Source organism: Vanellus vanellus, assembly GCF_965231255.1.
Source record: "Vanellus vanellus genome assembly, contig: HAP1_SCAFFOLD_105, whole genome shotgun sequence".
Classification (NCBI taxonomy): Eukaryota; Metazoa; Chordata; class Aves; order Charadriiformes; family Charadriidae; genus Vanellus; species Vanellus vanellus.
In genome coordinates this window covers 183,411-254,083 of record NW_028128366.1, presented here as the reverse complement: position 1 = coordinate 254,083, position 70,673 = coordinate 183,411, and the positions used below count along the sequence as shown (strand labels likewise).

At 53.2% G+C, this 70,673-nt stretch overlaps 1 protein-coding gene across 1 annotated transcript; it reads left to right on the top strand.

Annotated features, from left to right (window-relative positions):
- Window positions 1–22,038: 22,038 nt before the first annotated feature.
- Window positions 22,039–52,830, top strand: LOC309684515 (E3 ubiquitin-protein ligase TRIM36-like; the record flags this gene model as incomplete). The annotated part of the gene is made up of 7 exons (XM_082500409.1): window positions 22,039–22,053; window positions 48,123–48,269; window positions 49,350–49,445; window positions 50,380–50,633; window positions 51,285–51,409; window positions 51,950–52,243; window positions 52,529–52,830. The coding sequence occupies 7 exons, from the start codon at window positions 22,039–22,041 to the stop codon at window positions 52,828–52,830; spliced, it is 1,233 nt and encodes a 410-aa protein (XP_082356535.1).
- Between the last annotated feature and the right edge of the window lie 17,843 nt (window positions 52,831–70,673).

The window sequence follows — 70,673 nt, the reverse complement described above, 5'->3', positions numbered from 1 at the left end:
GAAATCTCAGGTGCATCCCAGAGGATGGAGCATTGCCCAAGGCAAAAAATCATCTTGGGTATCTTCCCTGGAGGAGTCTGGAGTTGCTACCTGGGATTTCAGATCCCTAAACCACTAGAAAAAAGTCTGCGGGAGACACCTGGGAGGAGACAGGGGTACATCCCAGAGGATGGAGCATATTCTAAAGAGAAAAATCATCTCTGGTATCTTCCCTGGAGGACTCTGGGGTTGCTACCCGGGATCACAGGGCGCTAAAGCATTGGAGAAACCTCTGCGGGAGACGCCTGGGAAGAGTTCTGTGTAGATCCCGCAGGATGGACCACTGTCAAGAGAGAAATATCATCTCTGGTATCTTCCCTGGAGGAGTCTGGGATTGCTACCTGGGATGACAGGACCCTAAACCACCGGAAAAATGTCTCAGGGACATAGCTGCGATATGTCTTGGATGCATCCCAGAGGATGGAGCATTGCCCAAGGAGGAAAATCATTTCAGGTATCTTCTCTGGAGGAGTGTGGGGTTGCTACCCGAGATGACAGGACCCTAAATCACCGGAAATAAGACTCGGTGACATACCTGCGAGGAGTCTCGGGTGCATCCCGCAGGATGGAGCATTGTCCAAGGATAAAAATCATCTTGGCTATCTTCCCTGGAGGAGTCCGGGGTTGCTACCCGGGATGACAGGACCCTAAACCACCGGAATAAAGACTCAGGGACATAGCTGTGATAAGTCTCAGATGCATCCCAGAGGATGGAGCATTTCCTAAAGAGAAAAATCATCTCGGGTATCTTCCCTGGAGGAGTCTGGGGTTGCTACCTGGGATAACAGGGCCCCAAACCACTGGAGAAAAGTCTGCAGGAGATGCCTGGGAAGAATCTCGGATGCATCCCAGAGGATGGAACATTTTCTAAAGAGAAAATTCATCTCGGGTATCTTCCCTGGAGGAGTCTGGGGTTGCTACCCGGGATCACAGGGCCCTAAAGCATTGGAGAAACCTCTGCGGGAGACGCCTGGGAAGAGTTCTGGGTAGATCCCGCAGGATGGACCACTGTCAAGAGAGAAATATCATCTTGGGTATCTTCCCTGGAGGAGTCTGGGGTTTCTACCCGGGATGACAGGACCCTAAATCACCGGAAAAAAGACTCAGGGACATACCTGCGAGGAGTATCCGGTGAATCCCAGACGATGCAGCATTGTCCAAGGAGAAAAATCACCTCGGGTATCTTCCCTGGAGGAGTCTGGGGTTGCTACCCAGGATTACAGGGCCCCAAACCACAGGAAAAATATCTGCGGGAGACGACTGGGAAGAATCTCTGGTGCATCCCAGAGGATGGAGCATTGCCCAAGGAGAAAAATCATCTCGGGTATCTTCCCTGGAGGAGTCTGGGGTCGCCACCTGGGATCACAGGGCCCTAAACCAAGGGAAATAAGACTCGGTGACATACCTGCGAGGAGTCTCGGGTGCATCCCGCAGGATGGAGCATTGTCAAAGGAGAAAAATCATCTCGGGTATCTTCGCTGGAGGAGTCCGGGGTTGCTACCTGGGATCACAGGACCCTAAACCACAGGAAGAAAACACTCAGAAACAGAGCTGGGAGGAGTCTCGGGTGCATCCAGCAGGATGGAGAATTGTCCAAGGAGAAAAATCATCTTAGATATCTTCCCTGGAGAAGTCAGGTCTTGCTATCCAGGATTATAGGGCCCCAAACCACAGGAAAAATGTCTGCGGGAGACGACTGGGAGGAATCTCAGGTGCATCCCAGAGGATAGAGCACTGCCCAAGGAGGAAAATCATCTCGGGTATCTTCCCTGGAGCAGTCTAGGGTTGCTACCTGAGATGACAGGACCCTAAACCACCGGAAAAAAGACTGAGGGACATACCTGTGAGGAACCTCCAGTGAATTCCAGAGGATGGAGCATTGCCCAAGGAGAAAAATCATCTCGGGTATCTTCCCTGGAGGAGTCCAGGGTTGCTACCTGGGATTACAGGGCCCTAAACCCCAGGAAGAAAACACTCAGAAACAGAGCTGGGAGGAGTCTCGGGTGCATCACGAAGGATGGACAGTTGTCCAAGGATAAAAATCATCTCGGGTATCTTCCCTGGAGGAGTCTGGGGTTGCTACCCGGGATCACAGGGCCTCAAACCACAGGAAAAAAGACTCAGGGACATACCTGCGAGGAGTCTCAGGTGAATCCCAGAGGATGGAGCATTGTCCAAGGAGAAAAATCCTCTTGGGTACCTTCCCTGGAGGAGTCCGGGGTTGCTACCCGGGATCACAGGGCCCTAAAGCATTAGAGAAAGCTCTGCGGGAGATGCCTGGGAGGAGTTCTGGGTAGATCCCGCAGGATGGACCACTGTCAAGAGAGAAAAATCATCTCGGGTATCTTCCCTGGAGGAGTCTGGGGTTGCTACCTGGGATGACAGGACCCTAAACCACCGGAATAAAGACTCAGGGACATAGCTGTGATAAGTCTCAGATGCATCCCAGAGGATGGAGCATTTCCTAAAGAGAAAAATCATCTCAGGTATCTTCCCTGGAGGAGTCTGGGGTTGCTACCTGGGATAACAGGGCCCCAAACCACTGGAGAAAAGTCTGCAGGAGATGCCTGGGAAGAATCTCGGATGCATCCCAGAGGATGGAACATTTTCTAAAGAGAAAATTCATCTCGGGTATCTTCCCTGGAGGAGTCTGGGGTTGCTACCCGGGATCACAGGGCCCTAAAGCATTGGAGAAACCTCTGCGGGAGACGCCTGGGAAGAGTTCTGGGTAGATCCCGCAGGATGGACCACTGTCAAGAGAGAAATATCATCTTGGGTATCTTCCCTGGAGGAGTCTGGGGTTTCTACCCGGGATGACAGGACCCTAAATCACCGGAAAAAAGACTCAGGGACATACCTGCGAGGAGTATCCGGTGAATCCCAGACGATGCAGCATTGTCCAAGGAGAAAAATCACCTCGGGTATCTTCCCTGGAGGAGTCTGGGGTTGCTACCCAGGATTACAGGGCCCCAAACCACAGGAAAAATATATGCAGGAGATGCCTGGGAGAAATCTCAGGTGCATCCCAGAGGATGGAGCATTGCCCAAGGAGAAAAATCATCTCGGGTATCTTCCCTGGAGGAGTCTGGGGTTGTTACCCGGGATCACAGGGCCCTAAAGCATTGGAGAAAACTCTGCAGGAGATGCCTGGGAGGAGTTCTGGGTAGATCCCGCAGGATGGACCACTGTCAAGAGAGAAAAATCATCTCGGGTATCTTCCCTGGAGGAGTCTGGGGTTGCTACCTGGGATGACAGGACCCTAAACCACCGGAAAAATGTCTCAGGGACATAGCTGCGATATGTCTCGGATGCATCCCAGAGGATGGAGCATTGCCGAAGGAGGAAAATCATCTCAGGTATCTTCCCTGGAGGAGTCTGGGGTTGCTACCCGAGATGACAGGACCCTAAATCACCGGAATAAAGACTCAGGGACATAGCTGGGATAAGTCTCGGATGCATCCCAGAGGATGGAGCATTTTCTAAAGAGAAAAATCATCTCGGGTATCTTCCCTGGAGGAGTCTGGGATTGCTACCCGGGAACACAGGCCCTAAACCACGGGAAATAAGACTTGGTGACATACATGCGAGGAGTCTCGGGTGCATCCCGCAGGATGGAGCATTGTCAAAGGAGAAAAATCATCTTGGGTATCTTCCCTGGAGGACTCTGGGGTTGCTATCCAGGATTACAGGGCCCCAAACCACAGGAAAAATGTCTGCGGGAGACGTCTGGGAGGAATCTCAGGTGCATCCCAGAGGATGGAGCACTGCCAAAGGAGGAAAATCATCTCAGGTATCTTCCCTGGAGCAGTCTGGGGTTGCTACCTGGGATGACAGGACCCTAAACCACCGGAAAAAAGACTCAGGGACATACCTGTGAGGAACCTCCGGTGATTTCCAGAGGATGGAGCATTGCCCAAGGAGAAAAATCATCTCGGGTATCTTCCCTGGAGGAGTCTGGGGTTGCTACCTGAGATTTCAGATACCTAAACCACTAGAGAAAAGTCTGCGGGAGACACCTGGGAGGAGTCAGGGGTACATCCCAGAGGATGGAGCATATTCTAAAGAGAAAAATCATCTTGGGTATCTTCCCTGGAGGAGTCTGGGGTTGCTACCTGGGATAACAGGGCCCAAAACCACTGGAGAAAAGTCTGCGGGAGACGACTGGGAAGAATCTCAGATGCATCCCAGAGGATGGAACATTTTCTAAGGTGAAAATTCATCTCGGGTATCTTCCCTGGAGGAGTCTGGGGTTGCTACCCGGGATCACAGGACCCTAAACCACCGGAAATAAGACTCGGTGACATACCTGCGAGGAGTCTCGGGTGCATCCCGCAGGATGGAGCATTGTCCAAGGAGAAAAATCATCTCGGGTATCTTCCCTGAAGGACTCTGGGGTTGCTACCCGGGAACACAGGGCCCTAAACCACCGGAAATAAGACTCGGTGACATACCTGCGAGCAGTCTCGGGTGCATCCCGCAGGATGGAGCATTGCCCAAGGATAAAAATCATCTCGGGTATCTTCCCTGGAGGAGTCTGGGGTTGCTACCCGGGATTACAGGGCCCCAAACCACAGGAAAAATATCTGCGGGAGATGCCTGGGAGAAATCTCAGGTGCATCCCAGAGGATGGAGCATTGCCCAAGGCAAAAAATCATCTCGGGTATCTTCCCCGGAGGAATCTGGGGTTGCTACCTGGGATTTCAGATCCCTAAACCACTAGAAAAAAGTCTGCGGGAGACACCTGGGAGGAGACAGGGGTACATCCCAGAGGATGGAGCATATTCTAAAGAGAAAAATCATCTCGGGTATCTTCCCTGGAGGAGTCTGGGGTTGCTACCCGGGATCACAGGGCCCTAAAGCATTGGAGAAACCTCTGCGGGAGACGCCTGGGAAGAGTTCTGTGTAGATCCCGCAGGATGGACCACTGTCAAGAGAGAAATATCATCTTGGATATCTTCCCTGGAGGAGTCTGGGGTTGCTACCCGGGATGACAGGACCCTAAACCACCGGAAAAAAGACTCAGGGACATACCTGTGAGGAACCTCCGGTGAATTCCAGAGGATGGAGCATTGCCCAAGGAGAAAAATCATCTCGGGTATCTTCCCTGGAGGAGTCTGGGTTTGCTACCTGAGATTTCAGATACCTAAACCACTAGAGAAAAGTCTGCGGGAGACACCTGGGAGGAGTCAGGGGTACATCCCAGAGGATGGAGCATATTCTAAAGAGAAAAATCATCTCGGGTATCTTCCCTGGAGGAGTCTGGGGTTGCTACCTGGGATAACAGGGCCCAAAACCACTGGAGAAAAGTCTGCGGGAGATGCCTGGGAAGAATCTCAGATGCATCCCAGAGGATGGAACATTTTCTAAGGTGAAAATTCATCTCGGGTATCTTCCCTGGAGGAGTCTGGGGTGGCTACCTGGGATCACAGGGCCCTAAACCCCAGGAAGAAAACACTCATAAACAGAGCTGGGAGGAGTCTCGGGTGCATCACGAAGGATGGACAATAGTCCAAGGATAAAAATCTTCTCGGGTATCTTCCCTGAAGGAGTCTGGGGTTGCTACCCAGGATCACAGGGCCCTAAAGCATTGGAGAAAACTCTGTGTGAGATGCCTGGGAGGAGTTCTGAGTAGATCACACAGGATGGACCACTGTCAAGAGAGAAAAATCGTCTCGGCTATCTTCCCTGGAGGAGTCTGGGGTTGCTACCCAGGATTACAGGGCCCCAAACCACAGGAAAAATATCTGCGGGAGATGCCTGGGAGAAATCTCAGGTGCATCCCAGAGGATGGAGCATTGCCCAAGGCAAAAAATCATCTTGGGTATCTTCCCTGGAGGAGTCTGGAGTTGCTACCTGGGATTTCAGATCCCTAAACCACTAGAAAAAAGTCTGCGGGAGACACCTGGGAGGAGACAGGGGTACATCCCAGAGGATGGAGCATATTCTAAAGAGAAAAATCATCTCTGGTATCTTCCCTGGAGGACTCTGGGGTTGCTACCCGGGATCACAGGGCGCTAAAGCATTGGAGAAACCTCTGCGGGAGACGCCTGGGAAGAGTTCTGTGTAGATCCCGCAGGATGGACCACTGTCAAGAGAGGAAAATCATCTCTGGTATCTTCCCTGGAGGACTCTGGGGTTGCTACCCGGGATCACAGGGCGCTAAAGCATTGGAGAAACCTCTGCGGGAGATGCCTGGGAAGAGTTCTGGGTAGATCCCGCAGGATGGACCACTATCAAGAGAGAAATATCATCTCTGGTATCTTCCCTGGAGGAGTCTGGGGTTGCTACCTGGGATGACAGGACCCTAAACCACCGGAAAAAAGACTCAGGGACATACCTGCGAGGAGTCTCCGGTGAATCCCAGAGGATGGAGCATTGTCCAAGGAGAAAAATCACCTCGGGTATCTTCCCTGGAGGAGTCTGGGGTTGCTACCTGGGATCACAGGGCCCTAAACCACAGGAAGAAAACACTCAGAAACAGAGCTGGGAGGAGTCTCGGGTGCATCCCGCAGGATGGAGCATTGTCAAAGGAGAAAAATCATCTTGGGTATCTTCCCTGGAGGAGTCTGGGGTTGCTACCCAGGATTACAGGGCCCCAAACCACAGGAAAAATATCTGCGGGAGATGCCTGGGAGAAATCTCAGGTGCATCCCAGAGGATGGAGCATTGCCCAAGGCAAAAAATCATCTTGGGTATCTTCCCCGGAGGAATCTGGGGTTGCTACCTGGGATTTCAGATCCCTAAACCACTAGAAAAAAGTCTGCGGGAGACACCTGGGAGGAGACAGGGGTACATCCCAGAGGATGGAGCATATTCTAAAGAGAAAAATCATCTCTGGTATCTTTTGGGCTCCCCAGTTCAAGAGGGACAGGGAACTGCTGGAGCGAGTCCAGCGAAGAGCAACTAAGATGATGAAGGGATTGGAGCATCTCCCGTATGAGGAAAGGCTGAGAGCGCTGGGACTCTTTAGCCTGGAGAAGAGAAGGCTGAGGGGAGACCTTATTATGGCGTACAAGTATCTAAAGGGTGGGTTGAAGAAGGATGGAGCCAGGCTCTTTTCATTGGTTCCAAGCGACAGGACGAGGGGCAATGGGCACAAGTTAGAACACAGGAAGTTCCGTTCAAATACACGGAAACAGTTCTTTACGGTGAGGGTGACAGAGCACTGGCCCAGGCTGCCCAGGGAGGTTGTGGAGTCCCCTTCCCTGGAGATTTTCAAGACCCGCCTGGATGCAGTCCTGAGTAATGTGCTCTGGGCAATCCTGCTTTAGCCGAAGAGTTGGACTAGATGATCTCTAGAGGTCCCTTCCAACTCTGATAATTCTGTGATTCTGTGATTCTGTGATCTTCCCTGGAGGAGTCTGGGGTTGCTACCCGGGATCACAGGGCCCTAAAGCATTGGAGAAACCTCTGCGGGAGACGCCTGGGAAGAGTTCTGTGTAGATCCCGCAGGATGGACCACTGTCAAGAGAGAAATATCATCTTGGGTATCTTCCCTGGAGGAGTCTGGGGTTGCTACCCGGGATGACAGGACCCTAAACCACCGGAAAAAAGACTCAGGGACATACCTGCGAGGTGTCTCCGGTGAATCCCAGAGGATGGATCATTGCCCAAGGAGAAAAATCATCTCGGGTATCTTCCCTGGAGGAGTCTGGGGTTGCTACCTGGGATCACAGGACCCTAAAACACAGGAAGAAAACACTCAGAAACAGAGCTGCGAGGAGTCTTGGGTGCATCCAGCAGGATGGAGAATTGTCCAAGGAGAAAAATCATCTTAGATATCTTCCCTGGAGAAGTCAGGTCTTGCTATCCAGGATTATAGGGCCCCAAACCACAGGAAAAATGTCTGCGGGAGACGACTGGAGGAATCTCAGGTGCATCCCAGAGGATGAAGCACTGCCCAAGGAGGAAAATCATCTCGGGTATCTTCCCTGGAGCAGTCTGGGGTTGCTACCCGGGAACACAGGGCCCTAAACCCCAGGAATAAAACACTCAGAAACAGAGATGCGAGGAGTCTCTTTTGCATACCGCAGGATGGGCAATAGTCCAAGGATAAAAATCATCTCGGGTATCTTCCCTGGAGGAGTCTGGGGTTGCTACCTGGGATAACAGGGCCCCTAACCACTGGAAAAAAGTCTGCGGGAGATGCATGGGAAGAACCTCCGATGCATCCCAGAGGATGGAACATTTTCTAAGGAGAAAATTCATCTTGGGTATCTTCCCTGGAGGAGTCTGGGGTTGCTACCCGGGATGACAGGAACCTAAACCACCAGAAAAAAGACTCGGTGACATACCTGCGAGCAGTCTCAGGTGCATCCCGCAGGATGGAGCATTGTCCAAGAAGAAAAATCATCTTGGGTATCTTCCCTGGAGGAGTCCGGGGTTGCTACCTGGGAACACAGGGCCCTAAACCCCAGGAAGAAAACACTCAGAAACAGAGCTGGGAGGAGTCTCGGGTGCATCCAGCAGGATGGAGAATTGTCCAAGGAGAAAAATCATCTCGGATGTCTTCCCTGGAGAAGTCTGGTCTTGCTATCCAGGATTATAGGGCCCCAAACCACAGGAAAAATGTCTGCGGGAGACGACTGGGAGGAATCTCAGGTGCATCCCAGAGGATGGAGCACTGCCAAAGGAGGAAAATCATCTCGGGTATCTTCCCTGGAGGAGTCTGGGGTTGCTACCTGGGATGACAGGACCCTAAACCACCGGAAAAAAGACTCAGGGACATATCTGTGAGGAACCTCCGGTGAATTCCAGAGGATGGAGCATTGCCCAAGGAGAAAAATCATCTCGGGTATCTTCCCTGGAGGAGTCTGGGGTTGCTACACAGGATTACAGGGCCCCAAACCACAGGAAAAAAATCTGCGGGAGATGCCTGGGAGGAATCTCAGGTGTATCCCAGAGGATGGAGCATTGCCCAAGGATAAAAATCATCTCGGGTATCTTCCCCGGAGGAATCTGGGGTTGCTACCTGGGATTTCAGATCCCTAAACCACTGGAGAAAAGTCTGCGGGAGACGCCTGGGAGGAGTCAGGGGTATATCCCAGAGGATGGAGCTTGCCCAAGGAGGAAAATCATCTCAGATATCTTCCCTGGTGGAGTCTGGGGTTGCTACCTGGGATCACAGGGCCCCAAACCACCGGAATAAAGACTCAGGGACATACCTGCGAGGAGTCTCGGGTGAATCCCAGATGGTAAAGCATATTCCAAGGACAAAAATCATCTCGGTTATCTTCCCTGAAGGAGTCTGGCATTGCTACCCGGAATCACAGGGCCCTAAAGCATTGGAGAAAACTCTGCGGAAGACACCTGGTAGGAGTTCTGGGTAGATACCGCAGGAAGGACCACTATCAAGAGAGAATGATCATCTTGGGTATCTTCCCTGGAGGAGTCTGGGGTTGCTACCCGCGATGACAGGACCCTAAACCACCGGACGAAAACACTCAGAAACAGAGCTGGGAGGAGTCTCCGGTGCATACCGCAGTATGGACAATAGTCCAAGGAGGAAAATCATCTCGGGTATCTTCCCTGGAGGAGTCTGGGGTTGCTACCCGGGATGACAGGACCCTAAACCACCGGATAAATGTCTCAGGGACATAGCCGCGATAAGTCTCGGATGCATCCCAGAGGATGGAGCATTGCCCAAGGAGGAAAATCATCTTGGGTATCTTCCCTGACGGAGTCTGGTGTTGCTACCCGGGATTACAGGGCCCCAAAACACAGGAAAAATGTCTGCAGGAGACGCCTGGGTGGAATCTCAGGTGCATCCCAGAGGATGCAGCATTGCCCAAGGTGAAAAATCATCTTGGGTATCTTCCCTGGAGGAGTCTGGGGTTGCTACCTGGGATTTCAGATCCTTAAACTACTGGAGAAAAGTCTGCGGGAGACGCCTGGGAGGAGTCAGGGGTACATCCCAGAGGAGGGAGCATTTTCTAAAGAGAAAAATCATCTCGGGTATCTTCCCTGGAGGAGTCTGGGGTTGATACCCAGGATCACAGGGCCCCAAACAACAGGAAAAATGTCTGCGGGAGACGCCTGGGAGGAATCTCGGATACATCCCAGAGGATGGAGCTTTGCCCAAGGATAAAAATCATCTTTTGTATCTTCCCTGGAGGAGTCTGGGGTTCCTACCTGGGGTCACGGGGCCCCAAACCACCGGAAAAAAAGACTCAGAAACATACCTGCAAGGAGTCTCGGATGCATCCCAGAGATGGAGCATTGTCCAATGAGAAAAATCATCTTGGCTGTCTTCCCTGGAGGAGCCTGGGGTTGCTACCCGGGATGACCAGACCCTCAACCACCGGAATAAAGACTGTGGGAGACGCCTGGGAGGAGTTCTGAGTGATTCCTGCAGCATAGCTCATTCCTAAGGAGAAAAATCATCTTTGGTATCTTCCCTGGAGGACTCTGGGGTTGCTACCCGGGATCACAGGTCACCAAAACACTGGAAAAAAAGACTCAGGGCCATACCTGGGACATAGCTGGGATAAGTCTCGGGTGCATCCCAGAGGATGGAGCATTGTCCAAGGAGAAAAATCATCTCGGGTATCTTCCCTGGACGAGTCTGGGGTTGCTTCCTGGGATCTCAGGTCCCTAAAGCTGTGATCAAGAGCCTGCAGGAGTTGCCTGGGAGGAGTCTTGGGTGGACCCTGGAGGATACATTTTCATAGAAAAAGAGTGTTTTGGTAGAGAAAACCATGTCAGTTTTCCATTGTGGGATGGCCCTGAGGTGCCCCCAATGGAAGCAGAGGAGGGGTTGGGCGGTGCTGGTGTCCCCTGGAGGCCACGCAAAAGGTCTTGGTCGAGTCCTCAGGGAACAGCCCATCGCCACTTTTGGGGTCAGGAAGGAATTTTTTCCCTGGGGCACACTGGCACGGGCCCCCGGGGGTTTTTCGCCTTCCTCTGCAGCCCCGAGCACGGCCCCTTGCCAGGGCTCCTCGGGGCCAGTTGTGGCCAGCGGTTCCCTGTCCTGGCAGGAGCGGGAGTCCAGCGGTGCCCTCCATCCCTCCGCCTCTCCTCCCTGTGCCAGCTTGGCAGGGGCACCTCCGGGACCTCCCTGCACGAGCCCCCCGGGGGTCTTCTGCCCTGGGCCGGGCACGGCCTGCTTGCACAGGCTGCAGGCGCCATGCTGCCTCAGGACGGAGCGGGCAATCGAAGCGGAGCCTCCGTCTCCTCTGCCAGAGCCGCCGGCTGGGCCTCGTCTGTCCCGGCCGCAGCCCGAGAGCGTCTCCACCGGCCCGGGCCCGACCCTGTGCCCCGGGGGAGCCCCGCAGCCTCTGCCCCGCCGCCAGCCCGCCTCTCCCCGGGCCCGTCCCCGTCCCCGTCCCCGTCCCCGTCCCCGTCCCCGTCCCCGTCCCCGCCGGCACCGGGGGGAGCGCAGCCAGCGGCCGCAGCCCGGCCCCTCTCCGCACCCCCGCTGCCCGCCGACGGCCGCCCCGCCAGACCCCCGGCAGCAGCGGGCAGGGGCGGGGCCGCGCCCGGGGGACGCCCGACGGCTGCGCCGCTGCCCGCTCCCGCGGGGACCCGCTCACGGGCCCGCCGGCCCCGCGCTTCTGCCCTCGGGCCCCGCCGCGGCCTCCGCAGCCTCCGCGGAGCGAGGCCCACACGCCCCCTGCCCGCAGCCCCCGCACGCACCCACCGGGACCCCCGGCCCCCTCCGCGCCCACACCTGCCCCGCCGCTCCGCCGGGGCTCCCGCCGCACGGCCCGGCCCGGGCCCGCAGGGTCGCAGCCCACTCGAGCCGAGCCCAGCCCAGCCGAGCCGAGCCGATCCAGCCAGCCGTGCGGGCAGAGCCGGGCCGAGCCGGGCGGGGGGAGCAGGCGGCAGGCGCGGCCGGAGCGAGGCAGTGCCGCCTCCCCGGGACTCCCTCCCGCCTCTGCCGGGGATGGGGGGCGGGTGGCCGAGCAGCGCAGCGTCCCCGCAGGGCCCTCCCTGCCCTCTGCACCTGCGGGAGCAGACAAGTCCCCCCCAGGAGAGGCACTCGACGCTGTTCCATCCTTCCCCCGCTCTCTGCCCCCCTGCCCGTCCCCAGCGTCTTCCCGTCCTTTGGGACCTGCTCCTTGCTGCCCGGCCAGCTCCTCTGGGAAGCCCCTTCCCGGGCACTCTTGGGCCAGCAGGCAGTGCCAACGGCGGCCCTGGCAAGGGCCTGTGGCCCAACGCCTGTGGCAACCCAGCCCCGTCCTGCTGGGGAGGGCGAGGATGGGGCTGTGCTCGTGGCCGGGCGGGAGCAGCGTGGGTTGGGGGGATGCTGCATGCCCCCAGGGATGCCATAGCCATGGACATGCTGTGCCCACAGGGATGCCATGCCCGTGGGGGTTGCCATGCCCACTGGGGTGCTGTGCCTGGGGGATTGCCATGTCTGTGGAGATTCTACGCCTGCAGGGACGTAGGTGCTGTACCCATGGGGATGCCGTGCCCCTGGAGATGCTGTGACCATGGTGGTGCCGTGCCTGTTGGGATGCTGTGTGTGCAGTGTGCTGGCACTGTGCGAGGTCTGCTGGTCCCTGCTGCAGGACTGGGTGATCAGTGTGACCATCAGCTGGAACTGCAACCTGCACCTGTCCGACAGTGAGTGCCGCCCTCACTACTCCTTCCACCACCACCTCAACCCCAAAAGGACTTTGGCTTCCCCTTGGCTACAGCTACAGGTGATGGCCCTGGCCCTGCCCTGGCCCCGCTGCCCCGCATCCTTTATCCAGCCCTGTCCCACCATCTCCACAGCACCCATTGGTCTGAGGATGCTCTGTGGTGGGGGGGCATCACCCTGGGGTGCTCCAGCCTCAGGCCAGCCCATCCCGTCCCTGCCTGGGTACCGCTGGAGCTGCAAAGGGCCATGGTGGCAGGCTGGGGTAACACTCGCTCTGCCCGAGACCATCCAAGTCCCCCCCAGCTCTCAGTGACATGCTGCCCCCAGAAGGAGTTGCACCCCTGCCTGGGTGGGACATGTCCTACAGCCAAGTGTCACTGCTGCCAGCCCCAGGCCTGTCAAGAAACCCCCGTGCTCAGCATCCCTGCCTGGGGCTGCTCCCTGCGGGCAGAACGGAGGAGACGGGGGAGGGGGGTGGGGGATGTCCCCATCCTTGAGCCCTGCAGTGCTGAGGTGTGGAAACAAACTCCACAACTCACGCAGAGTTACAAAGCAGCTATGTCTATTGCAGCGCTGGGTGCAAGGGGGATTGCTCCTCCAAACTTGCACACCGTAAAGGGTTAGTTATACAGCTTATAGACATGCCATATATACACATTCACAAGGTTTTGGGGAAATGATTAACATGTTCGTTACTTTTCCGGGAACTCATTACCATAGGCTACCACCCACCCCGGTATGCGCATTATAGTCTCTCGGTGGTCCTTCAGAATCCTCCGGGAGTCGTTGACTCCTTTTTAATCACTGTATTGTTTTGGTCAACTGTCCTTATCTGGTTGCCAAAGCCGCTGCTCTATGGCTCCAGATGGCTCTGCTCTTTGCCATTTCCAAGGTAGAGCTGCCCCAGGGTCACCATTCAGGAACCTCTCAGCTACGACTCTTGCTATGCATTTTGCCATGTTGCAATGTCTCACTGGATGTTGTTTCCCCGTAGCGAGGCCATGGTGGGGACAGGCACATCCCCCAGCGCTCGTGGGGAGCTGGAGGGTCCTGGGGCTGCTTGCCCTGCTGCAGGCATGTGGGAAGAGCGCGGGGTCCCCCCAGCCCCCTCCGGGCACCGTCCCTGCCCACAGGCTGCCTGCAGAACCTGACACAGGCAGGCACCTTGGTTCGGGCGGCGTTGCCCCCCCCGCTGCTACTGCAAGAGGAGGTCGCCCCTGACGGCACCTTGGCGTTGTCCCGAGAGCCCCCGGGGAGCACAGGAGGGGCTCTGCCCGCAGCCCCGGGGACCCTTTTCCCCCGGAGGGGGCAGGAGCAGGAGCCGCCTGTCCGACGCTGGCAGCCCATTCCCCTAGAGCTGCAGGGGGACAGCCGGGGGGGCTGCAGGGATCAGACACGGACAGGTCCGTGGTCCTTCCTGCCCAGCAAGGTCACAGCTCCACCCCCTCAGCTGCATGCACCCCCCCACGGCCGCAGCTCCTGCTTCCCCCCTCCCCAAATCTACACCTGCCTTCTACAAGCCAGTCATTTACAGAAATTCAACATTAAAACCGCACCTGGGGGCCAGCACAGCCCTGCGGAGCACAGCTCCAGCCCTCGGTGCCCCCAGACCCCCATGCCCGGCAGCGGGGGGCAGGACAGCCCCATGGTCCAGCTCTTCTCCCGCAGCTCCTCCGCGTTCGGCTCCCCTTCCCCCTCCTCTTCTGCCCCCGCCACCTCCTCCTCCCACACTCCTCTCTTGCCGCTGTCCTTCTGGAGGGAGACAGGGACAGCGCAGCAGTTCCTCCTGCCCGGCCAACACCTCCCTGCTCAGCTCGACCCCCCCCGCTGCTGCCGGGGTACGGAGCGCTGCCCAGCTCTGACCTCCCCGTAGCGGACGCGAGAGTCCAACTTCCCTCGATACCTCCATAACCGGCTGGATCCATCCAGAGCAGGAACTCCCCGCAGCGGGAGCAGGAGATGGTCAGAGAGCGGAAGATCCCCTCGGAGTGGGTGCCGGAGGGCAGAGACTGCAGTCCCCCCCCGCGTTGGCATCGTCCCGAGTTCAGAGCCTTCTCTGGGGGACACTGTGGGGAGGAGGCGGCGCTGGCAAAGAGGGGGGGTTCCCTTCTCCCCTCCCACCACTGGGGGATGGATGGGCCGAACAGATCCGACCCCCGCCGACCCCCGCCGACCCCATCCGAGCGGAGCCGAGCCCCGCCGGTGCCCGCGGGCGCGGTGCGGCTCCTCCCGCCGCGGGTGACGGCGCGCAGGAACCGGCCCCGCGGCACCGGGCGCTGCAGCTGCTCGTCCCGCTGCGCTCCGGCGGGGCGGCGCGGGCTCGGGGAGCTCCTGCCCAGGGCGGGGGCGGGCGGGCGGAGCGGGGCGCTGCCGGGGCCGGGGGGCGGCCCGCGGGGGAGGGGGCGTGTGGCGGTGGGAACGCGCGGACTGCGATATGCAGGATCGAAACCGACATCCGCTGTATTAAGCAAGCGTGCTCTTTACATACTTTTCTACCAAGGCCAGTAATTGCCTACTTTGCTTGTTTACACCATCGCGTACTCCAAAAGATCACGTTCCCACCGAAAAGGGAATCTCTCTTCCCTGTGAGCAGCACCTCCTTATCTCGGGAGGAGCTTCACACAACTTCGTGGTCTGCCAGAACAGTGCTGCAGCTGCTTATTCCTCCCTATTAGCTCTACCCCACTTAACCCTTCTTTTGCCCCAGTCCCCACATCTCCCCCTTTTTTGTTTTTCAATTAGAAACGCCGAGTTTATCATCTTCTGCAGGGCCCTTTGCAGACAAGAGTATAAACATGGAACAATTAATGCTATAAAAAAAATTATGATCAATATCATTAATCCTGTCTTAATAATTGCAGCTATCCATCCTGTAATTCCCCAACCAGATAACAAATCGTTCAACCAATTCCATTCATTGTCTACTTGCAACTTTCTGACCCCCTCCTTTAACATTTGAATGCTTTTACGCACAGATTCTGAATGATCTGACAGATTCACGCGACACACTTGTGAAAGACCAAAGTAACCGCTGGGCTATAGCCGGCCCACACAAAAACCAACTTCCTCGTACTTTCACCGCTGCAGCAAAAGTTGTCGCCAACATCTCCATGTTATGAGAGTTAGAACCGATTCTTTGATGTGCCTCAATCATTTGGACTATCGTTGGATTTTGTAACGAACGCAAAATACACTGACGTTCATAATTAGCATTTCCCACAACAAGCTGCGTTAACAAAGACTCTTTCGCAGCAGCATTCGCTGCTTGCAAGGGCTGCCACTTGGCAAGCAGATTTCCACATTGACTCAAATAATACCATTTGCGTAGGAGTAAGTATTAAACGTGTAATTTGCCAAATATCATAGGGTGTTAACTCATTCCCCCCAAATATTCCTTGTAGCAAACTTTGAGTATGTGGTGCACTTAACCCATTTTGCATAAGAGTTTGTCTCAAGTCTTTAATTACTCCATAAGGAAAAGGCGAGTGCTCATTAGGCTGATCCGTTCGTCGTAAGACGGGACACGCTATTGCATTTCCACATGCTGTATCTCCACTGTCCAGTGCCTTTTGCGTTATTTGCCTCCATTTTTCAACTGGAACATATCAAAAAGGGACATCTTCATTAAAGTCTGCTAAAATAGTACCTTCCCCTGTGAAACTTGCAGTATTAGACTTCTTCGTAGGTGATTCATAACATCCTGGCAAATCAGAGTGAGGCTGTCGCTTAAGTTTTGAAGCATCTGCGTTAGAATTTATTGGATCAGGGCAATCTCGTAACTCTGAACTGTCCTTAACCACGAACTCAGTCTGAGATGCCCGATCTCCTGGACTCTCGTGCAGTTAATGCTATTTTAGCAATTTCCGCTATGGAATCACAGAATCACGGAGTTTTAAGAGTTGGAAGGGACCTCTAGAGATCATCCAGCCCAACTCCCCTGCTAAAGCAGGATTGCCCAGAGCACATGACTCAGGACTGCATCCAGGTGGGTCTTGAAAAGCTCCAGAGAAGGGGACTCCACAACCTCCCTGGGCAGCCTGGGCCAGTGCTCTGTCACCCTCACCGTAATGAAGTGTTTCCCTGTATTTGAACGGAACTTCCTGTGTTCTAACTTGTGCCCATTGCCCCTCGTCCTGTCACTGGGAAACATTGAAAAGAGCCTGGCTCCATCCTCCTTCAACCCACCCTTTAGATACTCATATGCCATAATAAGGTCTCCCCTCAGCCTTCTCTTCTCCAGGCTAAAGAGTCCCAGCGCTCTCAGCCTTTCCTCATACGGGAGATGCTCCAATCCCTTCATCATCTTAGTTGCCCTTCGCTGGACTCGCTCCAGTAGTTCCCTGTCCCTCTTGAACTGGGGAGCCCAAAACTGGACACAGTATTCCAGTTGTGGCCTCACCAGTGCAGAGTAGAGGGGGAGAATGACCTCCCTCGACCTACTGGCCACACTCTTCCCTATGCAGCCCAGGATTCCATTGGCCTTTTTGGCAACAAGGGCACATTGCTGGGCCATGGATAATTTACTGTCTACCATGAGCCCCAGATCCTTCTCCTCAGAGCTACTTCCCAGCAGGTCCGCCCCTAACCGATACTGGTGCTTTACATTCTTCCTCCCCAGGTGCAGGACCTTGCACTTGGTTTTGTTGAACCTCATTAGGTTCTTCTCTGCCCAGCTCTCCAGCCTGTCCAGGTCACGCTGGATGGCAGCACGGCCCTCTGGGGTGTCAGCCACCCCACCCAGTTTGGTATCATCAGCAAACTTGCTGAGGATACACTCTGTCCCCTCATCCAGCTCATTAATGAATATATTAAACAAAATTGGACCCAGTATTGACCCCTGGGGGACACCACTGGTTACAGGCCTCCAACTAGACTCTGTGCCGCTGATCACAACCCTCTGAGTTCTGTCCCGCAGCCAACTCTCGATCCACCTCGCTGTCGCCTCATCTAGCCCATACTTCCTCAGCTTCCTAATGAGGATGTTGTGGGAGACAGTGTGAAAAGCCTTGCTAAAGTCAAGGTAGGTGACATCTACGACTCTCCCCTCATCCATCCAACCACTTATAACATCATAGAAAGCTATCAGATTGGCCAAGCATGATTTACCCTTGGTAAATCCATGTTGACCACTTCCAATAACTTCCTGTTCCTCAACGTGTTTGGAGATGACATCCAGAATGAGTCGCTCCATTACTTTCCCAGGGACAGAGGTGAGACTAACTGGTCTGTATTTCCCTGGGTCCTCCTTCTTGCCTTTTTTGAAGATCGGAGTGATGTCAGCCTTCCTCCAGTCCTCAGGCACCCCTCCTGTTCTCCATGACCTTTCAAAGACGATGGAGAGTGGTCCAGCAATAACATCCGCCAGCTCTCTCAGCACTCGCGGGTGCATCTCGTCAGGGCCCATGGACTTATGAACGTCCAGCTTGGCCAAGTGGTCTCTGACCCGGTCCTCCTCAACTGAGGGAAAATTTTCCTCTCTCCAGACCTTCTCCTTTGCCTTCAGAGTATGGGATTCGTGAGGGACAGCTTTAGCAGTGAAGACCGAAGAAAAGGCGGCATTCAGGAACTCTGCCTTCTCTGTGTCTTCCACCACTAGGGCACCTGTCTCATTCGCCAGTGGGCCTACATTTTCCCTAATCTTCCTTTTTCTATTGATATAGTCAAAGAATCTCTTCTTATTGTCTTTAACTGCAGTGGCCAAGCTGAGTTCTGAAGTTCACTTGTGCTGTTGTCTGAAGTTTACTTGTGCTGTTTTCTTCTCCTGGCAACGCCAGCAGCAGAGCCGTCGGAGGAGAAGGGTGAGTGCCAGGCTGGTGGTGCGGAGGGGCATGTGAGTGTGATGTGCGCGGTGGCCCCGGAGGGCACTGAGAAGGGTCGGTTGGTCTGGCTGTGCGGGAGGATGCTCTGCCCGCGGCGACCGCCCGAGCAAGCGCGGCTTTGGGGAAGCGTCTGGTTGAGCGTTTGTTGGCGTATTGGAGAAGAGCTGGGCAGGTGTCCCAAAGGGCAGCGTTTGGTGGGACCCCCTTCAGCCCAAAACTTTGTGGGACCTTATTGAAGCCACCCTGGTGAGGCCTCTGCTCCTTCCACCCAAGTACTTTACGTTTCACACCGTGGAGTGGTCATTTCTGACTGCATCCCCAGCAGGACCTGGGGCCGGTGGCAGTAGCTTCAACTGTGGAGCTGTAGAGACCTGGGAAGGATGGAGGAGAAGGAATGAGGCTCCTGGTGAAGGGAGGGAAGTGAGGAGGTGCGGTGTCCACGCTGGCCTTGAGGACTGGCTGGGCAGGAGAGGACATGTTGGTGTAGGAGCCATGGAGCAGCCCGTGGCCAGAAGCAGAGGGTGGACACGGGGAGCATGGGCTCAATGTGACAGGGAGCACAACCTCGGTGCAGAGGGTATAACTAGAGGGCTGGGAGCGAGAGCGGCGTCCAGCCTGGGCAGGGGAGCTGGGTCTGCTCGTCCTCCATGTGAGAAATGGTGGTTTGCAGGTAGCATCTGGTTGCACTTGCTGGAATGCAGAGCAGGAGAGCGTTGTGTCTACTGCCAGGGGAGTTTTCTGATGGATTTGAGACATGGAAGAGTTGACGAGGCTTTGGGCTGGGTTGACTTGGGTTGGGGTGCTGGCACGCACCCCTTGCTGCTTTCCCCCCTGTCCCCAGCCCAGGTCTTGGGGGAACATCTTCCTCAGCCTTGGCTTTCTCTTCTCTTGGACCTGAAAAAGTGAAACAATGATGGGAATCAGAGCCAAATCAGACATGGTGCTCGGTTCTCACCAATCCCCTACTTTCTGTGCAGGGGACCGATGGTGGTCACAGCACGGTTTCAGCTTTGCGGGGTTGCGGCTGCTCTGAAAGGCCGTTGGGGCCGGTTTTCCCCTACAAAGGCAGGACACAGGCAGAAAGATGGCAGCGGGGAGGAACTGGGGGTACCTGGGTGCTGGGTCGGGGCCGCAGCTCACCCCAATGCACCCTCGGGTGCCCCCGTGCTCTGTGAGGGGGGGTTTCAGGGCCTGAAGGGTTGTCCCTGTGTCCCGGCCGGGCTCACTGTGGTGTCACGCTGCTCTGCGTCGGGCTGGGGGTGGCGGGGAAGGGTCTGGCACACTGGGGCCGTCACTGACCCTCGTTTTCTCTCCCACCATAGAGCTCCTGGGTGTACCTCTCAGGTCTGTACGGAGCCCCCCCGGCCGGCGCCTGCTCCAGGCTGAACAACCCCAACGCTCAGCCTGTCCTCCCAGCAGAGGGGCTCCAGCCCTCTCAGCATCTCTGTGGCCTCCTCTGGCCCCGCTCCAGCAGGTCCATGTCTTTCCTATGTTGGGGGCTCCAGAGCTGGACGCAGTACTCCAGGTGGGGTCTCACCAGAACGCAGCAGAGGGGCAGAACCACATCCCTCACCCTGCTGGCCCACTTCTTCTGATGCAGCCTGGGATATGGATGGCTTTCTGGGCTGCGATCACCTGTTGCCGGCTCATGTTGAGCTTCTCATCAATCAGCACCCCCAGGTCCTTCTCCCCAGGGCTGCGCTCCATCCATTCTCCGCCCAGCCTGGATTTGGGCTTGGGATTGCCCCGACCCATGTGCAGGAGCTTGCACTGGGCCTCATTGAACTTCATGAGGTTGGCATGTGCCCACCTCTCCAGCCTGTGTTTAGTAGAAGGCCAGGCCTGCAGCACCCGGTTATCACCCCGGCTCGGGTGGGAGGGGATGCTCCTGCATGGGGGGGTTGCCCTGCACTGGGGGGGAAATGCCACAGAGGGAAGGTCTCGCCAAAGTGGGGGCCGCGCTCATGCTCCCTCTCCCCCATCCCTCCCCAGATGACCCCGGCAGAAGGTCCCGAGGGCAGCGAGCGGATGGTCATCATCACAGGGCCGCCCGAGGCTCAGTTCAGGGTGCGCTGGGTGGGGGCTATGGGGTGGGGGACAGTAAGGGACAAGTCGCGGGCGTCCCTGTGGTCACCACTGTGCTGCCAGCCTGGCTTGGCCTCCCTCAGCACCGGGGGAGCTCTTTGCTGGGTACCCTGGTTTTGATGCTGCTGGACGTGGGGACATTGTCAGCTTTGGGGATGGAGAGGCACAGCGGGCGCTGCCTGATGGTTTTCCTTCCCGTCCGTCTCCTCCCCAGGCCCAGGGGTGAATATTTGGGAAGCTGAAAGAGGCAAACTTCTTTAACGCGAAAGAAGAAGTGAAGCTTGAAGCCCACATCAAGGTGCCTTCCTTCGCAGCCGGCCATGTGATAGGCAAAGGTGGCAAAACGGTGGGTGGTGGTGCTCCGGGGACGCAGAGTTGGGCATCACCCATCACCCCTGCCCACCCCAGGGGGACAAATCCCGGGTGCACAGTGGTTTCAGCGACGTCTTGACCCTCAGCCCCCATGTCCTGGTGGTGGTTCTCGTTGGTCCCAAGGAAGGGGGAGACACACAGGGTGCCTGGTGCCGTGGGGACACCGGCAGTGGAGGATTTTGGCTCTTCCACAACAGAAGCCTCTTGTGGTTCGCTCCAGGTGAACGAACTGCAAAACTTAACCAGTGCGGAAGTCCTTGTGCCACAAGACCAAACCCCAGACGAGAACGAGGAGGTCATCGTTAAAATCATTGGGCATTTCTTTGCCAGTCAGGTACGGTTTGGCTGTGGCTTTACCTGATCTTCCCCGGCCACTTTCATCCACCGAGGAAAGGTGTGGGGCTTGCTGAGCCCAGCACCACCCGAGCGACCTGCTGCTCTTCTTTTGGGAGGTCCCTGTGTCCCCAAGAGGCACTGAAGGTGTTTCGGTAGCTCCCCCCGGCTGTGCGAGCGCTGAAATTGAAGATTGGCTTGATTGAGCTAATAATGGGTGTTTTGGATGCTGTGCAGAGCAGCACCCGGGGTGTGAATGGACTCCCCGGTGCGGGCAAATCCATGCGCATCCCACCTGGGTGCATCTTCCATAACCTTGTCTCCTGTACACTTAGGTGGCATGGCGACCCCCCAAAAAATTCAGGCTCTCTTGAGGAGTGAAGCACAAGTTAAAAAAACAGCCAACCAACCAACCTGAAATTAATTACAGCTTGTCCAGAGTGACAAGTTGGGAGCAGCGAGATGCTCGATGGGGGCTCGGGAGTGGTTGGTGGAGGGAGAAACAGTGCCCTGACCCCCATCTCTTGCTTTTCCCCTCTCCTCCCCAAGACTGCACAGCGCAAGATGAGGGAAATGCTCCAGCAGGTGAAGCAGCAGGAGCAGAAACACGCTCCGGGAGCCCCGGCCCCGCAGCACAGCAAGGGAGGCTCCCGCCGTGCCGCCCAGCACCGCCCGATGAATGTAACCCCCCAGCCGGACATCCCCCCCCTCCCAAATCCTCCTCCCCCACCCCCAGCAGGTCAGGGGAGCAAACCAAAGACCCCCCCAAACACACAGCCCTCCATTCCCCACGGCGCTGCGAGGATGCACAGCCGAGGGGTATGGGGAGCGCTCCCTCCATCCCACAGCCTCCCCCTTCCTCCTCCCTCGCCTCCCGACGCTCTCCCTTTAGTTGGACTAACGTGGGCAGGTTTGGGTACCTCAGCACCTCACGCTTGTGTCTCCCTTTTAGAGATTTTGTGTGCCTTGGTAACCTGAGAGTTGGAGATCCTTTTTTAATTAATTTTCTAATAAAAAAAGAACCGAGTTGGAAAAGCGATGGGGATAGGCAGCACTCTGGTCATTCTCTCCGGGGCGTTGTGGAGGAAGGCTGCCAGTCTTCCTCCCAGTGTACTTTTCCCCGTTGGCTCCAGACTGCTGCTGGGGCTGAGCTCTGAGCCGCCAGAGCGGTTCTCAGCAGACGGTCACTCGGCGCAGACAATGAGGCCCTGAATAGCCCTTCCTGTGCTCTTGATGGCTCCGGACGGCTCTGCTCCTCTGCTGCTTCTAAGGTGGGGCTGCCCCAGTGCCCTCACTCAGGAGCCTTTTGTCTGTGCGGGTCTCACTTGTGACAGGGGGTGGGGGTGTTGCCAAACTAACTGCTGTGCTGCGATGTGTGAGTGGGTGTTCCCGCCCGTGTCAGTGCCAGAGCTCTTCCGTAGGCTCCTTCTGCCAGCGGAGAGCCAGGGGCCGCTCCTTCGGGAGAGAGCTTGTTTAAAAAGAGAAAAAAAAAAAAGGGGGGGGGGGGGGGGGAAGTGGGAAAAGAAAAAAGAGGAAAAAGATAAAAAAAGGGGAAAAAAGTAAAAAAAGAGAAAAATTAAAACGGGGGAAAAGGGAGAAACAGAGAAAAAAGGGGGAAAAAGAAAAAAAGGGAAAAAGAACAAAGGGGAAAAAGAGAAAAAAGGGGGAAGAAGTGAAAAAAGAGAAAAATAAAAATGGGGGGGAAAGGGGAAACAGAGAAAAATGGGGGAAAAGGCAAAAAAAATCGGAAAAAAAAGGGGAAAAAGAGAAAAAAGGAGGGGGAAGCGAAAAACAAAAGGGAGAAAGAAGAAAAAGGGCAAAAGAAAAAAAAAACCCACATATTAAAAAAGAAAGGTAGAAAGGAAAAAAACAAACAAACAAACCAAGGAAGGAAAGTGGGAACATCCCCCGGGCAGGAGGAGGGACAGGAGCCGGGGGAGGGGGGAGGTGGGGGGAGGTGGGGAGAGGTGGCGGTGCCAGCGCCGGCCCCGGGGGCTGCGACACCACGTTTTTGTCCTCTACTGCAAAGTGTTCTGTGAAAAACAACCAACCAAATCCCACCCAACGACAACATCAAAACCCAAAGAGAAATCTCTCCAGCTCACACGAGCCTGAGCTGCTCTCCGCTGCTCTCTTTCCAGTGTCTCGGGGGGGTCACGGCCGAGCTGAGATTGGGGGGGGTGGTGGTGGGAGTTTGCCCCATGGCTGTGATGGGGGGAGAAGGGGTGGGTGGGGAGTGGGGGATGTGGTGTGGGGTTTTTTTTTGGGGTGGTGGTGTTTTTTTGCCAGGTGTCGCTTTACCCAGTGGCTCGGGGAGGCGTTGGCATCAGGAAGCCTGTGCTAAAGCGGGGTGGGGGCCTCGCCGCAGTTGGTTAGCAGAGCCAAAGTCGTTATTAATGGTTATTAATGGTGCACTAATTACGCCCTTGTAACTGGGAAGCTCAGATGCCCCCTAAGCACCCCCCCGGTGCTTCTCTAGCCAGGCGAGCGCTGGGCGTCCCCCCCGCAGGAGAGGAGAGCACTTCCGGGGTGGGTGGAAGGGCATCACCCAACGGGGAGAGGACCAAGATGGGGCTTGGGTGTCCCTTGGGGTGGCTGGGTGGCAGGGTAGGGCTGCTGGGGGCTGCCACGATGAGGGACACCCCCACACCTTTCTCCATGGCTCCAAGAGCTCTGCTGGGGGCTGCCACGATGAGGGACACCCCCACACCTTTCTCCATGGCTCCCAGAGCTCTGCTCCCTCCCTCCCACCCAGTGCCACCGGAGAGGGGGTGTCCCCCCTCCCGGGGCGGGCAGGGGCTGTGCCACCCCATCTAACACCTCAACGCACCAAAGCACCTCACTGGGGGAGGGACTCTGCGCCTGGTAGCCCCGTGCTCCCCAGCACTGTAAGGATGGGGCTGAGCCCCCACCTCGGCCACCCTGTGCAAACCAAAGACCCCCCCACCCCCATTCCCCACAGCGCTGCGAGGATGCACAGCCGAGGGGTACGGGGAGGGCTCTCTCCATCCCACAGCCTCCCCCTTCCTCCTCCCTCGCCTCCCGACGCTATCACTTTAGTTGGACTAACACAGGCAGAGAGAGAGAGAAAGAGAGGTTTTATTATTCTTTTTTTTTAATTTTTTATTTCCTAAAAGCCACCAGTTTTTCATCCCAGGCATGGCCAGAGGAGCTCACCCAGCGTTGAGGGGGGGAGGTTGGGCTGCGGCACACAGCGCAGCGGCTCATCAGTTTTTAGAATTAATGTAATGATAACAAAACTAACGGTGATTTTTAAGTTTTGTAAGGTTTTTATTTATTTATTTATTTATTTATTTCATTTCAGAGGGGGTGGGGGCGGGAGGGGGATGTTTGTTTTTTAGCACAAGCCGGCTTTTCTAGAGGTTAAAGAAAGGCCGTGCTCGGCCGTAAACGCTTTGGGGAAAGATCCCGGTTGCAAGGAGAGAAGGTGGGAAAAGAGGGGCAGGGGGGGAAAACAGATTTCCAAGAGGTTGTCAGCCCAGGGCTGGAGAAAAAAAAAAAAAAAAAAACCTAGCAAATTTTTTTTTTTTTTAAATTTCAAAAATAAAACACGCACAACCCCCAACCCCAAATGACACACACACATCCACACACAAAAACTACCTCAGGCTTTCATACCTCAGCAGATTGCGCTTGTGTTTCCCTTTTAGAGATTTTGTATGCCTTGTAAACAAAAATAATGCTCCAGCTATCAGTTTTATTTTTTTAATTAAAAAAAAAGAGACGGGTTGGAAAACACAGTCTCTACTGAGTGTGAGGCGGGAGAAGGAAAGCAATCCCACGGGTGCCAGAGCTCTTCCATAGTCTCCTTCCGCTGGCTGAGAGCCAGGGGCTGTTCCTTCGGAGAAAGCTTGAAAGATGTTTGAAAAGAGAAAAAGAAAAAAACCAAAAGAAAAAAATGGGGGGAGAAAAAAAAAGAGGGGAAAGAAGAACAAAGAGAAAAAGGAGATAAAAGGGGGGGAAGAAAAAAGGGGGAAAAAGAAAAAAAGGGAAAATGAAAAAAGGGGAGGGAAGAGAAAATAAAAGGAAAAGGAAACAAAACCCCCAAATATAAAAAAAGAAAGGTAAAAAGGAAAAAAAAAACAAACAACCAAACCAAGCAAGGAAAGTGGTGAAAGCCATCGGGCAAGAGGGACGAGAGCCGGGGGTGAGGTGGCGGTGCCAGCGCCGGCCCTGGGGGCTGCGACACCACAATGCAAAGTGTTCTGTGAAAAAAACCAACCAAAACCCACCCAACGACAACATCAAAAAACAAAGAGAAATCTCTCCAGCTCACACGAGCCTGAGCTGCTCTCCGCTGCTCTCTTTCCAGTGTCTCGGGGGGTCACGGCCGAGCTGAGATTGGGGGGGTGGTGGTGGGAGTTTGCCCCATGGCTGTGATGGGGGGAGAAGGGGTGGGTGGGGAGTGGGGGATGTGCTGTGGGGTTTTTTTTGGGGTGGTGGTGGTGGTTTTTTTGCCAGGTGTCGCTTTACCCAGTGGCTCGGGGAGTGTGACGAAACGGAAAAAAGGGCTTCACTGAGAGGTTCAAATTAACAATTTCTTTGGACTTCGCTCACGGGTCCAATACATCACTATTGCAAGTTCTGTGTGTGCGATGGCGATTACACTATTGCAATTTAAAAGAAATTAGCAGGATCCACTATTGCGAGCTACAAATGCCCCCGACAAGTAGCAACACAAACCACAAGGGCGCTAGATATTAATGCCTTAGAAGAGTGCACCAGTCACAAACTCAATCGCATGGCATATACCGTACGGATGTTTCTTAGTCACTTACCCTCTCTCTCTCAGGTGAGGTCGCTCCATCCCTGGGAAGTTACCCTGTACAGCGTCCTGGATGGGGGGGATGGATCTCCGAGGGGCCAGCTGTATCCTTGGAGGATTCCCCATTTGTCTCCCCAGACCCTGCGGTTTATATTTCCTGACTCGGTGAGGGTGCAGGATTATGCCTGAGTGGATTACACTGTCTGGGATATTTCCCTCTGGTGGGGCGATAGCGAAGTCTCTGTTGCCAATTTGTGATGTCCGGCGCTCAACGTCACGGGAAGAGTGGTGGGATGGGACTCGGGGCATTTTGTTTGTTAAGGGCCATTTGGTTTTGGTTGTTCTGTGCCATCTTGAGATAAGCCTGGGCTGAGCTGTTCTGCAGCTCCCCCCAAGTTCTCTCTGCACAGCCAAGGCACGGCGGAGATGGAGCTGAGTGGGACGGCAGCTCCCTGCCTCTCACCTCTTGTGCTCTGAAACCGGCTTGGCTGGCTGCTCCCACACAGTGTGTTACTGGCTTGCCCAGCAGGTAAAGAACCCAGATTTGGGACGCCACTGGGGTGTCCGTAAGGGGTCCTGGGTGGCCCTTATGGGGTCCTGGGAGGGACTCTTGCAGGCCAGAGGGAGTCTGGGGCAGCCCTTCAAGGATCTGGGGGTCCCCTCTGGTGCCTCTGGGGAGGGTTTTGTGGCTGGGGAGGGCCAAGCTGGTTTCAAGAGGTGCTTCCTCCCTTTCTCCAGCCCACCCACCTCCCCCGACACCCCCACCCCCCCAGGTTGGTGGGTGCCAGCAGTGCCAGCCTGTCCCACTGGGTCGGGCACTGAGGGGGGCACAGCCCCAGCCGCGGGATGGGAGGAGGAACCACAGCACCAGGGATAGAGACCAACATTTTATTTCTTTAACATTTCCCATGGGGGGCACCCCAGGGTTGCGCGGCTGCACCGCAGCTGGTGCCAGGAGGGACTCCAACGTCCCCCCCACAGCTCACCTGGCTCCGCTCGTGATGCTTTTGATGGGGCTCAGCGCGGTCTCTTCTGTGCTACGGACCAAGCGGCTCCAGGTAGGCGACTGCTGCACCGCACTGTGCCACAGCGTGGGGTGGGGTGGGGGGCTGCGGCGCAGGGCTGGGAGCTGCTCCCATCTCACCCAGCTCCCGGGGTCCTGCAGAGGGACTGGAAGAAGCCAAAGCAAGAGACGACAGACACGAGAGCCCGCCCAGAGGAGCAGAGCGGTGAGTGGCCCTGGCACCGAGCACCATGCAAACAGCCCACACCCCACGGCAGCCCTGAGCCGGGGCTGTGCCAGGGGCTGCCGGCCGCTCACTCCGTCCCCTCCCTCAGCAGCTTCTTGGCTAGCAGATGAAGGATAGGAGCTCAAGTCGACGCAGGAGAAGCAGGCAGTGTGGGGGAGACACCCAGATCCTGCCCCAGACCCTCAGCCCATGCTCTGCCCTGCCTGCGCTGGGCAGCCCTGCCCGCCTGCTGAGGAGGGGGTGCTGCCCGCGGGCTCCAGTGGAGGAGACGGGGTGCAGCGGGCTCTCTTCTCTCTCCTCCTCTGCAGGGCAACCGAGGAGGCAGCGAGGAGGGAGCACCGGGCCCCACAGGACCCACTGGGCTCCCTGCCAACCATATACCATCTGAGGAGTGATGCCTCTCTCTACCCCCTGTCCCCCCCAAGCCCCCAGGTCCCCCTGCCCTCCTCTCACGCCTATAGGTCCTATCAGTGGGGACAGCTCCTTCTGGTCCAGGCACCCCCCGGGCTCCTGGGCCCCCCGAGGGCCACCGCAAGAGCCCCTGCAGCCTGTGCTCGCTGGCCAACTCGGAGGACTGCAGCAGCCTGTTGAGGAGCAGCTCCTCTTCCCAGAGCTCCCTCTACCACTTCCTGGAGCCCTGGCCCAGTGCAGCAACAGAGCCAGTGGTGCTCACACACTCAGGACAACCCCGCTCTCCCACGGCTGCTGCTGGAGCAGTGGGGAAACCGGGGCTGGTTCTCAGCCAGGAGCCTCCACAGGAGCTGCCAGCAGGGACCGAGAAAGAGTGGGTTCCCCAGCAGGGGATGGACAGGACACAGAGGCCCACGGATGAGCAACTGTCCCCCAGAAGGCCCCCAGCCATGGACATGGACAAGGTGGAGCGGGTGCTGGAGATCACCCACGCTTTCCAGGCCTTGAAGGCAAAGAGGGAGGAGTCCTGCAAGACCACGGGCAGGGAGTGTGGCCAGGCAGACCCAGGGCTGTGCAGGGCAGGAAGATGCCCACGGCAGGGCTGCGCCTGGCTGTGGGGCTACCTGAAGGGCTGGTGGAGATGCCACTAGCCGTGTCTGCTTCTGCCAGCCCTGCAAGTGGTGACAGCGCCAGGCCCAGAAGACCAACAGTGCCCCGAATACTGAGCGGCTGTGGGGTCGGGAACCCCTCTGGGGTACCCCCTATGTGAAACGTTAAAGAAATAAAATGTTTGTCTCTAGCCCTCGTGCTGTCCTCCCTCCTCCCATCCCACCGCTGCGGGTGCTCCCCCGAGGGAGCAGGTGCAATCAGCAAGCACTGTGTGTTGAGCTCCCCTGCTCACAGCCATGCTCCGCCTGAAGGCGGCGAGGCAGGAGCAGTCCCCAGCCAACTTGGGCACAAAAAGGTTCATCTGACTCAGCGGGTGAGGAAGGGCCCGTTTCAACTCCGTACCTTTGGTATTCTCAGGTCGGAAAATTTGATGGAGCCAACTGAGAGCGGCAGCGTACGCTGTGGGGCTCTGAGCTGCTGCATGGTGCCAGGTCTATCCAACGTCAGGCAGTACGTTCACAGGAGACGTCACTGCTAACAACTCTTCTGAGGAAGTGGGGCCGTTTCTGTAGTCGTAGCCTGCCTGGAAAAATAGCCCCACGGAGCTAATAGTCTGCTGAGCAGCAAGGGAGCAGAGTCGCTGACTCTCAACCAAGGACTGAAACACAGCAACCCACTCTACTGCCTTCCCCCTACGCCCGCTGCCTCCCACAGTTTAGAAGAACCAGGGGGTTCCGAGTGAGGGGACCCCTCCCCCACTCCCCCAAATCTGCTCAACATCCCCAAACCTCCCTCAAGACACGGGACTCCTCCCACACACCTCCACTCCCCACACCGACAACCCTCCCCCTCCCCCAACGCTCCAAAAAGCAGCAGTCCTTAGGGCAGACTCCTTAAGCTGACTCCACAGCTACGGCTCCCCGTCGGCTCTGGGGGAGACAAGGGGGCCCCGCGGGTCTCCGTGGGCTTTAAGGGGGACCCAGGGCTGCCCACGGGCTCCCAGCAATGCCCGTGCCCACCACACACCCCCGCTTCAGGGGGCCCAGCGCTGACACCCCCCGACCCATCTCGGGGGTACCTGGGGGGACTCGGCCGTGGGCTGGAGGCGGGCGAAGGGGGCACGGCCGGGCTGACCTGCCGGGGGGTGCTGAGAGCGGAGCCCAGAGCGGAGCCAAACGCCCCGCCAGGCCGGCCCCGGGCACCCTGCGCTGCGGCCGGGGCTGCCGCCACCTGCGGGGAGCGAGCGGGGGGTGAGGTGGCGGCAGTAGGGGACGGGGGGGCCTGAATCGGCCCTGTTTCCCCCGGGGACCCCCCACTCGGCTCTGCCCCCCCCAAACAGTCCCAGACCGCCCCCCGAGCCCCCCAGCCCGGTCCCGCCACCCCACAAACCCCCCGAACTGGCCCTGCATACCTCCGCGCCGCCGCCGTCGCCGCCGCCGTCGCCGCCGCCGCCACCCCGGCCCGCCCGCCCGCCCGCTCCCGCCCTCCTCGGCTCCGGTCCCCCCGTCTCCCCCGGAACCGACCGTCGCAGCTCCCGCCCGACGCCGTACACCGGAAGTGCTCCCCCTCACGTCCGCCCACCCGCGCATGTGCCGAGGCGAAAACCCGGGCCACGCCCCCCTGCGTCGCCGCGGCAAACGCGAGCGAGGGGGCGGGGCCGCGCCGAGGAGAACGAGCCCCGCACCACAGCTTCTCTCCGCGTCGGGCAATGCGAGGCCGAAACCATCCCAGCCCTCCCCAAAATGAGCCGGACATCCGCCTGCAGAGCTCCGCCAGCCCTCCCGACGAACATCACGGGGATGGGGGGGAAGAAAACAACCAGAAAGGTACTGAAAATAGCTTGGAGATGGGGCTTAGAGATCCTTCTGAGAGGCAAAACCCGGCCTTTGTTCTCATTTTTGATCACGGGGTTTCGCAGTGCTTCGCGGGCGGTGGTTATCCAGGGGCATCAGCTATCCCGGGAAGCGAAAGTTCCCATCCCATGTGGCAAAAGTCCACTCGCATGAATAACTTAGACAAAACCAGCCCACAAAAGGACAAGAGGCACCTTTGGTCACCTTTTCCTAGAAGCTTCGCTAAACTGTATACTCAGATTGGCCCTGTCCTGCAGTTTCTTTCCCAGAGTTTTGCCCCCAAACCCACGCTTCCGGCCCCGCTCCCCAAGCCCTCCCTCAGGGCCCACCACCTTTCCCCAGCCCAGCCTGTCCTTAAAGCTTTTCTTTCCACACACAGCCCTTTCCACTCACCTCCCTCCGGGGCCTCCTCTCTCACAGGCACCTCACAGCCCTGCAAACCTCCCTCTCCCGAAAACCCATTCCCCCCTCACTCCCCCCTCACACAACACCTACTCCCCTCACACCCTCGCTCCCACCCCCCCCCCCATCTCTCGCCCCCCCTTTCCCCTCTCCTCCCATTCAAAATGGCGCCGCCCTTCCCTTCCCTTCCCTTCCCTTCCCTTCCCTTCCCTTCCCTTCCCTTCCCTTCCCTTCCCTTCCCTTCCCTTCCCTTCCCTTCCCTTCCCTTCCCTTCCCTTCCCTTCCCTTCCCTTCCCTTCCCTTCCCTTCCCTTCCCTTCCCTTCCCCTCTCGCCTTTTCCTGCCACAGCCGCCGCCCCCCGCTCAGGTGACACCGCACACAGCCGCCATGAGGCGCGGCGGGGAGGGCCGGGGCTGTGAGAGGCGATGGCGGTGAGGGAACTCTTGGCTTTTCTCCTCTTCTTTTCATCTCCTCAGGCTTCGGGCAGCCCCGCGTGGGCGGCTGGAGATCCCCCCCTCCCCTTCCAGGAGTGGCCCCGGCCCTGGGGCGGCCCCCGCCTCCCTCCTCCCCACAGGCTCTCCTCAGGGAGAGCCCCCAAATCTGTCCCCCGGGCGGCCCCACAGCCTCCTGTGTGTCCGGGAATGGGGTTTCCTTCAGGGAGTGTCTCCAAACCTATTCCCGGGGTGTCCCCACAGCCTCCTGCGTTGCCGGGAATGGTGTTTCCCTCAGGGAGAGCCCCCAAATCCATCTCTGTCGTTGCCCTACAGCCTCCTGCATGGCTGGGAGCAGTGTTTCCCTCAGGGATGTTATATGTTGATCTCACAAAATTGACGTGAGACAGAGTCAATTAAAATTTGGAGTATTTATTAGCAAGCGGCAGCAAGCAAAACAGCGCTGGGCGGCCCGGGAGTCTCACTCCACCGACGGCGCGCACTCAATGCAGCGGCCTTCTCAAATATATATGGTACTTTTTACATAATCATAAGATCTCTTAATACGGCTATACATATGCATAACCTATCCCCGCTTCGTATTAAAATTAGCTTTAAGAAGTCATTTTCATAAACTCCTCCTAACTGCGCTTGCGCAATGCTTTGTGGTGGTGGTCGCTGAGGGTCTTGAGGATGAAGGCTGCAAATTCTTCTTCATCACTTCAAGTAACTTTTTGTCCCTGCGCAGTCTCAGTTTTTCTTTTTGGTCTCTGTCCAGACTGCAGGGTTGGTTTCAGCCGCCTTTCAAGGCCTTCTTTTATTTGTTATCAGGAGCTGTCCTTGGCAATGCCTCAAGACTTCTTGCTTCGTCCATTTTTTTATCAGGCCTGTCTTTTAGGTTATGAATTACTACTAGTTAATTAGTACTATATCTTTGACTCAGTCCCCCCCCTTTTTCTAAAGAGTTAGTAAATTCTATAAGGATTCTTCATCTAACATTTTCTCAAAGTATTTATCTAAATGCTATAGGTATCTTTAAAACTCTGGCAGTACTAAACAAACACCTTTAAAATTACACAAATTAATATCTTAAACACTAGTATTGCCAGTGGTCTTGGGGTGAAGGTTTCTTTCCTTCAAGTCTTTTCACAATTTATTATACTTTGTTTACATAACTTGACCCTGCAGTTTAGTTTTGCCTGCACAATCATGCATATCTTGTTTACACAGTAAAATGTTGGCCATCTTGCCACCTCTTGTTAAGCAGTTGCCTTCTTGTGGAAATGTAAGTTTTTAGGTTTGGTGAACAAACGATACTGAGTTTATCACAAGGGAGAGCCCCCAAATCCATCCCCAGGGTGGTCCCGCAGCCTCCTGTGTGGCCAGGAATGGCGTTTCCCCTATGGATGGAGCCTTCTCCTTCCCCTGACTCCACTCCTGGGCAGCCTTTTCCTCCCTCCCACCTTCTCCCCACAGCCTCTTCCAGGGCTGGGAGAACACTCCTGCCCTTTCTCTTCCTGCGGGTTTTGAGAAGAAGAGCCCCCCCGTCTGCCCAGCCCACACGTGGGGTCTGGGCAGCTCCACGCCTTGTGTTTGAACCGGGAATTGGGATATTTCAGTTTTCTTCTGCGATCAGGCCTGGTTGTGAAAGGGCCAGTTGTAGTGGGTAGGCTTTGGTGGGTGAGTAACAGCAAATCTTATTGAACTTTTCCTTTTTTTTAGATTTTGTGTAGGGGGCTTGTTGTCCTCACGCCCTCGAGTTCTGCTCCAGGTCAAGCAAAGCCCCATGGAACTGGCCCTAAGGGCGGCGGTGGCCATGGACCAGCGCCCCTTTGGCGTCGAGAACGTGGTTTATTTTGAGGTGAATCTCCCTGTTTTTCTTGAAAAGCGGGGGTCTGGTTTGTAGCGAGGCTTAAAACCCCGGGTTGTGCCTAAACGTGGGTCTGATTTCAACCTCAGGGGCTGCAACTCTGTCCAGCTCCGACTCACAGCCCTGGCAGCACCGTCAGCATGCCGGGCTCGGCGTTCTCTTGTATTTTGAAGGGTTTCTTACGGATCGGCAGCAGCCGGGGATATTTAGCAGCTGTGTATTGGTGGTGGAATCCATGTGGTGAAAAGATCTTTGGGGTAAAGAGGTGAATAGGTGTTGTTTTCTTTTTTTTCACCTGGAGAATGTTTCTTGTTGCCTTGTACCTGTAAAAAGATGTTCAAATCGTTAAGGTGTTCAAATCGTTTCATAAAATTACCCCCTAGACAGGAATATGTTTTGTGGTTGGTTTGGGTTTTTTTTTATGAGAGTCCTTTCAGCCTGCTCTCCAGGTGGAAATGGGAAATGCAAAGGCATTACAATGATAGATTTGCTAAATCTGTTGCCAAGGTCTATATTACTGGCTTTCCCTGAAGCGGGGAAAAGACGTCCTGTTTAATTGTTGTTTGCATTTGAAATTCTCTGTGAAATGGATTAAGCAGTGTGGGCTTCTTTTTGTGGGTCTGCCCTTGGAAGGAGAGCGCCTTTAGGAAAAGGCTTTTCTGGAGGGGACAGAGAATTTAATTGCTGATGGCTATAAAAGCGCGCCCTGTTTGGGTGGCCTGAAAACAAAACCCGTGAAAATCCATTACTGAAAAATGAGACTTTCTCCTAATGATAGGGGCTGCTGTTTCTACTGATTCGCCCATGAATAACAGCTCGTTCCTTACTGGTGGCTGAGGACCCTTGAATTGTTTCCCAAAGCCTAAGGCAGCGGGAAGGGCTGGTGTTGTCAGATCACTGCAAATCAAATAAAAGAGAGCGGTTTGGAGTTGTCTCGTTCCCTCTTTCTTTTCCCAAGAAAGAGGGGTGGAAAATGGTAAAAATGTTTTGCGGCAAAGTTCAAAATGGCAAAGGATGTACCGTGTGGGGGGTGGGACGTGGGTTTAGGTGTTGGTGGGGACCCCAGCAATAAACCGTAAGAGGTAGAGCAGCTTTGTGGGACTTTTGGGGCTTGTTTTTGTGTGGATATTCGCTCGTTGCAGACCACGTGCTGGAGCCCTCCAACAGAGGCATTAGAAAAAGAAGTCTTTTGATTAGTAGTAATGCTTTGAATTTTCCAGTGTGGGAAAAGCCGCAAAAGTGTGTATTTCTGCCCAGCTGCGGAGAAATGGGTAATACTGAGCCCTACAATAGCTTGGTTGTTTTTTTTCCCCCTGTGTGATGACTGGTGTGGAGGGAGTTTGTACCAAAGAGTCAACTTCTGATTGTGGGCAGCCCCTGTTTTAGGAACTGTTGCACAGATTGCTTATCGATGCAACTGCTGCCATGACTCCCGCACTCCCTGCTGAGTGATAATCCAAAACTGCAGAGCGAGCTGGGTGCCCGTGGAAGGGGAACTGCACTCTCAAGTGGAAATACTTGGGGTCTCTTTGCCTGTGGGAGGGAAAGGGACGTCAAGAGTCAATCTAAAGGAACTTCTCACCTTCAGAGATCGGGCTCTGGAGGTGACGGTTAATTGAGGGGAGTCGTGGAAGCGTGCTTTACTGAGCAACATGCTGCTGCTGGCCCGAGACTAAATGTCTCCAAAGTTTGGGGTTGGTTTAAGTGCTTTTTGGTTATTAGCTGGATGTCACTCTTACAAGCACCTCTTGCCCTGTCTGGAGGGGTTTGCTGCTGCCTCCTGCATTGGGCCGAGGGGACCGGCAGCCCTTAGGACAGGGACTTTCTCAGGCGTGGAGGTTAAACCTGGTGCGTGCTGCTTAAAAAGTGCTCTAGGTGTTAGTGCAGTGGTCACGGTGAGAAATGTGGTGGCTTAGGGGAGCCTGAGATTCGCATTCCTCTTAAGTGCATGGGATTTTGGGGAGCCTGGGTGGTACAATCCCCTTCCTGCTCCCAGATTCCTGTCGCTGACCCATCAGCGGGGTGTTAGCAGAGCTGATGCCCGCAGCGGCTGAGGGTCGGCATGATCCCGGCATCGCCGGAGCTCTGGAGCCGAGGAATGGGAGCGTGGCCCGTTTCCATCATGGCTTGTGAGGGAAATAGTGCGGTTTGATATAGCCGGGGTGAGTAAACAGGGATTCCTCTTTGCACGTGTGCTTACAGGGTGCACGCAGGTGTGTTACTTGGAGTGTTTCTTAATGCCTGCGAAGCTTTCCGAGATTGGTTAATGAGCGTTGCTTTGCTGTGCAAGTGCAAAGTGTTATTTTCATGGAGAAACCAGCTCGGATGTTCCATTTAGGCATTCTGCCTTTAAAAAAAGAAAAATATTTTAAAGCTTTCCTTGCAGGCAGAATAACATCTGCTTTTGAGGATTGTTTCTTTCCCTGCAGGGTGGAAAAATCTACAGCCTCGCTAAGGCTGCAGAGGAAGAAAACTTGTCAGTTTCCTAGAGCAAACTGCAGTTTGGAGAGGGGGGTGGTTTGCCAGAGCGCCTTTTAGCACCTGGTCGGGCACATTTCTTTTCCCTCGGGGCTGAGGTTTAACATCGCCTTTTCATGTGGCTGGGTTTTGGTTGTATGAATTAATGGGTGTTTCAATGGGAACCACAAGACCTAATTTCTCAGTCGCCATCCCAAAAATTGTGCATTCTAAAAAATCAGAATGCGGATGCAAGAACAGAATTTGGACCAGATTCTCCGGCGCCAGGACAGTGCACCGATGCTCCAGGGTGCTTTCCCCGGCAGCGAAGGCCTGGTCTGGCAGGAAGGCGGTGGTGGGGATGGCGAGGTACTGCTGGCTCAGCCGCCCCACGGCCGGGAAGCGATGCTCATTCTTCTTCCACCAGCGCAGCAGCTGGTGCTGCGCTTGCAGAGGGGCTCCAGGATGTAGTTTTCCAGTTGCTGGTGGATCTCGGGTATGCTCTCCATCGGGTCCTACCCCAAAAGGATGTCATAGATGCTCTGAGATGGGGCGCTGGTGCATGGGTCCTTGCGAGCAGGCAGCTGGCTGCCGGCATCTGTGCCTGTGGCTTTGGAATCCGAGTTTGGCACCCCACACTGGGTGGCAGATGGGGACTGGTGGTTGCAAACCCACAACAGCGTGGTTCTCACTGGCTGGTGCAGCTCGCTTCTCAGGCTGGGGCTGAGAAACTGCATCTCCTTGAAGCGCGGGTCCAAAACAGAGGTGATAACTGCTGGGCTTTCGAGCACTTTCTCGAATGCAGTTCCCTTCAGTTTGGAAGACGGCAGAACACGGAGAATGGCATTACATGCGATCTACTCCTTGGTGTGTTGATTGGACAGGGAATCAGTCAAAAGAGAAAATAAGAAAAATTAATTTGCCTTCTACTTGGATGGCAGAAATCTACGAGAGGCAATAGAAGTCGGATGGTTGAACAAAATCTTGCATGGCTTTGAGTTTGCCCTGAGCTGACGGCTGCAAAGCCTATTGCGAAACCTATTCATTTTTGTGATCGTAGTGATTTTTGTTGGTGTTTTGTTTGGATGTCTTAAGAGTATCGTTATCAAGCAATTATCTCCCCCCAGCCCCGCCATGCCCGCCGGCAGCAATGGGCCGATGGGGTCCTCAGCTGTCAGGTGGGAGGCAGCGGCACCGGGGCAGGGAGGGGGATGCCCGGTACCCCCGGGCAGGCCGTGCCGCCGGTGTGGCTGGAGGATGCTCCATGGCTGCTCACTGCGGCATTTCCCATGGCAGGGAGGAAACACAGGGGGAGCAGGGGGTGGGGGCAAATGGGGGAGGCAAAGCATCTGCACGGGGGGGAGGGAGGGGGCTGTGAGGGCCATGGAAAGGGGAGTGAAGGGCATCTGCAAGGTTGGAGGGGGTAAGGAGGGTGGTAGGTGTCTAAAATGGGGTGCTGGGGGTGTGCAAGGAGGGGGGGCAGCAGGCCGCTGAAGGGGGGTGTAAGGCATCTGCAAGGCGGAGGGGTGGGGGCTCAAAGGGGGAGGTGAGGGGTACCCAAGGTGGGTGTGGGAGGGAGGCACCTGGGCGATGCCTGTTGGGGGTCTCCCCACCAGACCCCCCCTCCTTGTCCCCTCCTCCACATCTCGATGTGACCCCCTGGTGATGCTGTGGCCCTTCAGAGCAGGGGGACAAAGGCCACTGTCCCCACAGAGCCCCATGCCACCTGGTCACCTCAGCTCTTGTCCCACCGGATGCGCCTGGTGTTGGGGTGCAGGCAGGAGGTGGCTGGGTGGTCCCCCCATCTTTCTGCATTTCCTTAGCCTGGGGGAGAGCCTGTCCGCCCCCCCGCTGCACCCATGGGACCCGGCTGCAGGAGCTGCTCTCGGGGGCAAACGAGAGGTGGGGAATTAATTAATCTGCCCTGAAATTACAGCTCACGGGAAAGACTGAGAGGAATTTGCGTCTCCGCCAGCAAGGGATGACGGTCACGTCCTGGTGATGCTCAGCTGTGACCTGCGTGTGTCCCCCCCTCACAGCCCTACTTTGGGGCTCTGGAGATGTGTCCTCTCCCGGGTCCAGTCCCCGTCACAGCCCAAATCCTGGCTCAGGAGCCAGAGGGGTCCCCGCAGGGGACGGTGCTGACCCCCACGATAGCAAAGGAGGGAGCCACAGGACCGGTGGCTTCGTCTGGGTAGGATGGAGATGGAGAGGGGCAAGGAGGGGGGTCTCCTGCTCCGCCACCAGAGCAGCTCCCCCAGTTTGGCCCCTCATCCCCTTATAACACTGGGATCAGTGTTATTAATTACACTTTGCTCGAGATTAATTACATTAATCCTCCCTCCTGCTGCTGGTGGCCAGTCCAGCTTGCGTGTGACGGGACGAGGGGGCCGAGGTGGGAAGTTTGCGTGCTTGTGCGATGCTTTTGGCCTCCCCCGGCACCGGGAGGACTCAAAGCCGGACCTGAACCTCTGCTTTGTACTTTTCCTCATCCTCAATTACACCAACGCTTCCCCAGGGAAAGATTTTTCTTTCTAACTGGAGGAGTTGCACTGAGACAGGTAAACTGAGGCAGGACAGTCAAAAATCCCTCTCTCTCCTGCTGGGACAAAAAAACCGCTGCAGCAAAATAATAATTTGGAGAAGTTTTCTTGAGATGGAACAACACTCTCTGCTCCGAAACTCAAAAGTGAGCTCGCCATCCCCTTTCCCAGCCCAGTTTCGATGCTTTGATGTTTTCCAGGCACCTGGCAGCGGCGGCGAAGGACAAAGTACTCGGGGGCCAGAAAAAGCTCATTCCCAGATGGGAACGTTTGTTCCTTTTGCTCGTTAAATTGGCTGGCGAGTGGGAGGTGTGAGCTTCCCCGAGCGTCGCTGCTGCGCGGCGGCAGGTGATGCCATTCGGTCGAAGCAGGAATTTGGGGGATAAAAAGCAGATTTCCGGTATTTTGCTCTTCTCTAAAGAGAAGGGTTTCCTGGAGGCCCTTTGAAAGCTGCAGTTGCGACTCGAGTGTGAGAAGTGGTTGGTTTTTTATTTCTTTGAGCGCGGTGATCCCAGTGATGCTTCCCCAGCCCCGGGGGCAAGGGGAGAAGAGAACTCCTGTAGTTCTCCTTCAACTTTTAAGGCACAGATGCTCTTTGTGCAGCGCTGGCAGTGGTATTTCAGCCAAGGAGGGCATTAGCTGTCAGCCCTTGGCTTTTTTTTTTTGAGGAGAAAAATGCAGTTTTGTGTGGAAAGCGGGCTTGCAGCAAGAGAAGCCTGAGCCTGGTTGGGCTGAAGACGAAGCTTCACCCTTGTAGGTTCTGAGGGCCTTTGGAGGTTGGTGGTGGCCATGTCCTGTGGCCAAGTGCCATCTAGTGAGTCCTGCAGGTATCACGTTTGGAGAATGAAACTGGCTGTGCTCAAAAGTGTGGGGTTGGGTCTCCCCACCCCACCCCCAGTTTGGAAATCCCTATTTTAATTTTTCGAAAGGAACCACAAGAATGAAGCAGGAGGTTTGGTTTTGGTTTGAAACACTCAATTGTCTCCCCTTTTAGTAAATCCTTCCAGACTCACGGTGTATACAATACAGGTGACATTACAGGTGGTTTTATTTGGGCAGGGGAAAAAAAACCTCCTCCAAGTCCGTGTTTTTAGGGCTGTGCCTGAACGAGGAGACACGCAGAGGTGTGATGCTCGTTGGCTCGCGTGGCCGCGGGGATGGGTGATGACTGGGAGGACGTAAGGGAGCTCTCCTCACCTGGCCCCAACTTGTACCTTCTTCTTCTCGCTAAACAGAGACACGACGAGGAGGCGGTGATGGACCAGGGAAGAACGAGCACCGTTGCCAATATTCACTATGAGAAGGAGGAGCTGGAAGGTGAGTCGGGAGAGGTGGCACCAGCCCCACGCGTTTTCCCGTTGCGCAAAGTCCCTGCCGCGTCCTGTGCTCAGTGTACGCATCACCTGCAGCGAAACGTGGCGTGCTTCTAAATAAACAAGCACAGTTATTTTCACATTTTTTTTAATGTTGTGGCTTTTAGACAGAGGGGAAAAAGCCCCCGCGGCATCTGTGGTGTGAGTGTTGGCCACGGAGCTGGGCAGTTCCCAGCTTGTTTTCTCAGAGGCTGCTCTTGGCTTGGAGAGGTCAGGAGAATAATTTGATGGCTGCAGACACAGGGCTGTGATTTTCTTTTTTTTTGTTCCAGACTTCATTATCACGGGACTAATTGGATCTCCTCTTGTCGCCTTGTGCCGACAAAGATTTTAAAAATAATTACCTTCTGTGGCTGCTTAATGAGCAGGTCTGAGTGTTGTCCAGCCGAAGCTGGAATTTGAGACGAGGGTTGATACTTTCAGGGCACTTTTAGGTGACCCGGAGCCATCGCTTGTTGTTGCTCTGTTGTTGCAAAGTTAGAGTAAAACAGGCTTGGAAAAAGGGACGGGTCTCTGACATTCAGGAATGCAGTGAAACTAAAATGAAGAGAAGTTGGTGTTTCCTCCTGGGATGGCTGTGCTGGTTTAATCATGGCAGCGGCGTCAACCGTCTCCGCAATATCGAGAGTGATGAGAACGCTGCTTTTTTTGCAGGCCACCACACCCTGTCCGTGGGCATGCGGATGCCGCTGGTGACGCAAAGCCACCGGCACCACTGACCCCACCGCCAGAAGCATCGGAAGAAGGAACGGGAGGACTGTGCCCCGATGGAGCAGGGCTACCACTGCAGCAGCAGCATTCATGAGCCTCCTCGGGGCTGCGTGGGTGCCGGGGTCCTCTGCAAGCAGGTCCAAGGTGTGGCTGATTGGTGTGGTTTGCTGTTCTTCTGAGGGAAAGTGGCATTATTTGGGAGGCAGTTGAAGGCATAATGGATTGAGGCTGGTCTTCCTTAGAGGGATCCTGCCTTTAAAAATGGAAACGTGGGGAAGGAAAGTGGCCCATCCTTATGCAGAGGTGGAACAGATGGTTCTCCTTCTCCATGGCTCTGTGCAAGCCTGGCCAGACCCGGGGGAGAGGGGCCAGCCCAATATTTAGGGCTGAACTGGTGCCAATCGATGGCCACGTAGGGCTTGCTCCAGCGCTCGCTGCCGTCTTCCACGTCCTCCTCAAACTTCAGCTACCTGCGGACATCGGGCACGATCAGCCCCGTTGCAAGAAAACAGCCTCAGCTCTGCAACCCCCTTGGTGCAGCTACGGGGCGGCAAGAGGAGAAGGCTCCGCGCATCGGCACCTGCAGCTGCAAAAGCTTTGTGTCCCAGAGAGCGGAAGGCAGAGCCCGCGGCCGCCACCGCAGCTGGCAGCAGGGATTTACCTTGCCGTTTCCTTCCACTCGGCATCTTCACCCTCCTTCAGGAAGATCTCATCCAGCTCGGTGAACAAGTGGTGGGGAATGTGCTGCTCATCCTCCTCGGTGCCGAGGATGAACTACACCCGCTGGGATGGGGTGTCTGCGGGCAGAAGATAAATCCTGTTACCACACCTGCATTCGGCCTGTCACGCTCACATGCAAAGCGGCCATCGATTGGCACCAGTTCAGCCCTAAATACTGGGCTAGCCCCTCTCCCCCGGGTCTGGCCAGGCTTGCACAGAGCCATGGAGAAGGAGAAACGCCAGATCGGGCAAAAAATGTCATTATCTAGGATGGGAAATAATTATCTGAGTGGAGTGATGAATAAGCACTTTGATGATGGCTTTTAGCAAAAGAGAATTCTTCCTTTTGCTGCAAAGGCTGAACTGCAGGTCCATGGCTACTATCATGACGGATGAGGTGTGATGAGATCAGAGATATCTCCGGGTCATTTTTGGGGCTTTCTTCACCTCTCCCTGTCTCTGTAGTAGTGAGGAAGAGGGTTTGTTGTCCCTCTTAGCTGCCTGCAGGAGGCTAAAATCCCACCTGGGCTGCAGCCTGCGCCTCATCCTTCTCCCCAGGGTCCCCAGCATGCTGCCCCCAGTGGTGGCATTGCCAGGGCCAGTGAAACTTCTCCTCTTGAAGCAGAAGGCTGTGGGGTGCCATGGGGGACGGGAGCCTGGTGGAGATGGTTACAAATACTGTGATGCACAGATTTTTCCTTTGGGGGGAATATTTCCTGCCATTTCCAACAGGCGATTTGCGGAAAATGACCTTGCATTTAGCCAAGAGCTTATTGCACTGGTTAGGACATCCGAGATGGGTCATCCTCTCACCTGGTGGTCTCCTACGGCAGGTCTTCCACGATGTTGCCTATAAAGCCAAGAACCGGGCTGACCTGGTGGCTGGCATCGATGAGTTTCTGGATCAGGTCATGGTTTTGCCGCCAGGAGAGTGGGATCCCTCCATCCGAATTGAGCCCCCGAGAAACGTCCCTTCGCAGGTGGGTGATGCGGCAGAAGGAGGCACGATGGGGATGGGCAGGAGGGCAGCACGGCTGGGGGTGCTGCTCAGGGGCCCAAATTTACAGGTCACATACCCAGCCCAAAAAGCAAAACAAGCCAGTGGCTTAAAAGACATATCTTTATCTTATTTCCATTTTACCAGGAAAAAAGGAAGGTGCCAGAAGCTCTCGATGACAGTGCTTCTCACAGCAAGCCGGAGAAACACAGCGGTCCTGAACTGGAGTGGACAGGAAGGTGTGAACTGCAATAGTTTGGTGGGGTGTTTTTCTCTTTGCCCCTAAAATCTGAGTGCGCACCTCCCTTCTAGCAGAGTTTTGGGGTGAAGTGGGTCAGTGAAGGGGCTCCAGGTTACCAGCTTGGTCCCTTGGGCTGGGTGGGTGGGAGATTTGGGCAGCTGGGCTCAGCCACAGCGTGGTTGCACACAGGTTTTCTTGCTTTGGGGTGGAAGCAGATGTGTAAGTACCTCCAGGTAGAGCTGTGCTGCTTCTCAAAGTGAGGGACTGTTGCAATAAGAGGGGACGGGCTCTCAGGTTTGGTCTCTTTTTCTTTTTGTTGGAGGGTTTCTTTTGTTGGAGGATGGACAGTGGGGTGGATTGAGAACTGGCTGACAGATAGAGCTCAGAGGGTTGTGGTTAGTGGTGCGGTCTAGTTGGAGGTCAGTAACAAGTGGTGTCCCTCAGGGGTCAGTACTGGGTCCAGTCCTGTTCAATATATTCGTCGATGATCTGGATGAAGGGATAGAGTGTACCATAGGCAAGTTTGCTGATGACACTAAACTGGGAGGAGTGGCTGACAGGCCAGAAGGCTGTGCTGCTTTACAGCGTGACCTGGACAGGCTGGAGAGTTGGGCAGGGAGGAACCTAATGAAATTCAACAAGGGTGAATGTAGGGTACTGTATCTGGGGAGGAATAACCCCACGCATCAGTACAGGTTGGGGGCTGACTCTCTCCTGGAGAGCAGCTCTGTGGAAAGGGACCTGGGAGTCCTGGTGGACAACAGGATGACCATGAGCCAGCAATGTGCCCTGGTGGCCAAGAGGGCCAATGGCATCCTGGGGTGCATCAAAAAGAGTGTGGCCAGCAGGTGGAGGGAGGTCATCCTCCCCCTCTACTCTGCCCTGGTGAGGCCGCATCTGGAGTACTGCGTCCAGTTCTGGGCTCCCCAGTTCAAGAAAGACAGGGATCTGCTGGAGAGGGTCCAGCAAAGGGCTACGAAGATGATTAGGGGATTAGAACATCTTTCATATGAGGAAAGGCTGAGGAACTTGGGTCTCTTTAGTGTAGAGAAAAGAAGACTGAGGGGGGATCTTATTAATGCTTTCAAATACTTAAAGGGAGGATGCCCGAGGGATGGGAGGAGTCTTTTTTCAGTGGTGCCCATTGATAGGACGAGGGGTAATGGGCACAAGCTTGAACATAGGAAGTTCCATCTTAACATGAGGAGGAACTTCTTCACTTTGAGGGTAGTGGAGCACTGGAACAGGCTGCCCAGAGAGGTTGTGGAGTCTCCCACTCTGGAGATGTTCAAAACCCGCCTGGACACTGTCCTGTGCAACCTGTTGTAGGTGACCCTGCTCTGGCAGGGGGGTTGGACTAGATGATCTCCAGAGGTCCCTTCCAACCCTGACTATTCTGTGATTCTGTTTTTTTTTTGTATGCCTCAGTTTCTACTGGGGCTAAAATGGGAGAAGGAGACTTCTTTTTAGCAATGGAAGTTACTCTGTGCTTGCGATTGTCCTTCCTCAGCCAAGAAAACTTAACGTGGTCTTCCACGAAAATGGTTTAATTTTTTTTCCTTCCTCCAGGCTCTTTGGAGGTTTGATCCGGGATGTGAAGCGAAAAGCCCCCTGGTTCTGGAGTGACTTTCGGGATGGTCTGAGCCTGCAGTGTCTGGCGTCCTTCCTCTTCCTCTACTGTGCCTGCATGTCCCCCGTCATCAATCACCTTTGGGGGACTGCTGGGGGAGGCGACCAACAGCCACATAGTGAGCACCTCTCTCTGTTGGGTGGCACGAGGGAGGACAACACTCATGCAAAAGTCCTTGCTGGAGTGAATTTGCACTTGTGGTTTTCCCTCTAATGATTTAATTACTCGCTGCTGCCTCTCTTCCCTGGACAGAGTGCCATGGAGTCGCTGCTGGGCACATCCATGACCGGCGTGGTGTATTTCCTCTTTGCTGGCCAACCTCTCGCCATCCTCGGCAGCACCGGCCCCGTCCTCGTGTTCGAGAAGATCCTCTACAAATTCTGCAAGTAAGGCTGGCTGCTGCGGCCAGGTGCTGCGAGCGCCTTCAGAAGAAGGCAGGGATGGAGAAAAGATGTTTTTCTTAGTGGTAGTTGGTAGATTTAAGTTGTCTTCTGTGTCACAGACATCACGCGCTGCTGCTTTAGTATGTGACGGTGCAGGAGCCCTCGGTCTCTGAAGGATGGATGGGTGGTTCAGGGTTTTTAGAGTTAAAGTGAAAGAGCAGGAGGAGGAGAAACCACAAGGATATGGATGCCCGAGATGGGCTGCACAGGGAAGATGAGACAAATGACTCTGGTTTGGGAATGAGGGAAGATTTGCTTTCCTCTCAGTACAAACTCGGGCACTTTTTTGCATGTTTTTTGCTGGAAGTGGAAATATATTTTACCCACATATCCAAACAGTTTTCTGGTCAAATGTTTTGATGATTTTTGAAAAAGCAGGAGCTTTTCAGGCAAAATGGATATTTTCCATGACAGTCTTTTTGTTGTGGCAACTGTGATGGGAGATTAACCCCTCTTATTGCAATTAAATTTATTATGAAGCCCCAACTTGCTGGCAGCAGGTAACTGGGTGCAAACCCAGCCGGTTTCGCTGTTAGGGCATCGGGGTGATGTGGGAGAACACCACCTTCCACAACAGGGACCTGACCTCAATTAGCCTCCGAGGCATTAACACAAGGTAATTGTTAAAGAATGATAATTAAATAATTGGCCTCTCCTCCTGCGGGCCCACACCCTGCACCGCAGCCCCGAGGCTGTCTGTCGTAGGACGTGGAAACTGCATTTACCATCCGCAGCCTTGACACGCTCCTGAATTGCTGCCGACTTTCCCCAAAGGAAGGCACGGCTCGGAGCCTCTTGCTGCCCTTTCCACCCTGCGTTTTCTTTTGCTTTCCCAGGGACTACGCACTCTTCTACCTCTCTCTACGGGCGTGCATTGGGCTGTGGACCGCCTTCTTCTGCATGGTGCTGGTGGCCACTGACGCTAGCTCTTTGGTGTGCTACATCACCCGCTTCACCGAAGAAGCCTTCACCTCCCTCATCTGCATCATCTTCATCTATGAGGCTCTGGAGAAGCTGAGTCACCTGCGAGAGGCCTACCCTGTGCACACGCACAGCAAGCTGGACTTCCTCACCATCTCCTAGTGGGTTTCTTCCTCCTAAAGTGCCGCTGCCCCTTGGCAGGTGCTCAGGGCTGCACCTCCATCGCCTTCCCCTCACCTCTGTCTTGGCTTCTCTCCTCCCAGCTGTAAGGGTGAGGCACCGACCCATCCCAGCAACGAAACCCTGCAGTTCTGGGAGAGCAACAAGATCAATGTGTCTGGCATCACCTGGGAGAACCTCACGGTGACTGTAAGTGCCCCGAGTCACTGCTTCCTCATGCCGCGGCCGTGGCGTCCAGGGGCACTGGCCTGGTGCAGAGCTCAGAGCCCTTCAGGTGATGATGGGCTTCCAACTGTGCCAGTGCTGCTCTGAAAAGTCGTTATTTCAGTCTAAGGTGTGGGTTTAACCCCCTTGGGCCTGGGAAGGAGAGTCCACCTCATCCCTGACATGGTGGGCAATAACTGTTATCCTCAGGACAGCGGTTCTGTCTGGGAGCAAGGTTCAGTGGGTGCTTTGGTTATTGCAGAAGTTGGAGGACTTCAGTTCATGCTTGAAGGCCATAATTAGCTTCCTTAATTGGTTCCTAGTAACTCCAGGCCTTGCTTTCTTACTCAGCGCTGTCTGAAGGTACGTGCATAAACTTGCATGTCTGAGCAGCTCCTTGGGCCATTGTTGCTGGAAGCAGAGCTCAGGCACAGGGTGGGACGCTCTTATGGACATCTTCACCCCCCTTGGCTGTGTCCTGTGAGCCCGCCCCCTGTGAGCCCGCCCCTGGGAAGGGACAATTTGTCTCTTCTCCTTTCCTGTCACTGTTGTCTTAGCCCTCCTTCCCCGTTCCCTCTTTCACTCTCCCCAAGAGTTTCCAGTGTTTCCTTCCCCTCTGGTGTCTTCTTCAGCCACGGTTACCTGCTGTTCAAGCGGAGGATGTGCCATAGGTCTGTGGTACGGTGTCCCATCACATCTCCTGTCTCCGCTGTCGTGGAGAGTTTCATGGACCTGCCTGTGGACACGATGGCCCCTACACACCTGAAGTCCTCTTCAGGCTGAGAGATCTGGGGCTGTTCAGTCTGGAGAAAAAATGGCTCAGGGAGACCTTATTAAGGTGTCTCAATGCCTGATGGGAGGGAATGAAGGCAAGGGAGCCAACTGTACCTCAGGAGTTCCCAGTGAGTAGACTCGGAAGGTTGTCAAACCCTGGAACCACTGGAACACTGCAACCGCCCAAAGAGGTTGTTAACTCTCCACCAATGGAGATCTTCCAAACCCTCAGGAGTTCCCAGTGAGCTTTGAATTTTGAGGGTGAACAAACACTGGAACAGGTGTCTCAGAGAGGTGGTGGAGTCTCTAATAACGGAGTTATTCAAAACCCACCGAGAGAAGGTCCTGAGCAACCTGCTGTAGCTGACCCTGCCTCAGCTGGGGCTTGGACTACACGGTCTCCAGAGGTGCCTTCCAACCTCACCCATTCTGTGAGTGTAGAGGACAAAAGTAAGACAGAAAGAAATGAGAACAGATCCCCTTGGCCACAAACACCTTGGTCTCCTGTGGAGAGGACCTGTGATGAAGAGAGGAAACTTATAATGAGGAAGGAGTAGCAGAGATGGAGTGTTATGCACTGACTGTAATCCTCCATTTCCCATCCCTCGTGTGCCTCTCCAGGCGGGAGTGAGAAGAAGAAATGCAAATGCAAATGAAGGAGTAATTTGAGCCTAGGGAAAAAAAAAAAAAAGTGGGGTGGGGGAATGGTCTAAAATATTTAGTCATAGTTTCTGACTATCCAAGTCTACTTGACTTGGCAATGAACAGATAATTTGTAAGTGATTTCCCTGTCTTTGTTTTGACCCATGATCATCTTTCCCCTCGTATCATCTTGAGGACGGGGAGCGAGTGAGCAGCTTGGTTGTTGTCTGGCTGCTGGTCAAGGTTAACCCACCTTTCATAAACCCGCTTTCATTCACAACCAGACTGGAGAGCACTTTGTAACGTGTGTGGTGGGGATGGGAGAAGCAGATACTGGGCTGATTGTTCTTGAATTCTGAGAGAACTAGACAAGGTAATCTGCTGACCTCTTCGGTCTCTAGCTTGCAGGCTGTAATTCTTACTTACACGAGGAGATGAATAAAAGTGTGCAGTTTCCGTTAGGTGTGACTGTGCACTGCTGTGGAAAAACTGCTTCCACAGAGTAACAGCATGACTGCAGTTTTTGGAGATGTCTGCCTGCACAGCTAATTTTCCTGAACATTTCCTTTGTCTTTGGGCTTTTCACCATAGCCTAAGATAACATTTGGAGCTTGAGAGTTGGTTTTGGAGATGGTCTGCAACCTTAGCTTTGAGTGTCCGTGTTTATGCTACTTTATGTGCCTTTTAGATGGCTTTATCTGTTGCATGATCTTGGAGTTGAGCGGCACTTTTTCCCTCTTTGAGCAGTTATTTCAACACGCTCAGTTTTTGAAAGATGAGTTTTAGTGAACACCAGGTTTTTTACAGTGCTGTTTAAGCTGTTGCTGGAATTAGCGCTCAGCATGAGCAACTTGTAATTGGAGTCAGACAGAAATTGAAACACTGGGGCCTTTTGTCTTTAAGATGGCTGTGACTGGTGGTGGTGGCTGCGTTTCATTTGTTGCTCCAAGAGCAATGGCTATGTGGCTGGTCAGAGTCTAGCTTAGACCGCAGTCATTACAGTATTATGTCAACTCTTGCTTTAAGAAACAGTTGATAGCTGTTTCAAGAGATGCCGGTGTGAACAGGGTTAAATTTGACAGGGTGGACATGTTCTGTATTGCATTTACATCTCCGAACTGGAGTGCGGGGAGCTTGAGGTGTGCAGACAACTTCAGGGATTAGCAAAATGGTTGATTGCAGTATGGAGGCTATGTGATGTGTACACAGACATTGCTACAGGTTCACTCACTGTAAACCTGGTGAAACTGTTTGTTTTCATCTGCTGGCTTTCACTGGCATGGACAAATGTAAAAGGTGGAAGATAAACAGAATATAAAAAATACCCACTGATAAGTCAGACGCTGCTGTGGGATAATTGAGTGTTTTGGTGGTTTGTTGAGCACCTCCGTTTTTGGAAGGACACCTGCATTCTCTCTGCTCTCTTTTTTTTTCTTCCAGATTTTGATGTGTCCAGAACATGAAATGGAGAGGGTAAACATGTACTGTGAAACCTGCAGAAGGCCTGTTTGTCGTCTATGTAAACCGGGTGGATGTCATGCAAACCACAGAGTAACAACCATAAGCACTGCCTACAAAACCTTTAAGGTAAAAGTAAATACTGTTGGACCTGGCCTTAAGAAGGGGGAAGAGCACTGAGCCTCGGGTTTAAGGGCAAACTTCCCCTGGCAGGATGCCAGGACGTGTGTTTGGAGGACACTGAACGAGTCATGAGGCATGCTGCTGTGCAACATCTGTTAATGTATATATTAGTGTGACATAGTGTGCGGCTAAGAAACTAAACTATATTTTCTATGAGGCTTCAAACAGAACCCCTTAAAAGCGCTTCCACCTTATGTTAGCCAACTGTGCATCAGTACTGACCAATGCAGAAGGTTTAAGAAGTTAATGGTTTACAATCTGGCTTTTTTAAGGCAAGTGTCCTTGTGGCTTGGGTTAGCTTATACTTCAGAAGCACTCCTGAAGAATCTGCATCGGCAGTTATCTGCTGGGACGCTGTATGTTTTTGAAGTTGCAGAGCTGTTGATTCCCTAAGCACCATACAACAGGGCAGACTTGCAAACACTGCTTTGTTATTAAAGAATGATTGCTGCTGCCTCCTCTTCTTCCTTTGCTTCCTCTCTTGCTCACAGGAGAGAAAAAAAAAAAAAAAAGCCCATCCCAGCCTGCCTTCTGCTCTTTGGCCTCCTCGCCTGTTTGCAAGGCTTTTCCTGTACAGCTGTTAACTCTTGCAACTAAGGAAGTGCAGAGACACTCCTAAGTTCAAGTTTCCAACCACTCATTTTTCTAGCAAACCTTACTACAGATGAGTTAATAACCTATGAGGCTTTTCTATTAGTTCTGGTAATGTCTTGAAGACTCGTGTTCCTAGCCTAAGAGAGAAGGTGACTGCTGTGGCTGGGGAAGGATGAGCCAGCTGAGGCTGTCACCTCTTCTCCTCAGAGGCTGTGCCACCAGTCCTGCACATGGCAGTGGCCTGATGTCCCGGGCCAGTCATGGCGGGTCACTGAGCAGTTCTCCGCAGGGTTGCTGCTCATAACTGATGGCAGGCTCTTGTCCTCGTAACTACAGAAACTGAGTGCTGGCTGGGTGGCCCACCTGTGCTTGTTGTCAGTTTGGGTGGGATGCCCTTGTTCTGCCTGCCAGTTTGCTGTTTTATTTTAACAGGAGAAGCTTTCAAAAGATATCGAGTACCTCATCAGTAAGGAGAGCCAGGTGAAAGCTCGCATCACGCAGCTGGATCTGCTGCTGAAAGAAACAGAGGTGAGAGTGGCTTGTGGGTTGTCTGGGGATGGACCTTGCAAGGACACAGCAGGGACTCCAAATGGAACAGTGAAGTGTTCCAGATCCTTTGGTTTTTTTTTTTTTGTTAGCCAGCAAAACCATTTCTGAACAGTTTGTGTTGGTTCTGAGTCACAGACGGTAAGACCTAATCCTGACAGTGTGGGAAATTTGGGCAACCTACAGAGGGAAGTTAAGTTTTGGGTGCTGCTGTGATTTTAATTGACATAAAGCTTATTTGATACCTTACCCAAAGAGAGGTGGGTTAGACTTACAGCTCTTGCATATGAGTGGTGCTGCACAATTTATGCTGTCTGTTTACCTTGAGGATGTTGCAGTGAAGTCAGAATTAAGGGCAAAATCTCCCTGCAGAAGAGTCAGAGCTGGGAGCTCACATACGAGCTGAAAAACGCAATGGCAAAAATTGGCAGGAGCTCCTGGCCCTGCCTGTATCTTGCTGCAGATGGCCTTTGTGCTTCATAGTTCCTTTAATCCAGGGCACTCATCAGAGGTGGCACTACAGGGCATAGGGGAGAAACTGGGCTGGACTCCCAGTTCAGGGTGACTGGGGAAGGTGGAAGAGCACCTAGGTCTTGGGCATGAAGACTTCAGACGCTGACTTGCTTTTACAGTGCTTTTCCATGAACTATTTAGACAAATGCTGTGCATAACTCAATACATAATCGGAGGAATAATTTCCTGCTCTTTCCTCTCTGTGTTAACGTAGGAGACGCTTACTAGCTTGGGTGCAGTGCTGATTGCATTTTCAGTGTTGAAGAGCATAACAAAGCTCGTTAGTCTTGTCAGTCAAACAGATGACTAGTTTGCTCTGATCTCTTGAACAACCCTAAGTACATTTCTGTACACAGCCACAGTGCTGTGGGATCCGTCTAAAATGTCTTTTGTTCCCTCCTAGTGCAACAGTGAAAGAGCTAAAGAAGCAGCATCTCAGAGTTTTGAGAAATTATCTCATGTCCTGGAAGAGAAGAAATCCGCAGCTCTTAGGGCAATTGAAGCTTCTAAGAATTTAAGGCTGGAAAAATTGCAAACACAAGCAGAAGAATCTCAAGGGCTCCTGGAAAATAATGGCCTTGTAGGACTTGCTCAAGAACTGCTTAAAGAAACCGATCCATCTTGTTTTGTTCAAACAGCAAAACAACTTCATGTCAGGTATCTTATTAATTATCTTCCGTTTGAGGTACAGGTACTGTTCCAGGGATGTCTGGTCAGTCATATTCTTTGGACACCTGCTAGGAAAGTACTGAATGCAAGTACTTTGTGTTGCAGAGCCTCAGAGGCGGTCCCGGTACCATTCAGTAGAAATTCCTATATTACAGTGTGCGTTAAAAAACAGCCCAGAGGAGGGGCTCTGTCCTGCGCCAACGCCTAGCCTTCTTCAGTAGGACTGCAGTGGAAGGGTAACCCATTCAGCTCACTGATACAGTCCTTTGCTCAGAGATTGCATCGGGTATTTGCAAGTTAATCTAACAGGTCTCTTCTGGCTTTAAACTCTTTGATCTGAATAGTTGTGCTCCATTAGCGCTTCACACCTATTTTGTTCTTTGAATGTAATGCCCCAAATTGTTAAAATGCTCTGCCAACCAAAAGATTCCCTGTTAGTTATCTTTACACTGATGTACAAAAGGCCTTTAAATTTTGCATTTTAATTCTGTCTAGAGAGACAAGTTTCTGGGACACATGAGTAAGTACCTGAAAAGAGAACTTTTTTTAAAGCAAAACCTAGCGGTTTTGCTTTAAGGAATGCACCCATGTGAATTCCTTTTTCCTTCTTCTGCCATCCCTCTGCTTCTGTGCTTTCAGAATCCAAAAAGCTACTGAATCTCTGAAGAGCTTCAAGCCAGCAGCTGAAACTACTTTCGAGGACTTTGTGATGGACATAGCCAAGCAAGAAGAGATCCTTGGTGACTTGTCCTTCCATTCCAATGGTAAATTATGAGAGCATCACGTCTTTCTTGAGTTACAGCTTTAAGGGCTTCTCTGGAAAGAGGCAAAACTTGTGCAGGGCTGCAGTTGCAGAACTCAGTCTTGTGACTTGCATTGTCCCTTCTGCCTCTGTGATTCTCAAGGCATTACCTGGCAGCAATGCTAGCTTCAGCTTTGATAAAGAAGCTAAGATGCCATGGCATTCAGAACCAGTTTACACTGGCTTCCAAAATATTGTAGTTAAGTAATACTAGGTCTTCCTAGCAGCTTTTTGTCGTGATTGCATGACAGAAAAGAATAGGTTTTTATATGGTTTTTTAGTTGCCAGCAAAAATAAATAATACAACTTTCAAAGTAAAACCAGAAAGGATTTAAGTGCATGAACAGACCCATCCTCATCTGCACTCTTTGACTGAGTCAGATTTCCCCCCCCACTGTCCCCCCAGTGCTGTAGCCACTCAACAAAGGGCTTCTGTGTTTAATTCTAAAACAACATGTATCTACATTTGAGGTTTTTTTCTCCTGAATCTCTGTCATTCCAGGTCTAGAAATACCAGAAATCAATGAAGAGCAGAGCAAAATGTACAACAAAGCTCTGATCAGTTGGGAATGCCCTGGGAAGACAGACTCAGCTGATATCTATGTTCTTGAGTATCATAAGCTTAATAGAGAAGAGGAGAGTACAACGTGGCAGGAGATCGAAGTTTGCAGCAAGAGCAAAGTAATATCTGATCTCGATGACGACAGCAGCTATGCCTTCAGAGTTCGAGGATATAAAGGATCCATCTCTAGCCCTTGGAGCCGAGAAGTTATCTTGCGTACGCCTCCAGCCCCAGGTATTGGGTTTTCTTATGTCCACGAGCTGCTGGTGGTGTTAAGAGCTGTAGGTGGTTTCCAGTAGCTCCCAGACTTCTACTACACTGTTACTGGTTGTATACATGTTTAAAAGCACTGTTAACAAACAGGTTAAGTAGGTAGCATACTGAGACTGTGTTAGCTTGCGTAATGTTCCCGGTAGCCTTTAAAAGCGAGGAATTCTAGTGCCAGCATGACTTAAAATATAGTTTATAAGCACAGAAATACTTAACTAAGAGAAAATTTTTTGGGATGCTGTTTTTCAGTTCTCAGTTTTCTTTTTGATGACAAATGCGGGTACAACAGTGAACATCTCCTGCTGAACCCAGGAAGAACCTCTGTGGAAAGTAGGGCTGGATTTCCTCTACTGCTGGGGTCTGAGCGCATGCAGGTCGGATGCTACACAACCCTGGATTACATCATTGGCGACACTGGGATTGCCAAAGGGAAGCACTTCTGGGCTTTTCACGTGGAAGCCTATTCCTACCTGGTGAAAGTGGGAGTTGTTTCTAGCAACAAGATACAGAAGTTGTTCCATAATACCCATGATGTGACCAGCCCAAGGTAAATTGCAGACTCTTGCTTAATACATGTTTTGTATAAGGAGATGGCTTTTTAAAAAATAAATTAAGAGCGAGCCTGGTCTCAATTAGTATACAAGATGAACCTAAGCAGTGGGAAGTGGCTTGAAGGATATAGTGTAAGCAGGTTGTCCTCTTCATCCTCTACTATTAGTAGGAAGATGTTCTAATTGTCCAGAGTCCTATTTTCTTTCTTTCTGGGAAAGAAATCGGGTTTCTACAGATATCAAGATATGTCAGTTAAAGCAAGAAGGTTAAAAAAGAGAAAAAAAAGCATCATTTGCAAGATTGAAGCAATGCTTAGTTGTCAATAGTAAGATTCTGCCTTAATTCCCTTAGCATACTAGGTTTGGCAGCCACTCAGAGGTACAATGTTCACTGTGCATATCTGTGTGTCTTTGCTGTAGCTTGCGTCATGGTGGATTCCAAGTCACTGGCTCATCCCAGGCTATAGATTTGCATATGACACTGGAGTGCTACTGAGCACAAGCCAAAGTGCAGTGGACAAACCAGCAAAAAGATTTCCAGCTCTCAATTACAGTTGTAGTAAGCCTGGATGTGTCTAGGAACTGCAGGCTGGGAGGCTATCTCCCAGGGGCTCTTAACTTTTTCATGAATCTAACAAAAGTGTTGGCCTTCTGCTGTATAACATACTGAAATTATAAAAACGCCAGTGTCTCAAGCTTCTGAAAGTCAGATGGAGACTTTTTGAAAAATGAGAAATTAGATCCTGATTTTCTCATTTCTCCCGGTCCCTGCCAGGAGGGAGTGAAGCTCAGCCCCGCTCCCTCCTTTTACAGGGAGGAAAACAAAATGGAAAAAAGAAAACCAAATTGTCCTATATTAGAAGTGTATAATTCCATTTTAAGGGTAGGGCAGCAATAGGGCTGGTACCACAGCCCCCCAGCCCCACAGCCACTGTGGGTCACCGGTGTAATAATGTACCTCTCCGGTAATTAAAGTTTCTTTTGGGAAGGGGAGAGAGATGGGGACTCTCCTGCGCCGGGACCTTTCCCCTCCAGGGAGGCAGAGCCGGAGCAGCGAGCACGGTCCTGCCCGGAGGGCAGCGTGGAGGGGACGCACACGGGCATCCCGGAGGAACAGCAGCAAGGAAACCCCGGCACTGCACCTTTCCCTTCCTCCGAGCCTTTTTCTTTTCCTCTTTTTAAGGGCTCAACCAGTTTCTTCCCCCTCTGACCGTCACCATGGGGCACTGGCACCAGCAGCTTTGCAAAACCCCATCCTGTAAAAGCCGCCTGATTTTGGCCCTGTTTGGGGATGTGCTGCTTCCATCCTTACAGAGCAAACTGATAGATTTGTTTTTCTCCCCCCTCCCCATTTAGCAAGAAGCACCAACGTGCCGTTGTCGTTTTGGGTCGGTTTGCTGCAGAAAAAGGCTCCCGCAGGGGACGGGATAAGCCGATGGCAGGAGGGTCCCTGCACCCATCCCACCGCTGCTGGTGGAGGGCGGCAAGGGGACCTTTTCTTCGGGGTTGTCCTCTCCTCCCGGGCTCTGCAGCCCCACGCCGCAGCCCAACGACCCCCCCAAGATGGGAAGAGAGCACGAGAACCATCTCTGCTCAACAGCTCAAGAGGAAAAAACAAAATAAACGAAAGAGATAAAATAATACAATAGGATGAGATACAATAACGCAGGAGCACCCGCCCCGCTTGTGGCACTACTTTTATTCTCGGCCACTGCAGTGATTGGGGGGTTTGACAGGATGGACCTTCCAAGGTCCCCTCCCACCCAAACCAGTCTTTGGGTCCATGACTGGAAGTGTCTGAGGTCAGGTTGGATGGGGCTGCAACCAACCCCGTCTACTGGATCCCAAACCACCCAGAAATCCAATCCAAACTGTTCTTTGGGTCCGGTTGGAGGTGTTCAAGGTCAGGTTGGATGGGGCTGGGACCAACCTGGTCTACTGGAAGGTGTCCCAGCCGATGATGGGGAGGTTGGACTGGATGGACCTTCAAAGGTCCCCTTCAACACAAACCGTTCTGTGGGTCTATGACTGGAAGTGTCCAACGTAAGGCTGGATGAGACTGGGACCAACCTTCTCTACTGGTTCCCAAACCTTCCAGCCCAAAAATCCAACTCAACCAACCCAAACCTTCTATGAGTCTGATTGGAGGGGTTCAAGGTCAGATTGGACAGGGCTGGGACCAACCTGGTCTGTTGGAACCCAAACCACCCAAAAATCCAACTCAACCAATGCAAACCATTCTGTGGGTCTGAGTGGATGTATCCAAGGTCCGGTTGGATGGGGCGTTGAGTAACCTGCTCTACTGGAATATGCCCCTGCCGAAGACAGGGGAGGTTGGACGAGATGGACCTTCAAATGTCTCCTCCAAGCCAAACCAATCTGTGTGTCCATGACTGGAAGGTCCGAGGTCAGGTTGGACGGGGCTTGGAGCATCCTGAGCTGCTTGAAGCTCTCCCTGCTAATGGCCACCCCACCAGAGGTTGGCGGTTGCCGTGTCACCACGGTCAGTCAATCAGCGATGAACATGTCACCCTGATGTCACAAGAGGTGCGTGGCACACCCACTCAGGGGGTATAAAAGGGCCCACCGGGTGGTGGGTCCCACACTTTGGAGGAACGTCCATAAGATAACCTCTAACATGGCTGTCGCCACCAAGAACCGACCCGCCAGCGTGAGGCGGACCAAGATGGACTTCTGGGATGGGATGGAGCACACCTTCGCTATGTCCAGCGTCACCGCTGAAGGTATGGCCAACCGCAGCCACCTCTCCGGCAGCCAAGACTCAAGGCCTTGTCACCATTTCGGAGCCAGCCCTGACACTTGGCGTCTGCCACCGCGTCGCGGCTCAAGGGGGAGATGTTTGGGGTCGACCTGAGAGCTGGTGGAGATGGGGCCTGACCTGGTTCTTCTTTGTTTTTTCAGAGCGAACGGCCGTCTGGGATGCAGTGGCTGGCTACGTTCAAGACCAACTCCTGCTCCACAAGGTGGTGCAACACCCGCGTCCTCCTCATGCACCATGAGGGGTGGTGGGATCCCCCTGGGGCGTGGCCTGCTCTCACCCTTCAACTCCTCAGAAAACAGGAATCTCACCCCAAAAGTCCCCACTGATGGCCAAACGGGGCCTGTGCAATGTTGGTGTCACTTCTGGTAGGGCTGATCCAGGTCACTGGAGACCCCCCAGGATGGCCTTGTCCTGGTTCTGCCCAAACTCCAGTGCTGTTTTTTTCTCCTGAGGAGGGGAAGGACTCAACATCTCCTCCCCAAAGTTCTCCCCACCGCCCAGCTCGTGCCTCCAAACGGTGGGAGAGGGCAGGATCCAGCCTGAAGCACCATCCCTGGATGGGGGAGGTCACCTCCAGATCTTCCCTCTAGCCAGTCCTCACCCTCCCACCCTTCTCGTCCACTTGCAGGGCGTCCGAATTCCCACCCTTGGCTCCTTCGGTACTGTCCTCGAACGCGTCCAGGTCGGAGATGAAACCCTGACTATCCAGAAGCCGGTGTTCCACCTGGCCAGGAACCTTGCTGTTGTCCACAACCTGATGGACAACAAGGACTACCTGCCCGGTAAGATGGCTGACTGCACGGTCATCTTCTCTGAAGCAACTCCAAAGTCCAATAATTGAGTGGTTTTGAGTTTTTTTGGGGCAATGCAATGATTGTGACGCACAAGCTGTAGGACACGGGCCACCGGGTGAGCCTCTCCATCCTTCTCCTGTGGTTCTTCCAGGCAACAAGGAGCTGGAGCCCCTCAAGTACTCCAAGGTGGCCGTGGCAGCCGCCGTGTCCCGGCAGAAAGTGGTGGACTGCATCCAAGGCACCACGACCCTCCTCTCGCACTGCCTGGGGAAGGGGGAGAATGTGGCCCTCATCCTGAGGGAGGTGGGGGTGCTCCTCATCGAAGGCACGAAAGTGCACGTGAAATTCTACCGCAGCTTCCTGGAGAGGCTGTCTGGGAAGGAGAACTTGGAGAAGGTTGTCTTCAAGGTAAGCATTTTGGTTTCTCTGTGGTGCGTGCGGTCCCACGGCAGTGTTCTGGCACTGCTTGTGTGGGGTCCCTCAGGACACGTTCAGCCACTCGGTCCAGGTGAGAGTTACGGTCCTGCCAACACTTGCTGCCTCAAGCTCCTCCGACACTTGAGTGCCTCAGCCATGGGGGGGATGTCCCACCGTTTTTGGCCTCTTCCAATGTGGGGTGCTTTAACCACGTGGAGGGATGTCCTGCCATCTTTGGCCTCCTCCAACACTGAGACCCTCAACCACATTGAGGATGTCCTGCTGTCTTTGGCATCCTCCAGTGTGCAGTGCTTCAACCACCTTGAGGATGTCCTGAATCTTTGTGTTCCTCCATTGCAGGTCCCCCATCTGCTGGACATGATTGTGTCCCCAGTGGTACCCGTGGCCTCACTGAGCTTCTCCGGCCATGTCATCCTCTTTCCCAAGTGAGTATGTTGGCGGCTGTAGCCGCTCTTTGATGCCAACGCCCAAGGTAGCATCTCTTCCTTGTGCCGCTGCGGGTGTCCTGGGGACACCAGGCGGCGACTCTTGATGATGTCCCCAGGCCGCAGTCACTCCCATAAGGCAGCTCTGAGGGGAAAGACAGAGGAATTTGGGTGACATTTCTTCCCGTGGTGGCCTGGACTTCTTTGCTGGGCGACTCCATTTCCCAGGCCCGTCCTTGGGGATGGGATGTGGTAGACTTGGGAAGTCAATGGCCTTCATGGCAATGCCAAACTCTGCCTGCGGGCAAGTGGCCGCAGCAAGTGGCAAGTGCTGGTGGTGCCATGGGTCATATGGGTGTCTTCTCCTTCTTTCCAGGTTTGTGATGGAGTGTGTGCCCAAACACCGACCCAGGGCTCTCCTCAAGACCTCGAGACAAGTCCCTGGTGAGGATGTGCAGATGAGAAAAGACAGTTTGCCACCTCTCCAGCAAGGTGGGAAAGGTAAAGCAGCTCCCAGCTCTTCTCCATGGGACGGGTAACCAACTTCTGCCATGTTGTGGGGAAATGGCCGACGCTGAGCGCCAAAAGTCTCCGACTTGTCCTAAAGCTTCAGGCCAACTCCTGAGGGCCTTTTGTCCTAACTATTTGTTGGTGTCACCAAAAGAGAGCCCCGGGGTGGGATGTGCCCAAGGGTACAGTGGGAGGATGGTGGGCCAAGGCCTTCTCCTCCCCCTCTTCCCCTCAGAAATGACACCTGTCCCCTCCCTGGCACCACCCGGCTCCTCCTTCCTCACCATCATGATGATGATGAAGTCGGAAAACCACATTGGAAATGGTGCTGGTGTTGGGGAGGACACGATGGGGCTGCTAGAGGAGCAGAATGTCCAACCCTCAGACATTTTGGGAAGAGGCCTGAGCACTCCCTGCGTGTCCCTGGGTGGTCTGGCAGCGTCACAGCGACGCTCTTCTGAGGAGGTGTCTTCTTTCTGGTTCCAGTGGGGTTTCCCGGTTTTCCCTTTCCTGCTGCTCCGAGCCCGACTCAAAGCAAAACACCGCAGTTTGGGGAAATCTTGGAGCTGCAGAAGAAGAGGACAAGGTCTCTGGCCAGGTGAGGCTGAAGGCTCAGGGTGGGCGGCCACACGGGGCCATTTTACCCGGAGAGGTGGGAGACGCTCCATCCCTGGAGACATTCCAGGCCAGGTTGGATGGGGCTTTGAGCAACCTGATCTGGTTGAAGACCTCCCTGCTCATGGCAGGGGTGTTGGACTAGATGGACCTTCAAAGGTCCCTTCCCACCCAAACCATTCCATCAGCCTGACTGGAGGTGTTCAAGGTCAGGTTGGATGGGGCTGGAACCAACCTGGTCTACTGGAAGGTGGCCCTGCCGATGACAGCGGGGAGATGAACCTCTAAATGTCCCTTCCAACCCAAACCATTCCATGATTTTCTGACCCAGCAAGAGCCCGTTCCCCAGCCCTGAACGCTCCTTGGTCATCACCACCCAAGAGTGGTGAAGGCAGCACCTGGAGGGGTGGGATGTGGCTGCCGGGAACACCCCCATTTCACAGGGCTGGATCTTCGCCAGCTCTTCAGGAGAGCCCCAGCGTGGTCTAGGGACAATGGGACAGCTGTGTGTCAGATGAGGGTCCCGGCACAGGGGGTTTCCTCAGCCAACCTGCTGCTGGCTACATGAGGAGGCACGTGGCTCATGGGGAGGGGCAGAAAGCAGCCCCAAACCCATTGTGTCCTCAGGTAGACCTCTCCCTTTGTGTCCTTCCAGGCGGCGGTTGGTGGTCCCAAGGGTCTCCTCCGACACAAACCAACCCATGACCAGCCAACCCAAGGGCAAAGCAATGCCCAAAAGACAACATAGACGCAGAGCCAAGAGATGGCAGCCAACCCTCAGTCCTATAGAGGAGGAAGAGGAGGAGAAGGAGGAAGAGAAGGAGGAAGAGAAGGAGGAGAAAGAGGAAGAGAAGAAGAACGAGGAGGAGAAGGAGGAGAAAGAGGAAGAGAAGGAGGAAGAGAAGGAGTAGTGGAGAAAATCCTCACCGAACGCACAGTGCTGAAGGCGGTGAAGGCCGAGTCCTCCCATCCTCGCGAAGCCTCGGCCTTCATAATGTCTGTAATAGCCGTATTATCGGCAACGAGTTCTGAGGTCAGCCTGCTCAAGGAGCCTGCCTACGGGGCCCTCCAACGGCCACCACCGAGCCGAGGCAGCAAAACCAGCAAAGCTGTCCCTCCATGGAGAGTTCAGAGAAGACTTTAAAGGACAGTCCTGTGAAGAGTCCCTGGAAGGATCCCCGGAAGAGTCCTCCAGAGAGTTCCCTGCTGAGAACCCTCTGTCACCCGCTGCCAAGAACCCTGGCCAGACCCCCGGCTGTCCCCCAGCATCGGCCACCCCGCATGGCCCAACTGTTGGAGGAGCTGCTGAGGAGGCAGTCCCAGGAGGTTTTGACCCGCTCGCTGCTGCCACCAGCCGTTGTCTCCTGCCAGGCTGTGCCTAGATCGGGAGAGGGGGGTGGCAAGCAGGCCAAGCGCCCCGCGCCACACGGCACCCCCAGGACGCAAGAGACCTCCCCGTGGGACAACATCCCACCCAAGAAGAGGAAGATGGTGGTGTGCCAGGTGGAAAAACACTCCAAACCCCTGTGGGAGGGGACGCCGGAGCGGGACGGTGCCGCAGTGGGCAGCAGCAGGCAGCACATGGGCAGCAACAAATGGAGGGCAGATGGCAACACCATGGCCACCACGCGACCCAGAACCCTGGGGGATGCTGGGGGGCAAAGTGCCCCACGCTCCCCCAGCCTCTCTTCATGGGCTGATAGAGAAGGCGTGGAGCACGCATCCCCACCGCATGCGACCCGCACCCACCCACTCCAGCCCCAGCCCCACTCTCCCACATCTCTCTCTCTTTCTTAATTCATTAAAGGTTTGATGTTTGGTTCACAGTGCGTCTGCCTGCGGTCATTCCTGCAGTGGGAGGCGCGGGGGTTAACGCAGCCCGTGCCGCATGTGTACATCTGACCCTCCACCTCTTCACCCCTGTATATGAGGAATCCCCCAAGGTTGTGGATGGAGACTGTCCTGGTTTGAGGTAAAACAGAACCAATTTTGTTCAGTAACTTCGCTTCTTAGCGGGGCCTCTTCTAACTACTAAAATAACTGCATATTGTGCAGACAGTGTTCACTCTCTCAGAGAGATCAGACCAATTGTTTATAGCTGATGCCCAGGCGTGGGATGCAGAGAGGCTCCTGCTTATACTTATTGCTATAGCCCCCACGGCCAACCAACTTTGTTATTTGCCCCGTTGGAGGGTCGGAAGCGGAAAAGCATAGTGGGGTCCCACCTGGAGGGAGGAGCGGACAGGACAGGTGACCCAAAACTGACCAACAGGGTATTCCATCCTGTGGGAAACCTTGGCTGGTCCGAGGGATCAGAATGCGAGTTTAACGTTGACCTTGAGCAGATATCCGTGTACCCTTGAAGAGACTGGGGAGTCCTGAGAAGAGCTAAGTAAAAAGATAAAGGTTGGCAAACATCCTGGCTTTGACCAGAGCATGAACAGCGTGTGATGTGAGAGCGTATCGGGCAAAAGTAGAATGCTAGAATATATGCACAGATAAGCACCTGGGTAAAAGAATATAAAAAAGCACTGCTTGTTAAGTAAAGAAATTGGATTGCTGCAACTTGATGTCCAGTGTCGTGTCCGTCCCAACAACGACACAGTATTATCAAGATTTTATCCCGCACATTTACACAAAACAAACAATAATAATCTTTTTTATTACACGTGGCAGGTCAGTGGCAATTCTTCATGCCTAATCTACTGATTACTCTGGTGTCTTGTCATGTTAAGAACATAACTCTCCCTCCTATAGTGGAATTATATTGTTACTGATTCATTGAATAAACTAATTATATTTTCTTGAGTCATGCCACTTGGCCAAGAATAAGGAGAAACATATTAAGGGAGGTAAATATTTATTAGCTTGTCTTCCTCTGACCTTAATTATGTTGGATAAAGCCCAACATTCAAAACAAAACGGAACTCTCTTGTTACTACCTTTTACAAGACACTTCAAGGGGGTATTTATTTAATCTACATTTAGTAATATAAAAGTTTGGTGTATCACTGCATCTAATCCTGTAGACACTCAAGACAGCCAGCAGAGAGCATGGAGCACCTCTGGGAAAGTGAGTCCTCTCACCTGTCTTTGGCACTGTCTTATGATTCAATAAATAGCCCCAAAAGAGTGCCTATATCTCTCCATTTCCAACAGAGAGCCTACATGAGAAATTTAAACTACATTCCTAACCTTAGGGTGGCTAAACTTAGACTACACAAATCTTGCTCACGAAGAAAAACTCTATGAAAGACGTATGTTGTATATCTCAGGAAAGTACACGAAGGGTTAACAGCCCATTTCCACCTTTTCTATCTACACTCAATTGTTGCAGGGAGTCACCATGTGTGTGACAATATATGTAGAATCATTGAATCATTGAATCATAGAATTGTCTAGGTTGGATGAAACCCTTGGGATCATCGAGTCCAACCATCTACCCTACTCTACAAAGTTCTCCCCTACACCATATCCCCCAACACCACATCTAAACGTCTCTTAAACACATCCAGGGATAGTGACTCAACTGCCTCCCTGGGCAGTCTATTCCAATGCCCGACCACTCTTGCTGTGAAAAATTCTTTCCTAATGTTCAGTCTAACTCTACCCTGTTGGAGCTTGAAGCCATTCCCTCTTGTTCTGTCATTAATTACCTGTGAGAAGAGACCAGCACCAACCTCTCTACAGTGCCCTTTCAAATAGTTGTAGAGAGTGATGAGGTCTCCCCTCAGCCTCCTCCTCCTCAAACTAAACAGTCCCAGCTTCTTCAACCGCTCTTCGTATGATTTGTTTGCTAGGCCCTTCACCAGCTTCGTTGCCCTCCTCTGCACTCCCTCCAGCACCTCGATATCTCTCTTGTATTGAGGTGCCCAAAACTGGACACAATACTCGAGGTGTGGCCTCACCAGTGCTGAGTACAGGGGCACAATCACCTCCCTACTTCTGCTGGCCACGCTATTTCTAAGACCAGCCAGGATGCCGGTGGCTTTCTTGGCCACCTGGGCGCACTGCCGGCTCATATTCAGCCCCTTGTCAATTAGAACCCCCAGGTCTCTTTCTGCCCGGCAGCTTTCCAGCCACACCTCCCCAAGCCTGTAGCGCTGCACGGGGTTATTGTGGCCCAAGTGCAGGACCTGACACTTGCCCTTGTTGAAACTCATACCATTGATGTTGGCCCAATGATCCAATCTAAGTCTCTCTGTAGAGCTTCCCTTTCATTAAAGTAGTTTAGTTTCTTCTAAACTCGTAAGTCTCTTTTTCCTCCTCTGCCTCTCTCTTTGTAGAGGGGTAGAGGGGAGCATCTGTCGGTCCCGTCTGGGGTCCCTCGGGTCCCCAGTGGTGGATTTGGCCTAAACCACGACACAATGCTAAGATTACCTTTTTTTTGGCTTGTAGACGTTCTTTTGCTATCAATTTTCTGAATCACAATTCTCTTTACTAAGTACAAAATGTAGATTTTGAGAAAGAATATCAAGTTCACAAAAATAATTTGCACTTAATTAGAAGAAAATCAGAAAAGATATTCTTTTCCTTAGGAATTTATATCTACCCATAATATTTGCAGCAAAACCATTCCAGTACAGGGATAGCATTTTCTGAGAGCCAGGAAATGCAACGGACTGAAAATAAAAATGATGAAAAATGGTAAGTCTATTTGTGTTGTTCAAGCTGACCAATTTGCAGCTCTATATACAATCAGGATTCTGTGCATTATATTAAAAATATCAAAGAAATAAGATGAAGCGTGGGCATTTTCTGTTATTCCACTTGCTGTTATTCTTCCGCATCTCTTGCTTGCCTAGGAGCAGCATGTGTATCCTAGCAAACCCATTTCAATAACACTCCTGCAGATCTGATTTGTTGTATTTCATGCCAGAGAAAGTAAGATACAACACTTTACCTTGACAGAGCCTTTGTCAGTGTCCAGAATAGGATATTATTAGCCCTGGGTAGTGTAAGCCAAATCAAACTTGAATTCGTTTAACAAGATTTCTAAGTATTAAAAAGAATCAATGCACTTTTCGTATTTGCAATGTTATTGTGCAGCACACGAACTTTGAATTCATCCATATTGCAGTAAAAAGGAAAAGGCCTGCGTCCATTTTCTCTTTCTGATTGTTGGACGTTGCTCTTCTACAGGATGCCCTTGTCCGCAGTGCCTCTTAGGCACAGTCTCTGACTCACACCAGACCCAATGTCATGCCTATGTGGTGGGCACGGCAGCACCAGCTGCCTGGCGCCGACACGGGGGAAGTGGAAACTGCACTGAAAGCAGTATGGGCACTCACAGAAAGAGCACACAACCCCTTGCCATGGGGTTAGTTAGGCTCAACATGCCCAGATATGACAGGCTACCCTTTCCTGGGGGAATTTCAGGAACTCAAGGTGTTTGCTTCTGACTAGAGGTCTCTCTGGAGTTCTCTGGTGACACCTGTCCACAGCTCTGGAGATAAGGCCCAGGAACAACTCTGGTTTAGTCCACTTCTTCATCCATCTATGACACGCCATGCCGACTCGCTGAAATGAGCAGTGCTGGTACAGGCAGGGCCGCAGCCGAACCCCTTTTTGGCCGCAAACCGGGCCTTTCTGGAGCTTTTCTGGGGCAGGAAAGGCTGGGCCAGTGCAGGGACACTCGCAGGGTGTTATCAGGATGGCTGTGACAAGCCAAGGGACGACACTCCAAGGTATGAGGGATGGGGCGCGAGCGAGGGCCCTCAGCCTCTTGCTCCAAGATGTGCTGGGTATACTGCAGCACACTCGTAGTCTTATGAAGAGGAGCCAGGGGCTCCTGAGGCAATAGGAGCCAATGGGGAAACACAGGTAAACACCTCAAAGGAAGGCCACCTGGAGAACAGCACAAAGGAACTGCAGCCATTCCAGCCACTAAGTCACCTTCAACGGGGACCCAGCTTAAGTGCCTCTATGCAAACGCACATGGCGTGGGGAGTAAACAAGAGGAGTTAGAGACGTGTGCACACCTCCAGGTCTATGATCTCATTGGCATCACAGAGACGTGGTGGGATGGCGCCTATGACTGGAGTGTTGGAATAGAGGGATACGGGCCCTTTAGGAAGGACAGGCAGGGGAAACAAGCAGGGGGTGTTGCCCTCTATGTCCATGACCACCTGGAGTGAGTGCATGGAGCTCCACCTAGGGATAGATGAGGAGCCGACAGAGAATTTATGAGTCAGGATTAAAGGGAACCGATCTTTGTCGGTGACATGGATAGTGGGATTGAGTGCGCCTTCAGCAAGTTTCTCATTGACACCAAGCTGCCTGGAGTGGTTGACACGCTGGAAGGAAGGGATGCCATCCAGAGGGACCTGGACAGGCTGGAGAGGTGGGCCCACGCCAACCTCATGCAGTTCAAACAAGGCCAAGTGCAGGGTCCTGCACCTGGGTCGGGGCAATCCCAAGCACAAATGCAGGCTGGGCAGAGAATGGATGGAGAGCAGCCCTGAGGAGAAGGACTTGGGGTTGCTGACCGACGAGAAGCTCAACATGAGCCGGCAACGTGTGCTCACAGCCCAGAAGGCCAACCATATCCTGGGCTGCATCAAAAGAAGCGTGGCCAGCAGGGCGAGGGCGGGGATTCTGCCCCTCTACTCCATTCTTCTGAGACCCCACCTGGACTATTGTGTCCAGCTCTGGATGCCTCCACATAACAAGGACATGGACCTGTTGGAGCGGGTCCAGAGGAGGGCCACGAAGATGATCAGAGCACCTCTGCTGGGAGGACAGGCTGAGAGAGTTGGGGGTGTTCAGCCTGGAGAAGAGAAGGCTCGGGGGAGACCTTATAGCAGCTTTCCAGCATCTGAAGGGGGCCTACAAGAAGGCTGGAGAGGGACTTTTTACAAGGGCATGTAGTGATAGGATGAGGGGTAATGGCTTCAAACTGGAAGAGGGGAGATTTAGATTAGACATGAGGAAGAAATTTTTCACTCTGAGGTTGCTGAGCACTGGCCCAGGTTGCCCAGAGAAGTTGTGGATGCCTCATCCCTGGAGGTGTTCAAGGCCAGGGTGCATGGAGCTTTGAGCAACCTGGTCTAGTGGGAGGTGTCCCTGCCCATGGCAGGGGAGTTGGAACAGGATTATCTTTAAGTTCCTTTCCAACCTAAACTATTATATTATTCTATGGTTCGATGACTTGCTCTCACTTTGGCTTCCCCCGATTTCTGACATCTGTCTTGGTTCCCTGCCCTGGAGTCTTACCCCGTTCCAGGTTCCGGCTGTCTACTAGGACTCCTGGTAGACAAGAGCTCTTCTTAGAATGGACTGAGGGAAAAATCCCAACTTATAATTTTTTTTTCCATAAATACTCTGATTTTCAGATATTATACTGCCTTGTACACTAGTACTGTACTTCAATAGCCTGCATCCAGTGTTCAAGCCTGAAAAATTTATTCGAAATGATGAACTGGAAGTACACCTGCACACACAGCATTGTAATCTGATGTTATCTGTCTGAGGGGGGTCTCATCCATCTCACATGTTGTGCTCTGTCAACAGATATTGCTACTCGTGGCCCTACCAACCTCCTCCCACCACCACATGCACTACTTTTCATTTCTCTTACATCATCACCTGCCTACTCACCACTTTTACTACTAGAAGGATTTGATCTAGCAAATACCCAAGTAAAGCAACACTTTTACTCTGTGGACCTTGGCAACCTAAATTGCTGTTTGCGAGTTCATCTTTCATGTCACTGACACTTAGGAAGATCCCTAAAATGACAGCTAAAAAAAATCATACGCAACCCTATTCAAATGCCAGTTTCCTTTCTTTGCCTTCAACTTGCTGGGATAGCAGATTAAAAATTCTTGGTTTTAATTAACGGGGGAGGTGATTCAGTAGTCCAGGTATAACAGTATTATGGTGACAAATAGACACTTGGGTTTGTATCCTGGGTATGAACAACATCCCAGCTGACATCTGTAAGTGCCAAGTTGCCGGTTATTTCTTAACGGGTTTCTGCGTAATTTTTTAGAGGAAAACAAAGTCACATTTGAAAATATTTGAATATTTGAAGGTCAGTTTCACCCAGTTCCAGACATTAACAGCTGGCTCTAGGAGCAGCATCTCAAAACCACGCCGCTTTTGGTCTCTAGTCAGTACGACTGGGCCATCCCCTGAGACATGATGGGGTCTGGAGCCAAAGGCCATCACCCAGGTATCAACACCTAAATCCCCAGTGCTGAAATGGATGCAATGACAGAGAGCCCTACACCCACCCCCGGATTTTCACCAGGTGCAATATAAATGTTTCTTTGAAGAACAAACCTGTTTTGAAGGACTTTGTGTTAAATAACGGATTTTGCAGAAATTCAGGTAGTTGCTATAAGCAGAAATTACAAACATGGACTATTTATTCAGAATCAATATAATGTTGGTTCAATAAGAAAGTGATGAGTTATCCTCATGTGCGGTTTTTAACTTGTGTGTTCTTTGGGTATGTGAGCAGAGTTCCCAGGAGAAATTGCCCATAGTTTAGATGATCATTAGCTCTTCTCACCACTTCCAAAGATCAGATATTTGATCTACAGATGCTGCCATAACCCAGGCAGAGTGACATACCAACTTCTAACTTTCCACAATAAACCTCCCTTTCAACATGACATGTCAAGAAAATCAAGGATACAAACCACTCTAAAATCTACAGCATCTACCTGTGCATAGCGGCAATAAAAATGGAAATAGCAGTCATTCCCAGCTGTGGCCATTTTCCCCTTTTGTGCTTCTCCTCCACTCTCTTAATACTGCCAGCACATACATGAAAACATTAAAGCTATCAACAGTCCGGCAAACCGTGTTCTCATCCTGAAAGCAGTACTTTTCTTTCAAAAACTAAACTATATTTTCTGCCAAAATTATTTTGCCCCTTCACCGAACACCTTTAAACCTCCCAATGGTTTAGCAGTACCGATGATCAAGGTCCAGGTCATGGGAATACTCACTGGTGTTGTTTAATTCAATCCCACGGATGCTGCCAAAAGCTCTCCCTCAGACAGCATCCCACGCTAACATACGCAGGGGCGGTTTCTTCACACTGCCTCAATGATAGAAGAGGGGCTCAGTATCTCCAGAATACAGCCTAGAGAGCATCTGGCGTCAAGACAAGTGTTCACTTGTAATTAATTTTTTCCATTACTGTGACAAACAGGTAGAAGAGGTGTGTGGGGTTTTTTTTGTTTGCTTGTAAACTTCTTACTTTTAAATAAAAAAGGGAACAAAAGACATCAAGTATCTACAAAGACACAGGCCTGTAAAAACTACGTAAAAACTAGTAACAACTACGCCTGCTTGAACCCTTGAAAAGCAGGCGAGAACAGCGAGTTGGAGCTCACGCTGCTGCTAACAAGGACTTTCTCCCGCCCTGTGGCACCTGCATCCCCTGCGTGTGTCCCTCTGCCCGGGCGTTGCTGGGGAGACCCCCCAATTCGTGAGGTATTGAGATCACATTTGTTCTTTGTCTTCTGTGATCTTGTGGTCATTCCTGCGTCCTGCCCGAGTCGGCTCACACAGAAGCCTTTTGATTGTATCCCTTTCCTTAATGTGTGACCAATGCTGTATTATTGATCATTTTTAGTAATCAAAGCGAGGGTTCAAATTCCCTGCTCCAAAGGAGAGTTTGCTGTCTTTGGTAAAGGCAGACATGCTGTAATTGAACCCATGTTGGGGATTTTACTACAGCACCAGGACACCTGTCCTGGTTCCGGCAAGGATGGGGTTAATTTCCAAGGAGTCGGCAGGGGAGGCACGTATTCCATACCACGTGACCCATGCCCGCTATAAAAGGAGCTAGCCGGGGCGGGGGAGTCAGTCGCCACTCGGGGGCGGGTCGCGGCGGTGCGGGTCCGGTCGGTGCGCTTCGCGGCGGTACTGTAATCGCGTTCTTGTATTCCTTTACCGGTGTTATTGTTTTTCTTTCTTTCTTTTTCCCTTTGTCTGTTCTGCTAAATTATAATATTTCAACCCACGAGTTTTGCCCTTTTTTTTGCTGATTTTTCCCACGGCTGTGGGAGTCGTGCGAGCGGCTGCGTGGTTCTCTGTTGCTGGCTGAGGCCAAACCACGACAGTCCTTTTTGGCGCCCAACGTGGGGCTCGAAGGGTTGTAATAACAACAGATCTGACCAGAGCTCGTTAAAACGGATTTCTTATATGTATTTCTCCTATTAGTTAAATAGTAGCCGGTTACAATGTTGCTTCGTTTGTTTACATGGCTGTGTTATGTAAATTCTTATATGCTGTATGTACTCCCTGTGATGCTGTTTGTTATCTCAGGGAGAGGGATCAGGACTATAATTTTGCTGTCCTGTGCAATATCAGCTTATGATATGGTAACATCACTATTCAAGTGGCTTTGTTGGGGTTTCTATGTAGTATTGCTGTCCTGTCCATACCTTGGTTCCCGTCTCTCAGAAGTTATCAATAATCACACCCAATCTATGGGAGAAACAGGGGGAGATACTTTCCCCAGCTCTTTTGCCTCCTTTTTCTCCTTTGGGCCAGGTGTAACACCTCTTGAGAATTTTGAATATCCTTGGGATGCTCAAACCAGCGTGTTCCTATTGCTATGTCTCCTGAATGTTTTTCAAGTCTTTTTTAGGGTAAAAAAGCTGTTTAAGACTACCACTCAGAAATCTGTCCCAAGGCCAGATAGTCAGGGGTGGCATGGGATGTGGGAGAACATGGGCAGATATCTAGAGAACTTCTCACCTCCAATGGTTTGGGACTTCACCCTTGAACAACTACAGGACCCTGATAAAGTAATAGAATATTTCAAAGGAAAATGCTGTGGCTATTCCAGAGAGGCACAACTTATGGCACTGTGTTGGGCCCTGGCCAGTATCTACCAAACACTGCTCAGTACTATGCAGGACCCTCAGGGGAAAGAGGGGAAAGCCAGACCAGCAGACAAGGAGGCTACTCCAACCCCGGTGGCAGACAAGGAGCCTACTCCAACTCCAGTGATAGGCACTATGCCTACTCCAACTCCGGTGGCAGACAATGAGGCTACTCTAACTCCAGTGGCAGGCACTGTGGCTACTCAAACCCTGGTGACAGGCAATGCAGCCACTCAAACCCCAGTGGCAGGCACTGCAGCTGAATTGGACAACCAACCTGTGCCAGTATCAGTTGCTCCTATACAGAAGAAGAAATACACCAAGAAATCAGTTCGCATAGTAAAGGATGATGATGAACCAGGGCCATCAAAGGAACAGGAGGAAGAGACAGAACCAGAGGTAATAACCCGATCCCTATCCCTGAGTGAGCTGCGAGATATGCGAAAAGATTTCAGTCGACTTCCTGGTGAGCACATTGTCACCTGGCTGCTCCGATGCTGGGATAACGGGGCCAGTAGCTTGGAATTAGAGGGCAGGGAAGCTAAGCAGCTGGGATCCTTGTCTAGGGAGGCAGGCATTGACAAGGCAATTGGGAAAAAGACACAAGCCCTCAGCCTCTGGAGACGACTCCTGGCAGGTGTAAGGGAAAGGTATCCTTTCAGCGAAGATGTTGTATGTCGTCCAAGCAAGTGGACCACCATGGAAAAAGGTATCCAGTACCTAAGGGAATTAGCCGTACGAGAGATGATTTACTTTGACCCAGATAATGCGCAGTTACCCACAGATCCTGATGAAGTCCAGTGCACAAGGCCCATATGGCGGAAGTTTGTACGGAGCGCACCATCATCATATGCCAACTCCTTGGCAGTGATGGAATGGAGAGGTGAAGAGGGACCAACGGTGGATGAGGTGGCTGGACGACTCCGTCAATATGAAGAAAGCCTATCTTCCCCCCTCGTTTCAGCTGTGGAGAAACTGTCCCAGAAGGTCCAGCAACTTGAAGAGAGTATGTCCTACTCCCCACCTGTACAGGCCAGCATCTCAGCTATTAGGAGCAGGCGTTTCCCTACTCAAGAGGAAGAGTACAGGGGGTACACACAACGAGGCACCCTGTGGTTTTACCTGCGTGACCACGGAGAGGACATGAGGAGGTGGGATGGACAACCTACCTCAGCACTACGGACACGGGTACGTGAGCTGCAAGGAAGAACAAACACAAAAGGGGATCCCTCCAGAAAAAGTGCAGCTCCTGTTTCCAGCAGACAGTTCCCCAGACAGAATGGAAGGCCTGATCTAACCTCCGATCCTCTTGAAGGGACTTCCAAATCATTTTTGCAACAGGTGAGTAATGTATACTATGATCAGGATTAGAGGGGCCCTGCCTCCAGCCAGGTGGGGGAAAGGGACAACCGGGTTTATTGGACTGTGT